This window comes from Pinus tabuliformis, chromosome Q, assembly GCF_031772625.1.
Source record: "Pinus tabuliformis cultivar Carrire ecotype Pingquan chromosome Q, CPIR1, whole genome shotgun sequence".
NCBI classification, from domain to species: Eukaryota; Viridiplantae; Streptophyta; class Pinopsida; order Pinales; family Pinaceae; genus Pinus; species Pinus tabuliformis.
In genome coordinates, this window is record NC_142296.1 from 1147010090 (window position 1) to 1147082178 (window position 72089).

The 72089-nt window shown below is 38.4% G+C and overlaps 3 protein-coding genes across 3 annotated transcripts; 2 read left to right on the forward strand and 1 right to left on the reverse strand.

The window, feature by feature from the left end:
- The first annotated feature begins 3606 nt into the window (after window positions 1–3606).
- On the forward strand, window positions 3607–5063 carry LOC149223645 (putative receptor protein kinase ZmPK1). The gene is made up of 3 exons (XM_089387960.1): window positions 3607–3938; window positions 4035–4681; window positions 4804–5063. Exons 1-3 carry the CDS (start codon window positions 3607–3609, stop codon window positions 5061–5063), a joined length of 1239 nt encoding a protein of 412 aa, XP_089244086.1.
- A 48-nt stretch (window positions 5064–5111) lies between these two features.
- LOC149223646 (G-type lectin S-receptor-like serine/threonine-protein kinase At2g19130) lies at window positions 5112–5549 on the forward strand. Its single transcript, XM_089387961.1, has one exon. The coding sequence runs from the start codon at window positions 5112–5114 to the stop codon at window positions 5547–5549; it is 438 nt and encodes a 145-aa protein (XP_089244087.1).
- Window positions 5550–6722: 1173 nt separating this feature from the next.
- Window positions 6723–11145, reverse strand: LOC149223647 (uncharacterized). The gene is made up of 3 exons (XM_089387962.1): window positions 9782–11145; window positions 7258–9034; window positions 6723–6767 (listed from the first exon to the last, which is right to left on the reverse strand). Exons 1-3 carry the CDS (start codon window positions 11143–11145, stop codon window positions 6723–6725), a joined length of 3186 nt encoding a protein of 1061 aa, XP_089244088.1.
- Between the last annotated feature and the right edge of the window lie 60944 nt (window positions 11146–72089).

Genomic DNA, 72089 nt, shown 5'->3' on the forward strand with positions numbered 1-72089 from the left:
TCTAGGAAGGAAGATAATCATCATCATTCTAACTGATAAGCAAGATAACCAATGTACATGAATAAGAAGGTTACCTCATTCAACAACTTGTGTTCTCTATGATAGATAGAGAAAGAAAAGTTGATGAAAAAAATATTGAAGGTTAAAAGAACTCAACCATGTGCAGAGAAGAAAGGCAATGTTGGTACTCAAGCAAGACAAGATAAGTATAGTTAAGATTCAATGCTATAGAAAGATTTTGGAAACTCATATCACCGAAAGATGGAGAAAGCTGAAGAAAAGTACCAATGAAAGAGGGAGTAACAAATCTCTCCTATGAGTAAGATAGTATCCGTCACAAAACGAACCTGTCATAAGATCCTAAATCTTGTGCTATAAGAAATGAAAATGATAAGAATATGCATCATGGCATCATGGAAGCATTAGAAACAAGAGGTTGTGACATCACCATGGGAATGATAAAGGACAAAATTCATGGAAGATAAATATATAGGGTATATAGCTCTTGGGAACCGCAGTGGACATCGAAGGAAAGAAATAAGTCATCTAAGGCTCATCATAAATCAAGTCCAAAGGGAAACATCTACCAGTTGGGGATATACAAGATCCTCAAAATTCTTTGATGGAATCCTCATTGTAGAATTCATTAATCTAGAGAGGAAGCAAGTGTTTAAACAAGAGCTCTAACTTATGGAATCCATGAGATGATGATATGATAACATAAAGTAGATCAAGGGATTGAAGATCTTTTCAATCAAGGAAGCTGCTGGAAGAAGCCTCGAATACCTAAAGGTAAAATAAGGTATGTATTCTTGTGTTTAATATTATAATGTCATGTCATATATTTGCAGGTAACACAGATCATTACTTCTATCTTAAGAATCATGATCAAGAGAAAAATGATCTCCTCCTATGAAAGGATGCAAGAAGGCATGAGTCGCACCAGATGAAATCAACATAATATGTCCTCATATGAAGTATAAGATGATTTAATACAATGAAGAAACTCTGATTGAAAGCTACTGGGAATGGAATGTGTGAGTAAGGAAGATATCGTGAGATATACAACCATGATGAAGGCAATCAACATCCAAAAGAACACGATGACTTAACTAAGAAATCTCCTAGAAAGATATGAAGACTCTGATGAAAGTCTAAAAAAGATGAATACCCTTGACAATGGATATGTCTGGGAAATGTGTCAATATGTGTGCAATATGCTGATACCTACAAGAAGATGTCATGATGAAGAGCCATCTCATAAGGTATGATTTAATTTAATATGATGTTTTGATTTCTTGAATAATATTTGGATGAGTTCATGCAGGGCTACTAGAACAATACTTGTAAGTACAAGTACAACCAACATTCATGCAATGGATGGAAACTCCTAAAAGAAGCACGAAGAGAAAAGAAGTAGCCATATGAAGAAGGTTCGAGATATGTACCAAAGGCCACTTTACATGAAGAAAGGAATGACATGACAAAATAAGAAGGAAAGCGATCAATGGATGTTTCCCTACAAGGAAGAAGCTCAACTAAATTTCATGACATCAAGGAGGGAAGTTGATCAAGTAGCTGAAGGACCCACAAAGAAGAAGTTGCTGATGTATAGAAGAATCCCTAGCTAAGAGGAAGCTCTGAAAAGTCCCTGATCAAGAGGGAGCTTGAATTAGATCACCCTTGATCACAAAGGAGTGACAATTATGTTTTTCTATTTCATGTGTCATGCACTGACCAGGACTAATAAACTTAAGTATAGGTGAAGGCCATCAATGGAAAAGTAGACACATGATAGACACAACATTCTTGTCTTCACTTGGGAAGAAAGAATGGAGGGTTGGGTAATCATATGACATCCAATACTCTTTGAGGATGCGTAAGGCATCCAAGGTAAGAGTAGGCAAGAGGATTGATGTTCTTTGAGGGTTGGGAACCCAAGATAAGAATAGTCCTAGAAGGTCATACTCAATGAACACCTGGGTGGGTATGTACCTTGAGAAACAATGGTGAAGGTGTTTATAAACCATTGGTCTCACTAGCATTGTAGCTCATGGTATCATGGAGAGATGGAGCTATTAGTCAAGGCCTTGCACTGTGACAACGCTGGTTGATATGATGCTATACAGATGGGATAACCAATCCGATTCTTCTTACAAGAAATTATTCAGATTGAGAATAACCAAGTACCATTGTAAACAAATCCCTAGTTAAGATGGAGTGTTGAAGGAAAGTGTAACTAGATTCGTATTTGTCAATGTAATTTTGATCTTTGTACTTATCAAGAAAAAGAAATATTATTTATAAATTATATGAATGATTCCATAGGTCTAGGAAAGTCAGAGTCAAAATCATGTTAAAGAGCTCTTCTTAAGCATTTATGTAATGTACATGGGTCAACCTAGCGTCAGGTAGCCCTCAAATACCAACACCATCCTCCAAAGAAGAAGACTGCAAGCAAAATAATGAAGCATTTCGGCCTCAAAATATATATATTAATGTCACGTCGGCTCATATAAAAGACACAATGATTCACCTGGACGAGTTGGCTCAAAATGGAGACATAACACCTATATACCCAGCTGGGGTATCCGCAAAAGATAGGAAGAATCTCGGACTTGTCTAAGAATTTTCGGAAGTATACTATAGGATCTCGGATAAGCACATTGAGTACAGAAATTCAGACTAGATTTACAACTTCGGATAAGAAGACAAAACCTTAGATATGTTTGAATTTTTTGGTGGTGATTATAGTAAGTAATCACAGTCCTAAGATCTCACAAAACTCTGAAATTACTGTTCTTCGAATACGTTTTATCAAGATGAATTTACTCCGTCTCCTCCCTGTCTCGGTGATCACAGAAGAAGCGTTACAGTCTTAACATACATATGGAAAGGAAGACACTCTTTGTCTCAACCTCCTCACACTCATTGCCTCAGTATTCAGTCATAGTCTTGACATACATGAAGGATCTCAGTCACACTCTATTTCATCATATACATTACTTGATGATCACTATCTCACAAGTCTCGGTGATGATATTGGTGGTAGTGCAACACGATGTAATAAATATGTAACAACAATGATGACATATTAGAGATAATATTAGTAAGATGATGATACAAGGAAGGAGTAGTGGTGGTGCCGAAACAATGATCTCATCATTATGATGAAGCTCTCCATGAAGGTTTAGCCATGTTGTTATAGCAATGAAGATATTGATAGTGCAACAGTGATGAAGCAATAATGATGATCTCAACAACGACACAAAGGAAGATTAGCTTCTTGGTCTTGGAGGGGTATATTAGGTCAAGGGTCAAGGTCTTGGTATTCATCAATTGGAACATTTATAAGAAGAATTTAGTGTGGGTTTTCCTCTCCAAGAGGGAGAGGTTTTAGCCCCGGTAGAATGCCAAATATCTTGTGTTTTTGTCTCTTTGTTTTGATAAGATATTTGATGAACTAACGAAGACACACTCTAACAATGTCAAAGAGAAGATCGTGCTATTAAAAAAGATGTGCTGAAGCTCGGTTCTTCACTGACTCCTCAACAGAACACAAGCTGCTTGGTCTCTCCCCATGAAATGTTTTTTGCTGGATTTTACATGGTCGGTGACAATGCTTATGTTTTTTCCATCTGGTATACTCAGACACGCGACCGAACAGTTGCCTGGGTGGCAAACAGAGACCAACCTGTCAACGGAAGAGATTCCCGTCTTCTTCTGAGAAAAGATGGGAACCTCCTTCTGTCGGATGCAGACGGATCAATTGTGTGGAGTACCAACACCGGTAGTAACTCCAATGTAAAGGAGGCTGCCCTTTTAGAAACAGGAAATCTGGTATTACGTGGATTTTCGGTAGATCATGTACCGTGGGAAAGCTTCCAGTATCCAACCGATACTCTTCTTCCACAGCAGCCCCTCAGGAATAATATGCAGTTAATATCCAGATTGGGAAGGGGCACGTTTAAACCAGGCTACTATTGTCTCTACTTTGATAGCTACAACATTCTTTGACTCATTTACGACGACAGATCAGGATTGAAGGACAACTACGGGCCTTATGGCAGGCAAAACACATTATATGTCCAAGCTATGTTGAATGCCTCCGGTAATTTCAGGTCAAACGACGGGTTTAACATTGCGGCATCAGATTATGGAGAAGGCCCCAAGAGAAGATTAACTCTGGACATTGATGGAAACTTGAGGCTATACAGTTTGGTGGAAGAGAAAGGTACATGGACCATTGTTTGGATGGCGGTCCCTGATCAATGTAGAGTTCATGGCTTCAGTGGAATGTACGGTCTGTGCATATACACTCCAAAGCCTAGTTGTACATGTCCCCTTGGATTTCACATGAAAGATTCCATCAGTTTGTTCCAAGGTTGCGAGCGGAATCAAGAACTGAATGGGCATAGCGCGTCCAATACAAAGCTTCTTCATCTTCGACATACAAATTATCCTAACTTCGATCTATCTAGCCTTGTTGAGTATACGCTGGAAGAGTGTAAATTTGTGTGCATGAATGACAACCGTTGTGAAGGCTTTGTCTACAGAATGGATGGCACCGGATTGTGTTTTCCTAAGTATTTACTGATCAGTGGATACCGATCTCCCGGTGAGGTGGCCCACATGTACATCAAAGTTTCCAGCAATGATTCTACTGTTTCTAATATTACCAGTGTGTCTCAGCCTTTGCCATTAAACTGTTCGCCTTCCAGGGACGAAGACAAAAACATAAGACAAGAAGCCCTAATGTCAAATCTGCACTAAGATATTTTTCTATTGCATTTTGTGTTGCAGAGCTGTTTTGTGTAATACTTGGTTGGTGGCATATGTCCAGAACATATAGAGATCTTGGCTATGAACGTTTAGCCTACTCAGACATACCAGCGGGATTCAAGAACTTCAGCTTTGCAGAATTGAAGAAAGCGACAAATAACTTCAAGATAAGACTGGGAGAAGGAGGCTCTGGGACGATGTACAAAGGCATTCTGACTAATCGTGAGGTGGTAGTAGTGAAGCGACTGGAAGGAGTATCCCAGGGTCATGATCAGTTCTAGGTAGAAGTGAGTGTGATTGGGAGAGTCCATCACATGAACTTAGTTCGTATGTTTGGCTTCTGTGCGGAAGGAAATCATAGATTTCTCGTTTACGAGTACATTGAAAATGGGTCTCTAGACAAGTATCTGACTGTAGAAAGCCAAGAAGTTGGCAATGACAGAGTTTTGGGTTGGAAAGAAAGATTTGGGATTGCAGTGGGCACAACCAAGGGGTTAGCCTACCTTCACGAAGAATGTTTGGAATGGATTCTGCACTGTGACATCAAGCCCCAAAACATACTTCTGGACATGAATTTTTGTCCCAAGGTTGCGGACTTTGGCTTGGCGAAGCTGGTAGATAGGGATCACTCATTCGCCTTCTCCACCATTAGAGGCACACGGGGTTACTTAGCACCGGAGTGGACAATGAATCTGCCAATCAGGTACAAGGTGGATGTTTATAGCTTTGGGATTGTTTTGTTAGAGATAGTGACCAGAAGAAGCTAATTATCCAATTCAACATGACATCTGGTTCAGTGGGTCTCTGCAATCATGAGGGAAGGGAGGGTGATTGAGGAAGTGGTGGATCCGAGGTTGCATGGAGATTTTAATTCAGCAGAGGTGAAGAGAATGCTAAAAACAACACTGCTATGCATCGATCAAGACAAGGATGTTAGACCATCCATGAGTCAGGCCTTCGAAATGCTTTCTCAACCTGATTCCTTTACATCATCAGATTCTATTTTTCCGAACGATTCAGCCAAATCATTTCCAACTGTCTCTTCCTCTTCGTTCGCAGTTGAGAGTCAACAACATGCGGCAGAATCATAATGGGTATAATTTTAGGGTTAGGATTTACTATTTGTAAGAGTTTGTATGTTGGGTAGAAGTAAGCTATGGGGTTAGGGTTTAATATTGGGAAGCGTTGGTATGTTAGGTACAAGTAAGATAAAGATATGAGGTTAGGGTTAAGTATTCCCAAGAGTTTGTAGGCCAGGGATATGTGTAAGATTTTTTTCCAGATATTTAAATTTTAAGATAGATTTTTATTTTTATTATTCATATATAATATATATTATTACGGATATTATTATTATATTATATTTTTTCCATCAAACTATTTATATGATATTATTGTTGTTGATGAATTAATTTTATCTATAATAATAAGCTTAATGACTGGGTGTGTGCAGTATTGAATATGTGCTTAACATGTCAGGAAAAATATTGTATCACATGCTAAGCCTGTTGTTAAATATAAACTTAGAGACTGCAGCGTATGCAATATTGAATATGTGGCAATAAAATAAACGCGTTCATCATGCTCTGTAAGTTGGAGATGAACCAGAAGTTCCCATGACCGCTTTATTAGTTTACAACATGCATGGTTTAGTTTCCAATGGCAGCAGAGTCAAACAAGTTAACGATATGCTGACACAAATTATGGAACTTTCCTACCAAAATTCTTTGAGCGACTCCGTGGTAATGCTTTATAAGGCCGACCTAAAGGATAATGGAATTGTTTACACGGGGATCTTTAATTTTGATAAGAGATTCATCACCTTTGCAATTTTCCTTTTAAAATGATAATTAATATTTAATATATTATTAATATTATTTTAAATTCTTTTTCTTTTTTTCCCCTGGGAAAAAGTCGTAATTTCTATTAGTATTGAGAAATTACATTTTGTAGATGCCGAAGCATTCATATGGAGGCAGCTGTGCCTGTCAAGTTCATAGTCTGTAAGTGTAGAAAGTGAAAAAAAAACAAGTTGTCTCCACGCAGGGAGCAATTTTCAAAACTGTAAACTAGTAGTGATCAAAATTGTGTCCATGCTCTGCGCAGAGAGCTATATGTATGCTGATAATATAAAAAATATAGAGCTGTACTCAGGACTAGATAATGGAAATATATACAAGCTATAAACAAAATTGGTTCTGTAAGTGGGCTTTATAGCCCATCTCCCATATGATCATCAAAAGGTCTGTGGTAGTGCTGGTAGTATGTTCCGTCGATTTCCTCCTGGATCAGCCAGTTATCTCCTTGTCTGTGCGCTGCCTCTTTGGAGAGCTGGTCGGCGATGGTGTTCTGTTCCCTGTAAATGTGTCGACAGACAAATGATTCAAAGGAAGCAGTCAGTCTTTTAGCTTCATCTAGTATGTGTCTCAATGAAAATGCATGACAATGAGATGCATCATTCAGCCAATTGCATACTATTTTAGAGTCTCCAAACAGCTGTAGGTGTCTGCAATGTTTATGGATGGCAAAGTGAATGATGTGTTTAGCCGTGCACAATTCAACATAATTGTTAGTGCCTCTGCCTAGGTTTATTTGTATCTTATAGCAGTGCATTTCGTTGAGATAAAGTATTGCTCCTCCCCCACAGCCCGCATCTTGCGCCGAGCCATCAAAGAAAGCCCATGGTTTTGACTTGTCGATGTTCACAGGTCTTATGATACGAGTTGGGGCTGTGGTTTCCTCTTCAGGTATCATGTTATAGTCTGCAATAGTATGGTGTAATATAGTGGGCCAGTGTGGGGCTCTGTGGTTAAAGATAGCCTGATTGCGTGCGATCCAAACAGCCCAGCAGGCCAGCAGCGGAATGTTGATAGATTTCCCCGAGTGATTCTGGCACCAGTTCCCCCATGCATCCATAAGGTTATTGCCTTGCCAATTTTTCAAATGCGGGAAGTGTGTGGTGAGGGCATGCCAATATTGTAAAGTAGTGTTGCAATTCAAGAATAAATGTTCTGTGCTTTCTTCCTCCCCTAGGCATAAATGGCAGCGAAATGGCCCATGAAAGGATCTCTTCATGAGATTGGTGCCAGTTGGAATTTTATCAAACAGAATGTTCCACATTAGTAATCGTGTGCGGGGAGCCGACTTGAGTTTCCACAGTGCTTTCCAGGTGGGATGGATATTCGGAGGTTTGTAAGGTTCCATGAGCCTTAGATATCCTAGCTTCGGGACGTATGCTCCATGCTTAGCAAAGGCCCATATAATTTCATCAGGTCCTTCTGTGAGCCTGATGTGGGCTTGTGTGAGAGCATCCGTATATTCCATCCATTCATTCTGCCACTGATCCGGGATTTCTAATGCCTGCGCATTGGTCCAAGCTTGCTGGAGGAAGGTGGAGTTTGCATTATCTCCAATGTGCATAATGTGCGTTATCCCTCTGTCATTTAGGTGCCTAATAAGGCCAGCTGATAATCTGTGGACATTTCCACATCCGACCCACGGGTCCTGACCAATACGCACCGCATTGCCTTCCTTAATGCGCCATGTTAATCCTTCACGTAGCAGAGGTAAGGTACCAATAACCGCTTTCCATATAATGGAGATGTTTTGATTAGTTCCATGTTGAGTACAGATCCAGTCCAGCACGTTCTGAGGCTTAATGTATTTCGCATATGCTACCCGAGTCCAAAGTCCATCGGAGGTGAGGAGCTGCCACCCAAGTTTGGCAGCCAGTGCCCTGGAGAAAAGGTCAAGCCTCTTTATACCCCATCCCCCCCAGCGTTTGGGTTTGGCGATGGTGTCCCATTTGACCCAAGCAAAAAGTCTTCCCGGCTGATGACCCTTCCAAAGAAATCTGCTGCATATATTTTGTAACCTATTCAATATGCCCTTAGGTATCCAGGTTAGGGCCATCCAATAGACTGGCGTGGCTTCAATCACAGCTTTAATGAGGATCAATCTGCCAGCACGAGAGAGATATCTGTGATACCATACCTGTAGTCTCTTTTCCACTTTAGCTATGAGCCATAACCAGTCTGCTATTCTGTAGCCATTAGGTTTCAATCTGAAACCGAGGTACTTTATACCATCCGACAGGTTCAAGTTGATGAAGGGGAAGCGTTGAGTAGCAAAGGCGGTTTCATGTATAGAGCAGCCAACTGTAGTAATCGTGGATTTATTCTCATTGATCTTCATACCTGTAGCTTGCTGGAAGAGAAGAATGGAGTTATGAAGGGTAGTGGAGTCCCCAATACTGCCATTCAAGAAGATCAGGATGTCATCAACAAATAATAGATGAGTGAGGTAGAAGTTATCCGCAAGCTTAATGCCAGACAATAGATGCCTATCACGAGCAGATGAGATAACTCTACTTAATCCTTCCATAATTAGCAAAAACAGCAGAGGTGAGAGCGGACATCCCTGTCTGAGTCCTCTCTCAGAAGTAAAAAATGAGGTAGCTTCCCCATTGAGTAATACACTATAGGATACATCGGTGATACAGCTCATCGTCCATTTGATAAAATCATAGGGGAACCCCAGATGTGTAAGCAGCAGCCTCAAGTACAACCAATTTGTTCTGTCAAAAGCCTTGGATAAATCCACTTTTAGTATCATTCCTTTCTGCTTTTTGATCTGCATGGTGTGCATAAGTTCTTGGGCTGTGGCTATAGCCTCGTGGATCTGTCTGTGGTGTAAGAAAGCGAATTGTTCAGAGGATATGTGATGCGAGAGTATGGGCTTGAGGCGGTTGGCAATGGTCTTGGCTATAATCTTGTAGAGGCAGTTACAGAGAGAGATGGGGCGGAAGTCATCGTAAGTGCTCGGGGCATTAGATTTGGGGATGAGGGCGATGAAGGTGGATTTAATAGCAGAGGATATTCTGCCCCTCCTTCTGCTGTCCTCTACAATCTTCAGAAGGTCGTTGCCCAGGATTTCAAAAAAAGCGAGGTAGAATTCAATGGTCCATCCATCTGGGCCCGGGCTTTTATCTTTTTTAAACCATTTCAGTGTAGCCTCCAGTTCTTCCATGGTCACTTCCTTCAGTAGTTCATCAGACTCTTCCTGTTCAACATATCTGGGGAAAAGTTCGGCCACCCTCATGATTTCCAAGATATTAACTTCTCCAGGAGCTTTATAAATGCCTTTAAAGTGCTCTGTGGCCAGTCTGGCCAGGTTCTGTTGTGTAGAAACAGGGTGCCCTCGATCGTTTCTTAACTCCCAAATAGTATTGATGACTTTGCGGCCATTAGCAAATTTATGATAAAATTTTGTATTATCATCCCCCTCCGTGAGCCAAATAGCCCTGCTTCTAAGCCTCCAGCTTTCTTCTCTTTCTTTCAGAATTTGTGAGCGCTTTGCAATAAGTGAGGTGTAATTCTCCTTGCTCTCAGGGGTGGGGAAGGTCCCAGATGATGAATCCTCGAATTCTGCAATGACTCTTTCCGCCTCTTTCAGTGTATGATTATCTTGGATGCGCTTTTGATGAGCCCAGATTTTAGTAATCTGCTTGAGTTCTGTAAGTTTTCTAACAAAGCCCGCTGAGATATCCTCGTCTTCCCTGATGAGGTTGGTCTGCCAATAATTATGGACCAATTGAATGTAAGAGGGGTCCTGTAACCAAGAGGCATTAAACTTGAAGGGGCTTTTGATTTTGTGGATAAAGTCCTCTGCTTCTAAGAAAATAGGCCGATGATCGGAAATGCCTCCCGATCCAACCCATTGTCGAATTCTGGGGAGGTTATTAATCAGAGATTCCTTAATAAGAAATCTATCGAGTCTTCTGGCCAGGCTTTGTTCTCCACTTCTGTTATTTGACCAGGTATATTGAAGTCTAGCAGACGGTATATCCACCCACTGATGTTCCTCTAGTAGGCTAGACAAAGTATCTGTTAGGGAATCGACCTGTGCCAGGTGCCCCCAAGACTCGCTGAATCCAAGGGAGAAGTTTAGATCACCTCCAAGAATAATGTTGTCTGCTTGGAATAATTCTGATTCCAGTAAGGACCGCCAGTAGTTGGCTCGGTCAGCACAAGGGCCATAGACATTGATGATTCTGATGTCCCTCTCTACAGAATGAGAGAAAATGTCTAGTCCAATGTATCCTCTTCCTCCCCAAATGTTCCGGATCTCCAAAGCTCTGTTACTAACCCCAATGGCCAAACCACCTGATCGACCGGACGCATCCAGTGCATGGAAGGTCCAGTTAGGTAGCCAGGATGAGAGGGTATGGATAAGGGGTTCGGCCAAACAGAGAGTTTCTTGAAGAAATATAATGTCCTGCTGAGATGATAAGAGCAGTCTCCTAAGCGCTAGTTTTTTGGCTGAACTAGCAAACCCACGGCAATTGAAGGAAAGAATCTTCATGTGGGGAAGGATAGCGGGCCATCCTTCGCTCTAAGGGCCCTGAAGATAGTTTGCTGTCGCCCAAGGGCAACTTCTTCATCAGCAGTGTGTCTCGCTTTGGTAATACGGGAGGGTCGACCACGGGAGTTCTTGAGGGCATTGGGCGCGTTAACCGGGTCGAGGCCAACGGCATCAGGACCTCTGTCCTTTGTGCGGGATCGGAGAGAATAACGGGGGGATGGCTGGGTCGAAAGAAAGGAGAGGGATGCGAGGGACGAAGTGATCAGCGATGGAGGGGCCACCGGTGAAGGGAACGGAAGGGAGCAGATGAGTGAAGCGTGTGTGCGAATACTCTGGGGGTAATGTTGTGTGGCAGGGGATAATATAGCGGAGATAGGTTTAGAGCCAATATTATTATGAGATGAGATGCCCAATGATATGCAAGAAATAGGAGATATCGGAGAAGGGAAAGTGTAAGACTTACCCGATGTCTCAAAGCCCGCTTGTTCAGTCGACGGCTGCACAGGTGCTGGCGATGCAGGAGGAGGAGCAGTGGAGACTATAGCAGTGTCTGCTGCCTCCGGAGTGCTCCGAGGTTCACCAACATTCTGTGTAAGCTCATGTTCCACATGATTCTGATCAGGCTGCGGCCTGGGGGAGTTGTCCAGAGGCTGTTCGGCTACACCTTCCTTGTCATTCCTCACCGCTTTCCGGAGGAGTGGACAGTCCCTATATAAATGTCCCACTTTGTGGCATCTGCGGCAGCGATAGGGAATACCTTCGTAGTCAATAATCTGTTTGCGAGCCGTATCTCTCCATTGAATGGTTATGAATTCTTGCAGACCTCCCCTGGTGTCCAGGTTAATGAGTATCCTGGCATAAGCCATCATGCCAGTCTGCTGGTAGGATTTGTCGTAATCCATGAATGTGCCAATGGCATTGCCGATTCTCCTGAAGATATCTTCTGACCAGTAATGAAGTGGTAGTCCTGGGAGCCGAATCCATACCGGTCCGATGCCTATCTGTTCTGTCTCGGGGTCAAACAATGGAGTCCATCTCTTCAGGAGCATCGGGGCATGTTCAAAGTGCCAGTAGGAGGACAAAACCCAGTTGGTATGATCAGCACGAGCGAATCTCAATGCGAACCATCCCCTCACGAAGGTTTGCACGAAAGGGATGTCCACCAAATGATGGCCCCAAACTTCAGCTGCCCAGGTCTTCAAGCGTGCTGCCGAGTAGCTTCGTCCCCTGATGCGTCCGACCAAAACTCGATCTGCAAAATCCATAGTCTCTCCCCACTGAATGTCCTCCTCCAATCTGAGAAAGATGTCGTCCTCTTTGGACTTGAAGCACTTGTATTTCCGTTTAGGGCCCCGAGGAGGGGGAATGTTCTGAGGGCGACCGGGGGGGGGGGCGTTAACGTTCAGCGGTGCCGGGATCTGATGAGAAGAGGAGGGGTCGCTGATGCCTGAAACGATAGGAGGGCCCGAGAGCGGAGGTACGGAGGTGAAACTTCCAGAAGAAGGACCAAGGGAGCCCGGGATTCCGGCGGAGGAGGTGGGTAAAGAAGGGTTTTGAAGCGGATGAGAAAAGGAGCCAGATGCCGGAGGATGAAAACCAGGGTTAGGGTTTAGGCAGCCGGAAACAAAACCAAGGGTTGCCGGAGAGTGAGGGGGGTGGAGAGTGCAGGCCATGTCGGTGGATCATCCGGGAGGACCACGGGATAAGACCTCTGCTGTTCACCTAGCGAAAACGGAGAGAAATTTTCGGAGAAACCTGTACTGAACATACCTCCTGATGTGGCAAAGGGTGAGCGCCAGATGGAGACCCCTTCCAAAGGGTCGGCTGAATAATCAACGACATCTATATCCTCCATTGCCAGCTGCGTCTCGGAACTGCGGACACCTCGGAGCGGAGAGAAAACCGGAGAAAACGACAGTTCACAGTTAACTGTAACGGACCGTGCAGGGCATTCCAAACCGTCACAGAAAGTTGCTGGTTGTCGCGGCACAGTCTCGTCCCTCCAATAAAGCTTCCAGCATGATAGCGGCAGGGTTCTCGGCGGTTAAGGTAGGCCGGTAACAGAGGATGGCGGGCGAGTAAACGGGAAGCGTCGTGTTCAGCGGCTGCAGAGGGTTCGTAACCCTAACCTAATCCAACTCGAGACTTCGCCCGTCCGGTCTCCATCGCGCTCCCGTTCCAATATTATTTTAAATTCATTAATGAATAGTAAATAATATATATAAGTTGTTTTTTAAAATAAATTATTGTAAATATTTATTTAAAATTATTGAATTGTTTATTTGGTAAAAGGATGTGAATTTTTTAATTGAGAAGTTCAATTATGATGATTCATGTTGAAATTTTTTGATGTTTGTAGATTTGTGAATCAAATTTTATTTTATTTTATTTTTTTTAGTTGTAAGTGATTTCATTTTTATTAGCATTGGTATTATCTTTTCTATGTTATTATAATTGATTAATCAGTTGGTTTGTACATAAAGTTATATAGAGCTTTTATTTGGTATTAGAGAAGGTTTTTTTTTGGGGGGGATAATCATGTCAAATTCTTGTTAAAATTGGAGTGTAGACATCATTTCTAACCAAAATTGTATTGACACTCTAACTTAATCAAATAATGTTGCACATATAAATACACAATTCTTGTTTCAAGATAGACAAACTATCTTGGACACATAATCTATCGATTGAAGGAATATCTCAACTACACACTAATTTAAGAAGCTAGCTAGTTGGAGAATAGATCTCTTAAACCAATTAGATCTTACACTCTTAGAAAATATGAACAAACTCTCTACATAGAGATGAAATCTACCTAATAATAACCAATAATCCTAACAATCAAATAAGATCACACACATAAAACAAGTAGGAGGTACATACTCCAACAATCCTAACCCCTTGCTCATTCTAGAATTTAATGGAAGTGATTATCAGTAATGGTGCATCATGACGATGACATTTAAAAAAAAAACATATTTATAGGAGATTGTAGAAATAGGTTATGAGGAGCCAACTAATTGGAACACTTTTACAACCAATGATAGAGCGACTAAGATAGAGGTAAAAAAGAAAAATGTTGAAGATTTATTTCACATTCATATAGTTCTAGATAAGAGCTTATTTCTAAGAATTGCAAGTGCAGAGACAACTTAGGGTGCTCACTCTACAAGAAGCTTACCAGGGCAGTGATCAAGACAAAGTTATCAAACTATGGACACTAAAAATAGAGTTTGAGAATCTAAATATGCAAGAAGTTGAAAATGTGATGACTATTGTGTGTGAGTAAAAGATGTATTCAATAAAATGGCTACTTTTGGAGAAAATGTAAACAAAGAGGTTGTGATTTAAAAGGTGTTGAGGTCTCTAACACTAAGGTGGAACCACATTGCCATAATCATTGAAGAAAGCAAGGATTTGTCTACCCTTTAGTTTGATCTCCTAGTTGGATCTCCTATGTCTCATGAAGAAAGATTGAGAGATTCATTTAGAAAAAGTGATGAGAAAGCTTTCTCCTCCAAATTGCAAATTACAAAGAATGAATATGCCAACACTAGCACCAAAATAAACCAAACCCAAGGTAGAAGTCAAAATCAAAAGTATTCAAGAGGAAGTAGAGGAAGAGGTGGTTCAAGAGGTAGAGGTAGAGGCCGATTTGATAGAAGAAATAGCTTGTGTTATCATTGTAATAGATATGGGAACTTTGAAAGGGATTGTGGATTCAAAGAATGTAATAATAAAAGGGTGTTAATTATGCTCAAGAGGGTGATGAGGCCTCTCCAAACTATTTATTTTTATCTTATGACAAAGTTGAAAATGGTACTAAAGATGTATGATATTTAAATTAGAGGTGTTCTAACCACATATCAAGAAATAAGGATCTTCATTCTACAATGGATGAAAGTTTCAAATCCAAAATCAAGCTTGGTGATGACAAAACATTTGAGGTTGTTGCAAAAGGAGTTATGGGAATCCATATTAAAGAAGGTACATAAAGTATTAAAGACATTTATTACACTTCACAATTAAAGCATAATTTATTGGTTGTCACATGAATGTCAAATGAAGGTGGTAGTCTTCTAAGAATTTTCTCAACCACCTTTTGATCTATGACACTCTCCCCATGAGCTCTAACCTCATTTACTACCTCCCTGACCTGAGTAATAAACTGATCTACTAATTCAACATCTTTCTTTTGTAGATTTTCAAACTCGTTCCTAATGCCTTGATATAACTTTTCCAATATCTCCTAACCTTGATGGACACTAGTTGCTACGAAAATCTTAAGAAATATGGAGTCTTCAACTCAATTCTGCAAATTCCATAGTGCTCTTGAATCCTTTCTTTTTCTCTCTGCTAGTGCATCTCTTTGGGCTCTAGCCATTACTACTAAATATCTAGTTCTTCATATTTGTTGACTACTGCTTCCCAGTAGTCCAAATTCTTCAAAAATATTTATCTTTGTTTCCCATAGTGGATAGTTGGTACTATTCATTATGGAACCTTTGTGAGTTCTAATTATTGGTGGAAGCCATGATTGACTTCTGTAATATCTCTTCCTTACTATAAATTGGAAAGTTTCTCATTGATTTTGAAACCCTTATAAAAGTCTCATTGCTTCACTTTTGGAAAGGAAAAAAAAAATACTCAAAACACCCAATTATAATAACAAAATCACTTTTCACCAATTTTTTAATTTATTTTGGAATAACCATTTTTGGTTTTTCTTAAATACCCATATCTCAAATATATATATATAGATAAAACATTAAATCACCTTTTTTAAATATGAAAAATAAATAACTAAATTAATAAACCACTTTTATCTAGTGATTTTTTTTAATTTTTTGAAAAAGTATTTGTAAACCAACACCTTGAAACTTGAAACAATTGACATTTTATTATTAATCGAAAAGATTCACGTGTATTTTTATTCCCTTAAAAAATATTCGTCCTTCTCAAACTTGAAGCTGATCTCCTCCATCCCTCAACAAATTATGAAGTTCAGCTCAATTTTTTTCTTCCTTATACAATGGAGCTTTGATGTAGATGGCATCCCTTCTAGATCATTTTGCGAGGGCAAATAGCGGCTCCTGCAAAGAAAATTAGTTCCTCTTGGCTTATTTATACGAGAGAGTGTCTTCCTTTAGTGGTTGTAGCTTAGGGAAAATTTGCTTCAACAATTTTTTTTTTTAATAATATCGACTACTTCCTTAATCACAACTCTCACATGGCTCCAATGCCTATGGATTCAATGGCAGCAGATAGTTCTGGATACTTGCGTTAGCCCTTTGATACAATAACTTGATCAAAAAAAATTCATACTACAATGTTTTATGAACAAATTTTTGTGGTTGCTTCTCTTCTTTTCTTAATAGTGGTGGAATCAACCTACGACTCTCCCTATGTGTTGGAAACCCATCTAAACTTTTTTTCACAAGATTTTACTAACAGCTAGGGAAATCTATGGTCAAGTTTAGTGAAACTCCATATATATATATTATTAACTTGATGGATTGAACTAATGTTATAATACGATGTTAAATTAATAGGCACAAATATGAATAAAGATAATGCGAAACACATGGGGCATAGTTTGCCTTTCTAGCCATTAAATAGATTTTACAATGCATGAGAAATTTTTAGAATTTTCTAGTAACACTATGAGATTCTAGAGATGTTTAGAATTAACGAGCTTTAAATATATTAGTTATGTAAAAATGACTTGATTTAACATGAAATTGATTGTTCCACTTTAAACAACATGCAACTAATTGCTCACTCTAGTTAACAGAGGAGATTACTATACTTTAACAGTTTACTTAATAGATCTTTTGGCCTTTTTTTTTGGAATCTGGTGATATTTATAATTAAATGAGTAGTTTAATTAATATATATTTTTGTTTTTTTTTTGGGAATATGGTAATACAATATTGAGATTGTGATTTCTTGATATTTAAAATATGCTTTTGAATGCATAAATGGATTGAGTGCCCTAAACAATTTCTAAGGCACTTAGACAAATTACACAAATAAACCTGTAATAGTTAGACTACATTGTTTTTAAGCATCTCATGTCTAACTCTTTTACCTTTTGGCTCTTTTTGAGCTTGCATTCATTTCAATTTGGAATCACAAGTATCATTGTGGACATGACATTTTTTTTAATTAAATTGAAAAACAAAAAAAGCATAACTATATTTGATATAAATCTCAACCCTCTATGATTACTTTTAAAAATATTATGTGGAGTTTAAATCTAATGTAGGAGCATCGCCCCCACCCCAACCAAATTCGATCCTAGCAACTTCCACAAGGGCATTGTGGAAGACATTGAGTAGGACATGAAATTCCTTTCATTTTTTATGTAATTGTAAATGTTTAGAAGCATCTCGAAGGCTATCATGGAAATATTCCTCACTAGGCAGTTGGGTTTTTTTAGTTGTGTCATGGGCTACCATCTTCAATGTAATATTAGGCCAGAAAGGGCTAGGAAAATTTTGAGTTAGGCCAAGGGCCTTAGGCCTAAGAGGCCAAATCTGTAATCATTTTATTTCTTCTAATATATAACATGTGCACCTATTTGAATGCTTGTGAATTTTATCATGTCCATGGTCTTTTTAGAACCAATAGGGGTTGTTATGTTTGCAGGTGGTCGGAATCTCTACTCAACAAGATTTCACCAAAGCAGAGTTAACTCAAGGACCCTTGTAGTCGACCCACGAGCTTCAACACGACAAGTGCACATCGAGACCCCAACTAGCCCGACCTCCTACTTGGGGCAGAGCCCAGTTGGGCAGTCGAGTCCATCTCTAGTCAAGATCTGCCATAAAGGATTGAAATCTCCAACCCCAACTAACACAATTTGCCCAAATTCTGACGTCAAGGGAAATGTTTTTGTGATATTTTGGCATAGTTGAAGTGTGGTTTGGGGATCTAATTGTTGCACAAAAGATCGTGAGTTGTTGTTGCTGAAATTAAAGAATGCATGGGCCCATAAACCACATGCTCCCGGATTGGAGCCACTAGGGGTTGGAATGAGGAACCCCTGGAATCGACCATTAATCAAGTGGTATCAGAGTGCGAGAAGGAGGCGCAAGAGAACAAGATAATTTCTCAAGAGGTGAGGAAAGGAGAAACTGCCAAGCGAGAAAGGGAAGCTTGAAAGTTACAAGGGGAGGCAAACCAAGATGCAAAAAGCGTTAGCCAAAGGAGGAGAGTCGACGACGTCATGTCAGTGAAGGATGCATAGTTGCAAATCACTCAAAGATACTTGTGGAGATTTAATACCCCAATGGTGAAGATGGGCGATATGCAACAGTAAACACACATGATCAGGAGATCATGGAAATTTTCAAGTGCGGGAGTTTGATGCAGGAGCATCGACCCCACCCTAACCGAATTCGATTCCAACAACCTCCAGAAGGGCGTTGTGGAAGCCATTAAGGAGGACATGAAATTCCTTGATTTTTTTTATGTAATTGTAAATGTTTAGAAGCCTCTTGAAGGCTATCGTGGCAAAATTCCTCCCTAGGAAGTTAGGTTTTTACAAGCTATGTGAGGGGTAGCCATCTTCAATGTAATATCAAACCAGAAAGGGCTAGGAAAAATTTGAGTCAGTCTAAGGGCCTCAAGCCTGAGAGGCCAAATATGTAATCATTTTCTTTCTTCTAATATATATCATGTGCACCCATTTAAATGTTTGTGCATTTTATCGTGTCCATGATCATTTTAGAAGCCACAAAATTTGTTGTGCTTACATATGGTCGCAGTCCCTTCTCAACAATATTTCACCAAGGTTGGTCGTAGGTGTGAATGAAGAGTTAACTCAGGGACCATTATAGTCATCCTGCGAGTTTCAATATGACAAGTGCACATGGAGACCCCAACTAACCTGACCTCTGACTTGGGGTGAGGCCCAGTCAGGTGGTTGGGCCCATATCTAATCGAGATCCACCATAAAGGATTTAAAGCTCTGACCCCAACCAATGCAATTTGACCTTATCTCTGATGTCAAGGGAAATGTTTTTGTGAGATTTTGGTGCAGTCAAAGCATGGTTTTGGGATCCCATTGTTGTACAGAAGATCGTGAGTAATTTCTACTGAAATTAGAGAATGCATGGGCCCATAATCCATAGGCTCCTGGATTGGGTCCACCATGGGTTGGGATGAGGGACCCCTGGAATCTATCATTCATCAAAATCTCTACCATCCATAATTATGGATACTTAAATTAAAATTCTGGAAACCTATTATGAAATAAATGCTTGAAATATTAGAAATTGTAGCAAGAAAAGGCTCAATTTTGACTTGATCCTAAGCCAAATTGAGTAATTCAATTTTCCATATCTGCAAGATGAGTTGGATAGTAGTTAACTTGTGTTCCATGGCCTTGTCTACCAGTCTACTCAGTGAATTCGAGTTATAAGCTAGAAGTAAAGTTGTGCATGTAGTGATTGCTAAGAGTTAGCAATCTAGTTGAGATATTGTTAGTTGAACTCAGTTAACTGAGATCAAGTCATTAGTTGAGTTAGTTGAAGGTCATTTGAGTAGTAGAATTGTTGTTAACTCACTTATCTCTCATTTAACTAGTCAATCAGCTAAAAATAGACACAGTAATGCATGTAATTCGAATTGCCTAGTTGAGGTGGAGAAAAAGTCATGTTTGTATTTATATGTGTATATTATTGAGTGTACAATGCTTTTGCATAGGTGATCAATTCCCCTTGGATTTTCATAAGTAAATAGGGAATTTCCCTATTTTTTAGGAGCTTAATTCCTCTAGGATTTTGCAAGGACATAAGAGGTTAGATGAGGCTTGAATTGGCTAAATGTTGGCCATAGCAGGTCAGGAGGCAGGAGACCAATATTGTACTGCAGGGTGTGCTTCAGAGTTGAAGCAAGACATTGTAATTATTTCTCTTTTCATTTGAATTAATGCAAAGCATCGGTGCAGTTTTCCGAGTTAAGTTCCCCTGTAAATCATTGTGTTATTGTGGTTTTGATGGTTGCATTCTATTGCATGTGTTTCTAAATTGTGATTTCCATTCCACAGAATAGTAGAAGAAGTTTGTAATCTCTTGTCTTCAATTCCAATACATCAGTAGTAGTAAATTTCTATTAATTTTTGCACAAAATTCTATTCCAAAATACACACATATTCATACATGTTATGTTATGTTATCTAAACATTTCAACTATGTCAAATTAGATAAAAATAAAAATAAAAATAAATAAAATAAAATAATAAATTTAATAATTATAATTATTAATTAAAACATTTTAATTGGGTCAAATTCCATAAATAAAAATAAAAGTAAAATAAAATTAAAAAAATAATATCATGTAATATAAACATTAGCTGTTTTGGGACTTACAACCCATGGTATTCTTAACTCATGGTTTTTCCCATGGTATTCTTGTAAACATTTTAAGGTTTCATAATAAAAACATTTCTATTAAACTCCCTGCTTTTCCTTTTCACTATTGGTATTAGTTGTTGTGCGAATGATATATGGTTTGGAAAAGCACAGAGAGATATGTATCAATAATTACTTCCATGAATGGTTTTTTACCACTTGTAAGTGATTTCAAATCTAATAATTAATTAATTAAATTATTTCTATTAAACTTTTAAGTTGAAATTTTAATTGTTATGTATTATTGGCAAATATAACTTGATTTAATATAAACTACATAATCTCTTAATTTGCTTCACTACAACACAAAGGGGGTTTTAAAACAATTTTTGGGTAAATTGTCTTAACTTGAGACAAAAGAAAACTTGTCTATTATCTTAAATATTATCTTTAAGCAGGTGTCTCAAATTAAATTGTCTTAAATATTGTCTCTATAAAGACAATATATAACACAAGCATTTTTGTCTCTCCAGAGACAATTTCATTTTTGTCTCTCTAGAGACAATAGTTTGGATTAAAGACATATTGTCTTTTGTTGGACACCTAATCCTAAATGGGTTAGTGTGGAAGCCGAATAGACCAAAGCAGTCCAAGAGACCTTGGGATCTGAAACCCAAGAGTCACATATTGTACTATAAATGTATATCTCATGTTAATAAAAAATGTATTGCATGTTTTATCTTTCATATTCTCTTGCTGTCCATGTGTGTTTAACATGGTATCAGAGCAGGCGTATTCCTGCCCTGCATAATTATTTTTGAGCCATTTGTTTTATGGCCCTTATCTGTATGTGCAAATCATTTCATGAATATTTTCTCATGAATATTTCTTCAGCTCAATTTTAGCTGCAACCTGATTATAGTGCTGCTGGTGTCTATTGTCCATAAAATTTGCTGCCCCTCTGTCTGACTGTTCAGATCTCCGACTGTCATAAACGTTTCAAAAAGGGCGTTTTTTGCACCTGCACTTTCATTGATTATTCTGTGCTCAGATCTGAAATAATCTGCCTCTGCCTTATTCCAGCACTGCCTCATAACGCATCTGTCCATTCTCAGAAGCGCTGTACGTTAAATTTCTTCATGAATAGCGCTGGTTCATGACTGACAATGCTGAGTGGTGTATGATGAATCTGCGTTGAAATGGTACTTGAAACGCTGACATGTTGAATGATGAGCCGTTTTGATGAACGCCCAGAATCCGCTCCTGTTGAATGCGTTACGTCCAAAGTTGAATGCGTTGAATGTTGAATGAGCTGGTCGAAAGTTAAACATTATACCATACCTTGAATTTTGTGAATAGCCGTAATACGCCAGAGCGCATATCTAAAATTAGTTTTATATAGTGTAACTCCTGTCAGATTTCTTTGCCATATTTTCTGCCCTCTGCGGGATAATCTGGTGTAACGCTTGGTGTACCTCCCCTTACATTAAATTGAATGAACACTCAGTTTTTTAGCGTTGAAGGATTGTTCTCAGTGCCTTTGAAGGACTGTGCTTTGTGTCGTGGAAGGACTGTGCTCGATGTGCGTTGGTGTTGTTCTTACCAGTGTTGAAATACAAAACTTCATTGACTGAGTGCGTTGTATACTCCGTTAGAAAACTGGTTATCAGTGTATGGCGAGTGTATTGGCATCGGTTGATGGTATTTACTTGGTTGATGGTATTTACTTATTATATGTGACTGGTGTTGAACATTGTGCAATAAAAACCGCTCCAGTGCCTGAAGCATACCACCAAACCCAGTAATCCCACTCCACTATGTCGTTGTGTTGTTGTATGCGATACTACAAGCCTGACATAAGCCTGAATCCATCATTGCAAACCTGCCCTGCAAACTGCCCTTCGTGGACCCATAATATTGGAGTGTTAACGCTGCCATACCTGGTTGGTATACCACTGCCATAAATATCAGATGGTTCCTTTTCATTGTCATCACTGCCTCTATTGAATACTGTGTGGCTCTTCTTTTGCCTACATCAATAATACTCCGAAGACAATCACGAAATTCTGACAGATTAAGTCTCTCTTGTTCGGCAAATGTCTGTGTTGTATGATGACTACAAGGCATCCTACAACCACCAGAGGGTGAAGACGGGGCTGTAAAGAGAGTATCTTGTTCATCACACATCAGAGCTAATGTACCTGGTGACATGGCTCTTTGCTTAGAAGAATTGGCACCACTATCAAATTCTGCCTCTTCAGCACAATTAGTAGATGATGCACCATCAGCAACCTTGTACCCTCGAAGAAGGAGACGAATAACCTACAGGTGCAGTTGTTCCAGACATAGAATCATTTGATGCAGGCTGAGGATAATTTAAGCTTCCGGTAATATCACTTTGATAGAGATCCTTTCTTTCGTAACTTTTTTCGTAATTCTTGCAATCAATGCATTTGCAATTTTCAGAGCATAAAATATTTCCTTGGATCCATCATAAGTTGGAGAACCGGACTCCGCATCTGGAGAGCTCCCATCACCTTCTTGAGCCTGAACAGGGACCAGTACTTCGTCCTTCTTCTTCTTGGTAGACTTTCTTCACTTGTAGCAGCGCTCTAATGAACGGGTTAATTCTGAAGGGGTTGGTGCACATAACTGAGGCTGGAATGAAGCGTTGAACTTCCGTTGATCTTGAATCGTTTGATATGCCACAAGAGTCTGAATTGTGAAACACGATATCAGAAAGATTGTCCATAATACACTTGGTTCATATTAATGTTGTCCGTTAGCTGTATTGTAGCCGGAGATTGCTGGAAGAAAACACTGAGCATACCTTATTTTTGAGGGAGGCACTGTGTGGGTTCCAATTTGTATTAACCCATCTGGATGGTAGGCAACTGCTTATCAAATCAAGTGCGGCTGAAGTTGTCAAGCCGAGTCAGTTCAAGGTTTTTGAATATGAAGGAATGCCGGTTTACCATCGACCTTCTATGAAAGGTAATTTGTACATTCATTTCTCTGTAGATTTTCCAGATTCTGAGTATTTTCAAACACGATTCTGTAGCAGTCTCGTGTAGAAATCTTGCTCACCAAACCAAGAGCGTAAGTCGACGGGCGGTTGCTTCGCATCAACTTCCTGAAAGTCTGTGTCGAGGGTTCATCACTTGCTAGAATATCACAGTCACCAGAGGACAAGTTTTGGGAAAGAAGGGAACGTATTTCCATCAGGCTGTAAATTATATTTGAATGTTGGACACGCTTTTCTCCCATAAAAAGCTGCCTTCAGTAAAATCGTGACCTGGGTAACTGAGCGTATAGATTTCTGGGCACATTCTTGTCATAACTGAGTACATTCCTTGCTGGAGGTTTATTTCAGGAGCAACGCATTATCTCAATGATAATAATGATGAGGGATGGCTGATATTACATAGGTTGTTGCCTGAATGAAGCTTGTGCATGTTTCCTTGGGCAACGTTACTCTTTAACAAGTGTTGGGACGTTTTTCTAAGGGGCTGATATTTACACATTGTTAAGGATTGTATCCACTTCCAGGTTCTATATCTCAAATCTGCTCACTGTATATTCAGTTCATTTAATAAATGCTGTCTTCTTACAAAAAAAAAAAAAAGATATTAATCTTTTCCAGCAACTTTTTCTCATTCTCTACAAGCGCCGGTTGTGCATTGAGAGCATCCCTATGAACATGACATAGTTCTTGATACCGAGCTAAGTCACCAGCATTAAAAGCTTGTAAAATATAATATAGCCACTCTACACTCGTACCCAGAAGACTCTTCACAATTGGATGTGCCTAACAGTTCTCCAAAGTTGTATATGTTATCTGTTATTCATTTATCAAGGTTGGAGCGTTCCATGTATGTTTGAAGACAAAGTTGATGTGACCCGTTTTAAAGTAGTGAGTTTTTAAAGTATCAGAGCTTTCATACACTTGCTGGAGAGTATTCTTGTACACAGGATTTCGTTTGTGAGCACTGAGAGTAGTGTAGGGATAGATATTTCTTGAGAATGATTTTTGTCAGAACTTGAAAGTAAGAACAACATTCAGTGCAAATTTACGGTGGTAATTGTACAGTTGGGAATCTTGTAATTATATAATTAAAACATTCAGCTAGACTGCTTGTCCTTGAGCAGCTGTACCTTGTAACAAAATACTTGAGAGGCAGGAACTAGTGATGATGCGTTTTGTGAATGTAGTTGGATCCTGCTGAAGAGTGGAGCATGCTTTGTTGGAAGTTAAATTCTCAGGTGAATTGAAGAAAATTCATTTTTGAATGAGGAGTTTGTTTTCCGGATATCACCATTCTTTATGTATTGAATCTATTGCAAGCTGATTGATTTGAAGTTGTTGCCATAAGTTTATATAAAAGAACAATTGGTGTCCATCTTTTCCTCATTATTTTACTATTTTTTGAGGTTAAAAATGGCTCCAATTGGTGCAATATTAGAGTTACTGGACAATCTAATACTCTCTACTATGGATAATACAGTCAAAATCAACAAGTATTTTCTCACTGATATTCATAGTTGTTTACAAGATGTACATGAAAAGATTGATTTTTTGCAGCTTGAATCACAGCTACAGCAAGAAGAGCTACATCAAAATAGACATCATTCTGAACCTGTTTCTGTTCAAAACATTGAAACAACAACCCATCAACAACAAGTCAATAATGTTACAATTCATTCAAATAAAGCAGCAGTTGTATATGCAGATGCAAAAACTCAGTCTGCACTTCCCAAGCCCATCATCAGACCTTGGGAACAGCTTGTCCACAACAAGCACAAAACTGGTCTTGGATATGACAAGGACTTGTCCTTTCATATTACAGACTATACCAAGCCCATTCAGTTTCAGAGTGCTGGATTCATTCATGAGAGTTCACCTGCTCTTCATGACAGTTCAGCTTCAGCTGTTCCAGATTCCGCCCCTCTTCCACCGCAACAACAACAACAGATTGTGAAATGCCAACACTGTGATCGAGTTGGCCATCTGAAAGATCACTGTTTTGATCTTCAACCATGTAAGCACTGTCATAAAACCAATCATTCTTCACACAGATGCTTTAGAAACAAACGTCCTGCAAGAACAAAGATTCATCTTGGATGGATCGCTTCTTGGCAATGGGAATCAACAGCCAAGAAGTTATTCCAAACACATGTCAGAACTTGTTCCAGAGTATTGAAGAGTCTTGCAGTTGATTTTTCTCCATCTTCTCACCTTGTATCTGACAGGGGGGGAAATGATGGTCATCTACAAGCTTCAAAGCCACATCAAGCGAGCCTGAGCCACAACTTGCCACACCAGTTTCAGAGTTGTAGCCAGAGACAAAGATGCCCCTGAGCATGCCTTCAGTTGGCAATCTGGGACACTTCCTCTAGCAGAAGACCTCAGCTTCTTGCTAGTTTTGGAAGAGTTCCAGGAACACAATTGAGAACACTTCTTCTAGCAGAAGACTCCAGCTTCTTGCCAGTTTTGGAAGAGTTCCAGGAATTGCATTAAGCATTCCAGAGTTGTTGGTCATCCTTAAACCATCACAGGTTGAGACTTCCCTTTTCAGGTTGAAGTTTTACCTTTTATGTGGGGTGAGACCTCCCTTTTATGGTTGAAGTTTTCCCTCTTTAAAACAATAGGATCACTTCCTCTAGCAGAAAAATTCAGTTTCTTGCCAGTTTTGGAAGAGTTCCGGGAACTGCACTAAGCGTTCCAGTGTTGGTGGTCATCCTTAAACCACCGCCCTTTTTACCAACATTTCATAGAGCACATTCAGCCTAGTGCTGCCATGCATTTTTTGCACATTTTGTATTACAGCTCTCTTCTTGGACTCATACATAACCCTTCGGATTAAGGGGGGGAATGTTGGACACCTAATCCTAAATGGGTTAGTGTGGAAGCCGAATAGACCAAAGCAGTCCAAGAGACCTTGGGATCTGAAACCCAAGAGTCACATATTGTACTATAAATGTATATCTCATGTTAATAAAAAATGTATTGCATGTTTTATCTTTCATATTCTCTTGCTGTCCATGTGTGTTTAACATCTTTAAAGAGACAATGTCTTTGATCCTAACTATTGTCTCTCTAGAGACAATAAAAAATTATATTCAAAGATAATACAACATCACTTTTGTCTCTTTAGAGACAATATAAGATAATGAATCTAGAAAAATATCTCACCATTGAAATAAACCAATATTAAAAGTATTTAATTAAAAATAAACTACAATATTATTTATTAATTCATATTAGGACACAGTGGAATTGAACCACCAACCTCCTTCTTATAAAGAAGATGCTCTTCCATTAAGCTAGCATCCTTTAAATAATTATGTGAGAGTTATTAAATAGTTAAAATAAAAATACATCCAGATTAAAATCACAACAACTGAAATTATATCAAAATCGCTCTCAAAATAAATTTAATAAAAGAACTTTACAAAGCAGTCACAAATATCAGTAAATTGAAAATAATACTTTTGAATGGAATGGTTGAAAACACAATAGCTAGATTTACATTAAAGTTGGACCAAAAATAATAAAACAACAAAAACCCTTGAAACACAAATATGCCAATAACTTTGCAAATAATATAGGCATGATGATCCTTTATTTTTGGTGGCTCCTTTGCACTAATGGTGAAGAAAAACATCATCAACATCTAAAACCTAACTCAAGGTGGAAGAGAATAATACCTGCTCTTGCTACTAGGTATTTGGCATCACCAAGCTCATGTTATACTACTTAGTCTTGTGAGGAGTTTCTCGAATTAATTCAGTATTGGGATTTAGTCGAGGTTCATACTATAAGTAGCTTGATTCCAGTCCAACTAGTTTAGTTGCATCTTCATTTTCATACTATCCATCTAAGGACAAGTCCATCAGCACTAACACATTCTTCCCTCGTATAAAATATAAGGCCCGCAACAACAGTTCCCATATCATAATTTCTGACATAATTTCAAATAACCATGGAGATTGGAATCTATAAGTATCATCAGAGAAACTTCAACCTGTACTGGACATATATGAAAATGAGGGTAAAAGATACCTGCTTTTCTATCTGTCCCCAAGTATTTGAGATGGAAACCAACAAAGGGAAGGAAATGAGTTTCTGTAAACAAGAACACTTAAGATAGATTTTTTAGGAAACTGCAGGAAACAAAGGTAATGCTAGGAAACAATTTTGAAAAATGTGAACAGAAGATCTTTTCATTAAGGTTATTTCCCTTCACCTCCCATAAAATATCTTATTTTTTTTACTTGAGCTTTCATGTTTTAGAGATATTTCTTTTGATTTAGTGAGCTAGGGAAGGATTAGAAAACCCTTTATTTCCTTCTTTCTATTTTTTCAAATACAACTTCTAAAAAATTAATGCAAAAACATTGAAAGCTCGCAAGAAATTGCCAGAAACGGTTGAGGCATTTCCAGCCTTTTGGAAATGATTTCTCGCATCTAAATTGATGAGCCTCATCATTGGGTAGAGCTATATGGACCTTAATCCACCTCCTAGCTTAGTCAAATCAACTCTTCTCAAAATCTATTAGATATTTTGATTGTATTTTGTTTAATGAGATGAGTCAAAGTGAGATATTATGCCTAGTGGGTTAATGTGCATTGATTACAGGTTTGTGAGAGAAAATCATGGAATTTTGGCTAATTAAGGACTGAAAATCGAATGAGACAAGGAGGAGAGATTTTAGGAGGAAGATCCTTCTCATTGACTCCTCCCTCATTTGAATATTCCTCCATCAATCACACTAGCTCGAAGTACAAGCATCCAAGTCATGGAGATAAAAAGGTAGTCGAGCAAGTGACAGTTAAAGAGCTAGTTTATCTCAATTTTGGGAGCTGAGCCTCCCTAGATTTAAGGAATTCGTTGGATACTTCACTTGTATAAATAAAGAGGCCTAGAGCCTCATTAGGATTTGAATTTTTGCTGTAAAAACACTAGTCATTTTCGAGTTCAAGACTTGTGGAAGACATTGTTATGTAATTTTCTGTTTTGATAATGAGAATGAACAATTCCTTGATCCAGCATTGAGTTAACTTAGAGGGATGAAGCTCTTGGGTTAGGACCCAAACCTAGTAGCAAAGGCTTCTCTTCTTGTATTTGTATGCTTAGATTGATTTCATAGATTAATGGTTGAATTGTCTTTAGAATTATTTCATTGCAAGTAGTGTAGATTTGACCATTTTTCTTATTAGTTTGTTTCCATTTATGCTTTACTTCAGCAGTAGCTTATAAGAGATAAAGGAACATCAAAATGTTGTCAGTAGGTGGTTTTGGCCTCACTCCTTCCTTCAAGGATCATGGTTTGAGGAAAGAACTCCTATGCAACCCCAAAAAGATAGAATTCTACTTTCTCATGGAATTTGGGGTTTTATGTACTTAGGCTAGCATTTAATCAGTCCGAAATAGTAGGATTTAGTTATCATTTCTTTTATCTTCAGTCTTACATTAGATCTCATCAATGTTCCATCTTATTCTACAAGTTTTCCTTATGCATGAAGTAGGCAACTAGCTCATGAAATTCTGTTTTCCTTAGATAATTGAAATTCTTCTTGTTTGCATAATTTTAGGGTAAATGTCCATGTATGATGTAGTGCAGGTGTTTCAGAAGTACAGAGAGATTTCATAGTCAACACCCTCATCACAACTTCATCCATCCATGATCATTCCTTGCTTTCACTAAAACCCTCACCAGTTTCATCATTTCATAAGGAAACTTGTCTAAGCTTGTTGAGCAAATCTAGCCATCTCCCAACTTTGGTTTTGAGTTATGAAGTGGTCCTAGGCACTCCCTTGCCTCATTCCATCCACCAACCACCTTCCCTAAGCCTTCCATCACCTTCAACACCCATCCTTTTTCTCTCAGTTGTATCCTGTAGAAATACAGGGGATCTTGTAGGTTTTCAAGACATCTTGTAGAACGCATTAGGATATCCTATAGGTTGACCTGTAGTGGCCTGTTTTGAGGAAGAATTGAGGAAAACGCCTCAAGGAAGCTAGCAAAGTGTCCCTACTTGTCTCCCAAGCCTTCTGACCATTCACCATCATCCCTAAGCCACCTGCCACATCACCAAAAGAGATTAGCTTTCACACTCTCACATAAGAAGAAGACAAAAAGAAAAACATATTTATTTTATTCATTTACATGCACAACAATAGAAGGTTTGATGGTTTGAATCTGTGTGCTTAGGATAGTAGGATTTAATACATGTTCACTTAGCATTATTTTGAAGCAAGGTCTCTTAGCAGTTAGTTAGAAAATGGTGTGTTTTAGCATTTGATTTCAGTCTTTTTCCTTACTGCAATAGACGAGCTTTCTTTTAGAGTAGATTTCCCTTTCCCTTATTGGTAATCAAGCTGCTTCTGAATCCATAGAAGTTTGGTTTGGAAAACCTTAGTGGTCTATCACCAGCTTAGCAGTGACAAAGAGCAGACCCATCACATTTACTTGTGTATACAACACTGTCACCTCCAAGTTTGTACAAACCCCGGGTTCATAAAGTAAAGTTGGTAGCCTGAGGAGTTGCAGCATTCTTGCTGCAATAATGGCGCTCATCACTTTTTGGCATCGTTTCCAGGGAGGTGTCTGAGTAATATGTGATTACTGCTTTCTTTTTTCCATTTCTTGTTTTTAATATTCTGCTATTAGCTTCATTTTTGCAAAAGTACTTTAGATGGTTTTCTTTTCCATTCTGCATTCTTTGCTTTCCTTTCCATTCTGAAAGTAAGATTTCATTCAAGCAGTTAGTTTTCATTCAGTCTGCAATTTAAATTCTACAATTATTTTCAAATCTTGAAAAAAAATTACAAAACAAAACAAAAACACTTCTTTCATGCCTCATAGGAATAGGGTTAACTTAGGGAAATTTTTGCCAAATACCCCCACCGCTTCGAACATCCAACCTTCCCTCTTCTTCGGTGGCTGTGAATTGGAGGAACCCTTAGGTGAACAACCAGATACATTTGAAGAACCTATAGGGGGAGAATAAGAAGAAGAACCCATTCCAACTGACCCAATGGCTGAAAATAGAAATGACAGAGGAAATAGAGAAAGAGTTGTGTAGAAATTCTCACTGTAGATCACCTGATAGTACAATATACTAAAGCAAAATACTTGATCCACTTCTACAAACAAGTATGCGGAAGCTTAATAGAATATGAGCAAGATCAATTGAACACATATAATTGATAAGAAGAAATCAATCACACATAACACAGAAGATATAACCAGGGGAAGGCACCAGCCTAAAACCCCAACTTTGTATTATCATACAAGTGGAAATATAACCAGTATTACAAAAATAATCATCTCAAAAGATATCCTGCTCTCTTTGCAATACCTATGCTACTCATAGACAGTCAAAGGCCTCTATCTAACCTCTGGTCTGCCCTCCAAGCCTCCTATTTTTTGTGCAATTTTGATTGGGGTCCAATGCAGCCACTTGTGTTAATTTGCCTCTTCACACAATCACTAACCTCTGATCCAACTACGCAGTCTTGAAGGAGATAAATCCTCATCATGGATGAGCTTCCTTTATAGGAAAAATATTCATCCAACTGATAGTACACTGTCCCTTCTCTAATCTCAACTGGGTCTCCGTCTGAACTAACATGCATGAGTTATTCATGAGAGAATATTCAGTTATTTAAAGTGCAACAGTTATATGCAAGCATGCATTAACTAACTGAACTCACATTAAGTTTAAATCAATCTAACTGGACTTGACTCAGTTAACTGATCCAACTAATTACAACTCAAATTAGAACTCATCCTTATCTCTTTAACTGATGGATAAATTCCTCAATTAATGGATAAACTGTTGCATGTCCTCATATAGACTTCATGTTTTATTTTTCACAACTAATTAACTCATGGAGAATTAATTAATTTATTTTCAAACAACTGTTAAGTTCAAATTCGAATTTTACTTCCTATTTCTAGTCCATGGAATGAATAGGAATCCATCCTGAACTGCTAAAAATAGAATTCTATTTTTAGCACTTCCATTTTTCATTCCCTGTTGCCCAATCCAACACTAGTACTCAAACTGCTATTTTTAGCACTTCTATTTTTAGCATTTCTTGTTGCCATTTTCAACACTCCCTCTCAACAAGAAAGGCATTCAACTTGAACCCAATCCTATACCTTTGGAATGTTCTGCATGCAATACTTCTACCAAGTGTGGTTGCTCCAGCAACTCTCAGAACAAAAAAACTCCCCACTGACCTCTCTGTTGGGCTAGAAACATACTATGATGTTGAAGCTCTACCTGTTGCTGACAAGTGCTCCCTCTCTGACCTCTGAGTTGCTGCAACACTCCATGCATCTCGCACCGTTGCACACCTCTATGTGCCATCCTGCACTGGTGCAACATTCCTATGCCTCTCACATTGTTGCAGCCTGCTAGCTCTACAAAGTCCTGGGACTCCTGCACTATAGCTCTCTCTGCCTCTCCATCCACATTTGTCTCTACCCAATCAGTCAGTCCTGCTACTCCTCATCAGGGCTCCCGTAGCAAAGTCGAATCAAGGAGGTTGGGTACCTCAAGGATCATGCCCCCATATCAGCCTTCGTGGGACGATCACTCCACATCACCCCACCTTCTACCTAGAGGTATGGCTTCATGTGATCCCTCTTCCCACCTGGCTTGAAATTTCCCCCTACTGGATGTCTCTGCATGAGTAGATGTCTGTACTCGATCTCCTCTTAGCTTCTCTAGTTGTGGCTACTCCACAACCTCCTGAAGCTGCTTCACCAATCGTGGCTCCTCCACAATCGCCTGAGACTTCTTCTGGCACTGCATGTGGAGAGGTAATGTAATATCCCTCTCAACCACCAAGTATCTAACCTTTGCCTTGCTCCTCAAGGATTTGCATGCATCTTGTACCTCAAGTGCATACAGGTTCTTGGCTAGCACGCCAATCTGTTTCATATTTCCCACCGTCACGAAATTTTCTAGAAAAAAAGTTGATTTTAAATCAGCGATATCTCCCTCATCCGAACTCCGATTCAGCCGATTTTTTATTTTATTTTTATTTTGGGTATTTTTCTGCAAGGAATCCAAATATGCTATTTGTTTTTGAAAATTTTGTACAGAAATTTTTAGATCTGCTCTGCAAACTCTTGGCCCAAAACTCAAAACTTTGAAATCTCCTCTTAGTATACTGTTGTCTCCTTTGATCACCTTTCCTCTGATACCATGTAGAAATTCTCACTGTAGATCACCTGATAATGTAATATACTAAAGCAAAATACTTGATCCACTTCTACAAACAATTATGCAGAAGTTTAATCAAATATAACTGATAAGAAGAAATCAATCACACATAACACATAAGATATAACCAAGGGAAAGCACCAGCCTAAAACCCCAACTTTGTATTATCATACAAGTGGAAATATAACCAATATTGCAAAAATAATTAGCTTAAAAGCTATCCTGCTCTCTCTGCAATGCCTCTGCTGCTCATAGACAGTCAAAGGCCTCTATCTAACCTCTGGTCTGCCCTCCAAGCCTCCTATTTCGTTGCGCAATTTTGATTGGGGTCCAATGCAACCACTTGTGTGAATTTGCCTCTTCACACACTCACTAACCTCTGATCCAACTACGTAGTCTTGAAGGAGATAAATCCTCATCATGGATGAGCTTCCTTTATAGGAAAAATATTCATCCAACTGATAGTACACTGTCCCTTCTCTGATCTCAACTAGGTCTCCGTCTGAACTGACATGCATGGGTTATTCATGAGAGAATATTCAGTTATCTGAAATGCAGTAGTCATATGCAAGCATGCATTAACTAACTGAACTCACATTAATTTAAACAAACTGTTTAAATCAATCTAACTGGACTTGACTCAGTTAACTGAGCCAACTAATTACAACTCAAATTAGAACTCATCCTTATCTCTTTAACTAATGGATAAATTCCTGAATTAATGGATAAACTGTTGCATTTCCTCACGTAGACTTCATGTTTGATTTTTCACAACAAATTAACTCATGGAGAATTAATTAATTTATTTTCAAACAATTGTTAAGTTCAAATTCGAATTTTACTTCCTATTTCTAGTCCAGGGACTGACTAAAATAGGAATCCATCATGAACTACTAAAAATAGAATTCTATTTTTAGCACTTCCATTTTTCATTCCCTATTTCACAATCCAGCACTGGTACTCAAACTGCTATTTTTAGTAGTGTTATTTTTAGCACTTCTATTTTTTAGCATTTCTTATTGCCATTTTCAACAAGTTGAGGGTGCCTTTCCCATTAGAGAAACTAATGGGGATACAAAGATGAAGAATATAAGCCCCTCTGCTCTTCCTAATTTCCATGGCCTGACCTCAGAAGATACAGACACTTTCTTGTTTGAGTTTGTTGTTATATGCAGAACCTATGATTACACTAATGATGAGTAGAAGTTGAAACTATTCCCATCCACTCTCAAGGATGCAGCTTTGCGCTGGTTCATGGGTTTACCTGGGGATAGCATCACAACTTGGGCTCAGATGCAACAAGCCTTCAACAACAAGTATCGAGACTACTATAGGTCTAAAGACACTAAAGACAAAAAAAATTAGGATGACCTTAAGGCATTATGAATCCCTAGAGGATTATGAAGAAAGATTCCAGCTTAGCTACAAAAGGGCCAAGAGCACACTTGACCTTCAGTCGTTGAAGCTAGTCCTGCTTAGAGGGGTAAGGGAAGATCTTCTGGATACCCTAAACTTGCTGGTAGGAGGGTACATCTACGAGCTACCCTATGAAGATATCAAGACTATCTTTAGAAACCATTCTAGGGCAGCTAGGAAAAAGGGTAGGGGTAGTCAACCTATGGTCAGTCCATCCTCTTCCAATACATCCATCAAGGGTGAAATTGGAAACATGCTGGAAGATTTCAAGAGTGAGATGTTGCAAACCCTTGCCCTATAGATGGACATTATCCACATTAAGATAAAACCAGAGGAAGTAGATAGATCCTTAGCCATTTTCTACCCTAGATGCACAAGGAGGCACCCTAGGAATGAATGTCCATTAAACCTGGTTGAAGTCTTCTCAGTCTGTGAATAAAACCACTCCATAGAGAAGTGCCCTTCTCTACCTAGACTAAAAGTTGTATATCAGGGAGCTAAAGGGGTGAGTAAACATCTCTGCTACATAAATCAAAGGAGACCTCATGGGCCTCAGCCATACTAGCAGGGCATGCAAGGGTCATCCCATGCATATTCAACCCCAACCATACCACATCCATTCCCTCTTGGGGGCCTCCTTATCATCATGCTTGGTCTACACCTCCTCCTTGGTCCTTTGCACCTCAGTACCATTCCCATCCGACCATCCAATCATTTCAGCCATATGCTCTAACACAACCTCAGTGGAATGCATCACCCTAGGGGTGGAGGCCCCCGTACAATAATGCTCGAACTTTATTGCCTTCACCAGCTACTCAACCACAGCTTTTATACCCTTCTCCACCTAAACAACCCCAGATGCTTGCCCAGCCAAATCCAAACCCAAACAATAGATAGGCACAACAAGTATACAGTGGAGAGACATCATATCCTTCTTATGTTGTGGAGATTCAGGAAATCAACCTGAGATCTGGGAGAGTACTCTCAGACAACTAACTTCTACCTCCACCTAGGGAGAGTGAGGAAGAAAGAGAGGAAAGGATGCCTAAAGTAAATCCACCACCCTTTCTTGAGAGATTAACCCAACCACTCTAGCCTACCCCAGAAGAGAGTGAACTTCTAGGAGAATTGAAAAATCTGTGTCAAAATTCCACTTCTCCAAGCCATAAAGGATGTACCTATTTACAAAAAGCTTATTAAGGAGAAGTTCTTCAAACATCCAGGGAGGCGAAAAAGAGATGCCCCTACCATTAATGTCATTGGACAGTTGTCCGACTTAATGTTGGGGCAGGTAATTTGTCCAAAGTATTTGGACTCTGGAAGCCCTGTAGTAGATGTGCACATGAATGGCACCATTGTCCCACACACTTTGATTGATCTTGGGGCTGACCTTAATGTGATGACTAAGGACACCATGCTCAAGCTAAATCTCCAGGGTTCATTGAGAAAGACCACAACAGTCTTGTAGCTGGTAGACCGTTCCACAGTGACCCCTGAGGGGTTTGTGGAGTATGTGATGGTATCCATTGACTCTTGGGAGTACCCTATAGATTTCCTAGTTCTCCAGCCTAAGTCCAAGCTTACTGGTTACCCTCTCATCCTTGGGAGGCCATGGTTGGCCACTGCCAATGCCTACATTAGTTGCAGGGCTGGAAATATGACTATAAAAAATGGGCATATGTCCAAGTAGTTAGTCCTATACCCTCCTGCCCAACCATCTCTAGAACATGACTTACCTTTATGGCTAGAGGAGGAGGAAGAAGATGAATTTTATTCAGCCCAACTCTATACCTTAGAGACAACCATGGGAGGAGGACAAACAGATGAAGATGATTTGATTGAACACATACTCCAAAGTCCAACTCCCAATACATTGTCCTTAGAGGAAGTAGTAAAAGAAACCCAGAACAACCATCAGATCGACCTATGCTTAGATGATTCAAACCCTACCCATGTCAAAACCATAGAATTCGGCCCTGAGAGAACTTTGAAGATCAACCCATCTCTTTCTGTACAGCAAGAAGAAAAGTTGTGCAACATGCTAAAGGAACATTTGGATGCCTTTGCTTGGAGTTATAAAGAAATGAAGGGAGTACACCCCTCGGTGTGTACTCACCGCATTTATATGAAAGAAGGTTTAAAACCAGTCCGATAACCCACAAGGAGAATGAATCCAACTCTCAAGGATATAGTCAAAGAAGAACTGCAAAAGCTGCTAGATGCAAGATTCATTTACCCTATCTCAGACAGTGAGTGGTTCTCTCCTTTGGTGTTGGTTCCAAAGAAAAATGGGAAGTGGAGGATTTGTGTTGATTACAAAGAGTTAAACAAAGCCACAAAGAAGGACCATTTCCCTCTACCTTTCATTGACCAAGTGCTAGATGGCTTGGCAGGGAAAAAAATTATCTCTTTCCTAGATGGGTTCAACGGGTACAATCAAATCCAGATCAACCTGGAAGACCAGAATAAAACCATCTTCACTTGTCCTTAGGGTACTTTCGCCTATAAGGTCCTTCCTTTTGGCCTATGTAATGCCCCTGCCACTTTCAAGAGAGCAGTCCTAAGTATCTTTGCCGAGCTTGTCCATGATGCAGTAGAGATTTATATGGATGATTTTACACCTTATGGGTGTGATTTCCAGGAGGCTCTGTCCAACTTAGGTGAGGTGCTGAAAAAACACATTGAAATGAACCTATCCCTTAGTCTCGAAAAATGTGAGTTATTGATGATTGTAGGGACTGTTCCAGGTCATTCAATATCCCAACAAGGACTACAGGTGGACCCAAACAAAATAGTCATCATCCAAAGGGTCCCACCTTCGCAAAAACAGAGAGATCTAGTTGGATACTATCGGAGGTTTATAAAAGACTTCAGCAAATTAGCTTCTCCTTTATTTGGGTTGTTGGCCAAAGACTCTGAGTTTGTATGGTCAAAAAGTTGTCAAGAGGCCGTGGGCACCCTAAAGGACAAATTGACCACTGCACCTATTCTTTGAGGCCCAAATTGGGCCCTTCCTTTTCATATACACTCTGATGCCTCACACAAAGCCATAAGAGTAGCTCTAGGCCCAATAGATGACAAATTGCCTTATGCCATTTACTTTCTGAGTAAGAATCTGTCAAAGGCCGAGCTGAACTACACAGTGACTGAAAAGGAGCTCCTGGATGTTGTGCATTCATTGAAAAAATTTAGGCATTACATTACAGGTTATCAAACATTTGTACATATTGACCATGCTGCAATTAAATATTTAATGAATAAACCTGTTGTGAATTCCCAGATAATTAGATGGTTACTTTTATTATAGTAGTTTGATCTAACTATTGTTCATAAGCCTAGCAAGGAAAATGTTGTTGCAGATTTTTGTCTAGATTAACTTTTCCTGCAGGGGAGGAAGGAATGGTTGATGATTAGTTACCGGATAAACACTTATTCACCATTTCAGTTCTCTCTCCATGGTTTGTTGACATAGAAAACTATTTGGTGTCTGCACGTTCCCACCGAATTTGTCCTCCAAAGAGAAAAGAAAGATTGTGAGGAAGAGCGCCCATTCACTTGGATTGGGGGCAACCTCTTCAAACTAGGCCCAGATCAAATTCTGAGGAGATGTGTTAGGGAGGAGGAAGTCTTTTACATCCTTTTGTCCTGTCATGATGGGCCTTGTGGAGGTCACTTTGCAGCCAAGAGGACAACATTCAAGGTGTTACAAGATGGTTATTATTGGCCCACTCTTCATCAGGATGTGAGAAGGTATACTAGTCAGTGTAATCGGTTCCAAGGGATGGGAAAGCCTACTCCAAGGGATGAAATGCCTCTGCAACCTCAAGTGACTTTCAAGCCATTTGACAAGTGGGGCATGGATTTCATTGGACCTATTGAACCTCCTTCCAAGCAAAAGCAATACATCATTGTGTGCACTGACTATTTGACCAAGTGGGTTAAAACCAAGGCAATCAAGGCAACAACAGAGGAGAAGGTGGTTGAGTTCTTAAGGGAAAATGTATTTTACAAGTTTGGGTACCCTAGAGAACTGGTCACTGATCAAGGCAGCCATTTTACATCCAACATGATTGAAGACTTGTTAAGCCAACACAAGATCAAGCATAGAACATCCACTCCCTATCACCCACATGCTAATGGGAAAGTGGAGGTGACCAACAGAGCGTTGGAAGGCATTCTAACCGAAGTGGTTAGCAGCAACAGAAAATATTGGGGAGATAGATTAGTTGAGGCCACTTGGGCCTACAATACCACCTGGAAGACCACCACTGGATTCACACCCTATGAGTTGGTCTATGGGAAGAAGGCTCTGTTGTCCATTGAATTTGAGTACAATACATTGAGGATGGCAGCCTGGCTAGATCTAGATCTCAGCAGTGCACAAAAAGAGAGATTGCTCTAGTTGAATGGGTTAGATGAGTTCATAATGTAGGCCATCCTACACACAGAGGTGACTCCAATTCAGAGGAAGATCTGGCATGACAAGAACATCGAGGACAAGAAATTTCAAGAAGGTGATTGGGCTTTGTTATATGATTCCAGATATAAAGAATTTAAGGGAAAGTTAAGGACTAGATGGTTAGGGCCTTATGTCATAGAGAAATGTCATGATAATGGTTCAGTGTAGATTAGAACCATAGATGCAGAGGTTATTCCTTTACTTGTTAATGGGCACAGATTGAAGGTTTACAAGAAGCCATTGTCAAAGCAAGAGTTCATTGATGGTATCAGAAAAATAGTGATGGTGGTGGAGCAAGTCTCAACTCCTACCTCATCAAGTCATTGAGAGAGGAAAAAGAAAAAAGAAAAAAAAAAAGAAGAGAAAAATAAGGAGACTCAGGTGAGAACCTCCATGAGGCACCTGAGTCCCACTGTTGGGTTGAAAACCTCTTGAGGCGGCCCAATGGTTTAAGAAAAAAAGAGAAATAAAAAAATCCTTGGGTGAAAACCTCTTTTGAGGTGCCCAAGACAAGCAGCTAGGATGAAAACCTCTTGGAGGCAGACTAGTTGCTTTCAAAAAGAAAAAGAAAAAAAAGAGAAAAGAAAACTTTGAAAATATTGTTTGTAGGTCAACAGGAGGAGGATCAGAGCAACAAGAGAGAATCAAAAGGGACCTATCTAGCTCATGTTTTTATTTTTCCATTCATTATCCTTCATCATTCCATCATTCCCTCCATTTTTTCCACTCATTTACCTCAGTTTGCAAGGGTTCTGTCTTTTCTACAGGATTCCCTATAAACCTACAGGGTTCCCTGAAAACCTACAGGATGATGCTATAGGAATTACAGTGGCTTGGGAGTCCTAAAGGAAGTAACCCTAGAGCAAGAGAATGAATTGCCCATGTCAAAAAGAAAAAAAAATCTACTTCACCATCTCATCACCATACCTCTCTCCACCATGATCACCCTTGCATTCATAAAAAAAGTCAGTTTCATTTTTTTTTTTTTTTTTTTTACAGTTTTCAAAGAAAAAACAGAGAAAAGAGGATGAAGACAGAGAACAAGGGGACAACACCTGAAGGCTATTTTCCTCATTCACAAATCCCTAGACCCCTTCTCTACCCATGCCAACCATCCTCAGGCTCCAGCAGTGGAAAATGATTAAAATTTTTGAGGGAGGAATAGCTACATGACATCCTGTAGGAAATCCTGTAGTAGCCTATCCCACAAAACAAAAATCATAGGTTGCTGTTACCTTCAAGCATGGAGATCCAAAGGTAGAAGAAGCTCCTCCAAAGCCTAGCAGAAGCGTCAGGATCATCAACATCAACATCCAAGTACCTACACATCAATGAAAATCATCAGAGGACAATAAAAATAAAAAATAATGGAGAAAAGAGCATCCAACAATCACACAACAAAGACTTCATTTTTCAACAAACAACATCAAGGCACCATTACCACAGGTAAGTATCTCACTTCCACTCTCTCATTAGCATAATATGATAAAACATGCAAAAGTTGAGAAAGAGTTGTTTTACAAGCAAAAGGTGGCCAGTTAACTTGGCCACCTTCGCTTAGTCAACGAGGAGAAGATAGTTAGTCCTTACACATGTGGCAACAGTCAAGTCAAGGAAAAGAAGAGATGAGGTCAAAAGTAGTTAAGCTACGAATTCTCGAAGTGGGAGTTGATTACGAGGTGAGGAGAATGATGATGTGGTAGTGGGACCAACGGTCCAAAAATGTATACTCTTACCTCGGCTGCCATAAGAACACCCCACTCAAATCACCCATATGAGGAAATAAATGTTGATCCCCATGCATAGAAGCATTCACATTCTCGAGTCTACACACTATAAAGTTGCTCTCAGCCCTCAAGCAGTCTACAGGAAAGGTAAAATTCATTTTTTTCCTGCACAGGTCCACCTATAGGATCCTACAGGATATATTCCAACACCTACAGGATTGGCAATGAGCAGGTTTAAAAGGGAAAAATAGGGGTTGGCTTCATCAAGCCGTGATAAGGAGGCAGGCTCTATATTTCCCCACATTTTTCCAAGTGAAAAAATATATATAAAAAAACTTCTAGTTTGTTGGAAATGATTGCAGCATAAGGGAATTGCATACATAGAATTTTCATTTAAATTTCCTCATTCATTAAATTTTGTATTAGACATATACACCCCTCCATCCATCAGAGAAAATTATAGGGGGATTTAATAAGAGGGAACCCATCAACACAGTGAGGATTCATCATCTCCCTCCTGTACTAGAGATATTCACAAGGCGCAATTGGATGGGTTTCTTTGAGAAATTAAGGAGGTATGATGATGAAGTAGCCAATGATTTTTCTCTCTCCTACATTCCACTAACTAGGACCCATGCCACTATTGTGGTGAAAGGCCTCTCCATAGATCTCACCCTTGAAATCATAGGCATAATTACCACACTTCCCTTAGGAGTGCCTTGGAGAAAGGAGGATAAGGGAAATAGCCAAACTGCAAAGAAGAAATTCTTTTTAGAAGGAGAGGAGGCCATGGAAGACAAAAATGGAGTGAGAATAGAAAGCCTACCCTATCCTTGGAACAAAATTAGCTACCACCTTATAAAGTATATCTCATGTGAAGGTAGGTACAGTGTGGTATATGGATACCATTTTAGGCTTCTCCAAGAATTGAGGTTTGGAGCAAACACACCTCCTCAAAACAGACTTAGCATACCCTACTTCCTTCTTCAATCAGTGATATATATGAGCATGAAGGTGCAGGAAGGGAACCATAAAAAACTAGCCCAGCATGGGTTAATTAGACTTACCATACAAGATGCCCTCCAAAACCTCAGAATCCCTATCACATGGGAAACTTTCAGAGACATGCATATAGAGGAAGATATAAAAGCCCTTGAATATGACAAGAGCCCCACTGCTAGTGAAAGGGATGAAGAAGAAACTGAAAAGGAGGAAGAAGAAATAGAGAGGGATGAAGAGGAAATAGATGAGGAAGAAGAGGAAGAAAAAGAAAAGGAAAGTGATGAAGAGACAAAAGAAGATGCAAAGGAGGAAACTGATGAACAGAGTGAGGAACTAGAGGGAGAAGAAGAGGAGAAAGAAAAAGATGAGAGGGGGAATAGAAAACAGGAGGAAAAAGACAAGGAGGAATCACTAAGGGTATGTCCAAAACTCACTGAGAAAGAGGCAGCAACTGCCCTCACTTCCCTTAGTACCCCTATCAAGCAAAAAGGGAAAAGACAGAGACAAACTCCATTGTACTTTAGGAAAAGAAAAAGTACAAGAATAAGGTAGGGAAAACCTCAAATTCCCACCAAGGTTCCTATTGTTATTGAAGACTCACCCAAACAACAGGAGAAGATGGCTCCTCTAATGAAAAATCAAGGAGAAGGATCATTAGGACAATCCTCTCCCAAGTCTCTTATCACTTATGTTAGAAGGCCTGTGACTAGATTTGCCTCATCCAAAGGAAAAGGCATCCTATAGGATACACATAAGCACCTATAGGAAGCAGAGGAAATCCTATAGGAAACTTTTCTAAACCTACAGGAAACACAAAAATTAGATAAAGAAGAGAGTATGTAGCAAGAAACAAAGAAGGAGGATCTAGAGCTAAGGGAACCTAGTCCTCAACCTAACCTTGACTCCTACTACAGATTTATTGAAGGGGATAGGTTCATTGCACATAAATTTTCCATCCCATTATTCTTTGAGCTTGATAAAGAAAGGGTAAGAACACATAGATGGATGCAGATTGCCAAATCCAAAGGAGTGGAGGACATAGGTCACATGGAGGAAAAAGTTAAAGAGATGGGTAGAGAACTGAGTAGCTTGAGGGACAGAGAGGAAACGATGAAAGCTTAGTTGGAGGCAGAAAATGCATGGTTAAGGGGATAACTACAAGAAAGAGAGAATCAATTGGCATCCATGGCCAGTCTATCCTTAGAGGCAATCCAGTGCAGGATGCCAGCTAAGTCCTATGCATTATGCCTTAAGGAATAGTGGCTGCAGTTCCAAATCAAGACCCTAGCACAAAGAGGCACTATGCCATTCCAGGATTATAGATAGTTCATTGATCTTTGTGATCAATGCACATTGGAGGATAGGGCTAAACTGTCTGAGTTCTACCTACATAATTAATCCTTGATAGATCTGAATGTATGGGACCCTAATTCAAAACTAGGGGACTTACAGTTGATGGCTTTGGAATCATGGATGAACCATGAGGAAGCAAGGGCTACAGAAATGAAGAAAATAATGGAAAGGGAAGAAACAGAACCTCTCATGATAAGAGTTGAGAAGTCAAATTCAATGGATGTCATCAGCACACATAACTTGATTGCAAATGACCCTCAAATTGCACCTAGGTACCTTGCTGCCCAAGAGAAAGAAATTACACATTTTGAGGATATGTTCAGGCTGTTAGGAGATGAAAGCATGCAAGATTTCCAAAGGAGATGGAATACTTTTCCCTACAGTTTGAAAATCAGAGAGTACCATTCTCCTCAAAGAATGAGAGAAGCACTTAACAGGACACCCATGTACAAGCAAGCTCTCCAAAGACTCAAATTCAATTGGATTGGCTTGAGACTCATTCCATCACTGCTCTTAGGAATGTTGGAAGGAAGGAAAAAAGAGGAAGAAAGAAATAATTGGGAGGAGATAGAAAGGAAGGCATGATTCTATGCACAGGAAGAGGAAACTACAATAGAAGCATGGGATGTCAAGGAGGCCACTAGAGCCATGAAAGACATGGATATTGATTGAGTTGCTCAGAGGATGAGAAAAAATTTCATTAGGCGGGTGATGATGAGCCTCATCATTGGGTAACTATATGGACCTTAATCCACCTCCTAGCTTAGTCAAATCAACTCTTCTTACAATTTATTACATATTTTGATTGTATTTTGTTTAATGAGATGAGTCAAACTGAGATATTATGCCTAGTGGACTAATGTGCATTGATTGCAGGTTGTGAGAGAAAATCATGGAATTTTGTTTAATTCAGGGCTGAAACTCGAATGAGAGAAGGAGGAGAGATTGTAGGAGGAAGATCCTCCTCATTGACTCCTCCCTCATTTGAATATTCCTCCATCAATCACACTAGCTCGGAGTACAAGAAGCCAAGTCATGGAGATCAAAAGGTAGTCGAGCAAGTGACAGTTAAAGAGCTAGTTTATCTCAAGTTTGGGATTCGAGCCTCCCTAGATTTAAGGAAGTCATTGGAGACTTCAGTTGTATAAATAAATAGGCTTAGAGCCTCATTAGGATTCAAATTTTTCATGTAAAAACACTAGTCATTTTCGAGTTCAAGACTTGTGGAAGACATTGTTATGTAATTTTCTGTTTTGATAATGAGAATAAGCAATTCCTTGATCCAGCACTAAGTTAACTCAGAGAGCTGAAGCTCTTGGGTTAGGGCCCAACCCTAGTAGAAAAGTCTCCTCTTCTTGTATTTGTATGCTTAGATTTATTTCATAGATTAATGGTTGAGTTGTCTTTAGAATTATTTCATTGCAAGTAGTGTAGATTTGATCAGTTTGCTTATTAGTTTGCTTCAATTTGTGCTTTATTTTAGCAGTAGCTTAGAAGAGATAAAGGAACATCAAAAATATATCAGTAGGTTTTTTTTGGCCTCACTCCTTCCTTCAAGGATCATGGTTTGAGGAAAGAACTCATATGCAGCGCCAAAAAGACAGAATTCTACTTTCTCATGGAATTTAGGGTTTTTTGTACTTAGGTCAGCATTTGATCAGTTTGCAAGAGTAGGATTTAGTTATCATTTCTTTTATCTTCAGTATTACATTAGATCTCATCAATTTTCCATCTTATTCTGCAAGTTTTCCTCATGCATGAAGTAGGCAGCTAGCTCATGAAATTCTGTTTTCCTTAGATAATTGAAATTCTTCTTGTTTGCATAATTTTTGGGTAAATGTCCATGTATGATGCAGTGCAGGTGTTTCAAAAGTACGGAGAGATTTCATAGTCAGCACCCTCATCACAACTTCATCCATCCATGATCATTCCTTGTTTTCACTAAAACCCTCACCAATTTCATCATTTCACAAGGAAACTTGTCCAAGCTTGTTGAGAAAATCCAACCATCTCCCAACTTTGGTTTTGAGTTCTAAAGTGGTCCTAGATACTCCCTTACTTCATTCCATCAACCAACCACCTTCCCTAAGCCTTCCATCACCTTCAACACCCATCCTTTTGCTCTCAGCTATATCCTGTAGAAATATAGCGGATCTTGTAGGTTTTCAGGACATCCGGTAGAATGCATTAGGATATCCTAGTGGCTTGTTTTTAGGCAGAATTGAGGAAAAATCCTCTAGGAAGCTGTCAAAGGGTCCCTACTTGTCTCCCAATCCTTTTGACCATTAACCATCATCCTGAAGCCACCTGCCACATCACTAAAAGAGATTAGATTTCACACTCTCACATAAGAAGAAGACAAAAAGAAAAACATATTTATTTTATTCATTTACATGCACAACAGTAGAAGGTTTGATGGTTTGAATCTGCATGCTTAGGGCAGTAGGATTACATACATGTTCACTTAGCATTCTTTTGAAGCAAAGCCTCTTAGCAGTTATTTAGAAAATGGTGTGTTTTAGCATGTGATTTCAATCTTTTTCCTTACTGCAATACACGAGATTTATTTTAGAGTAGATTTCCCTTTCCCTCATTGTTAATCAAGTTTCTTTTGAATCCATAGAAGTCTGGTTTGAAAAACCTTAGTAGTCTATCGCCAGCTTAGCAGTGACAAAGATCAGACCCATCACATTTACTTGTGTATACAACACTGTCACCTCCAAGATTGTACGAACCCCGGGTTGATAAAGTAAAGTTGGTAGCCTGAGTTGCAACATTCTTGCTACAACACTGGTGCTCATCATAAATGTATTTCAAAAACCAAAATACTTTCAATATTGGCCAAAAATAATTCCCTGAATGCATTGTCGCTTTTAAATCCAGTGAAAAAAATATACTAAGATCAATTAGATGTTGAAGAACTCCTGAACAATGAAACATAATAAAGCAAAGCAATCACAAATTACAAGATGAAATGTTATAGGAATTATAGTCTATATAAAATGGTTCATATCCATTATGATTATAAATGACTATGCTACCAGACTAGTAGTAGTAATGAGAGTTTAGAAAATTATCAGAGAAATGATTTATAATTGTAATCTTTGATTCTCTTGTAATGGTGATGACAGGAACAATAAATGTATAACATATGCTGGAAAGTATTGGTTGATTGGGAACAATAGGGTTGTAAGATGGAAACTATAGCTAAATAAAAAGAACATAAATTTATGGATTCAAATTTCATATACAATTCTAGCCACCATATCAACTTTAAAAGCTAATAAAAAATTATAAAATCTTACATATTTATTTGCCGTAATTTCCATTTTTCATCTTAGCTTCATAAAAACACAGAGATGAGTGGTCGAAGTAGGATGAAATCCAAATTCATTGAATATTTGCAAACCAATAGTATCCTATATGATGAGAATACAGCTCACATAAAACAACATTTGATCAAGTTAAACAAGTTAAAAGGAAAAATGGTCAAATTTAAAATTGAAATGACTCAAGGCTTATGTTGTTTAATGAATTTGGTACCTTTTCCTTCAATGGAAATGTGAAAAAGAGAGCGAGACTTGTTTATGCTACTTGATTGTATATTATACTTTAATTTTGCCTATGAGAAGGGAAAAAAGTTGAGAGGATGTTTGTCTGAAAGAGATTTGAAAAATTGTAGCATTGACCCACAATAAAACATGAAAGTAGATAAATAACAAGTGTGTTTGTGGCTATCACAAAGATAGAGAGAGATAGAGAGCATATACATGACTAGGCGGGATGTATTTCCCACTAAGAAGGTCCAATAGAACTATCCCATAGCTATATATTACACTTTCAAGAGTTACCCTACCTACATCAATGAGAAGGAATATCTATTAAATACATTTAATGCTTGCATGTCTCAAAATAATCTCCTAGAAAAGCTTCGAGTTGAGAGGATGTTTTTGTGAAAGAGATTTGAAAAATTGTAGCGTTGACCCACAATAAAACATGAAAGTAGATAAAAAAAACAAGTGTGTTTGTGGTTGTCATAGACATAGAGAGAGAGAGAGAGCATATACATGACTAGGCGGGATGTGTTTCCCACTAAGAAGGTCTAATAGAACTGTCCCATAGATATTCAGGAGTTATTATGCCTACATTAATGAGAAGGAATATCCATTAAATACATTTAATGCTTGCATGTCACAAAATAATTTCCTAGAAAATCTGGGAGTGTTATGCACAAGAAAGAGATAAAATTAATTGATAAGGAAGATCCATTAAATACATTTAATGATTGCATGTCACAAAATAATTTGCTAGCAAATCTACCAATCTTACGCACTAGAAAGAGATCAACCGAATGCTAGATGTTGAACTAATAGCTATTCTAAAGAGAAAAAAATGAAAACAATCTATCAACAAAGTCAACAATTCTTGTATAAATAGAATTCAACATAGAAAAAACACAAATATGACAAGGATGGACAAAGGTTGAAGACAAAGCAAGATCGATTACACATATATTGCTCGTTTTATAAACAAAAACAACAAGAGAATTGACATTAAATAATATATAATGAACGAACTTTATACTAATATTGAATTAATAAGATTCTTTAATCTCGAAATCTAAGATGCTGAGAAATATAAGTGGGAATTTTAAATTCCATAAATTTATCTTTCGAATTATTGAAATGTGAAATTATTTTTAACTAACATGATATGTGGTGGATGAAGTCAAAGTGAAATGGTAATAATGAAAGAATATAAATCCAATAATGAAGAGTCACAAATATAAGAGATGCCAGCTAAAACCAAAAATATGGTTGGAGTGACATAAAGCTTTCATGTTAGCTCTCCAGCATGCATTATTGAAAATATCATGTATTAAAAGCCCCTCTATGCAAAAGCATATTGAAATTCCTTTCACTTATTTTTGAAGTAGAAAAATTTATTCTAATCAGATATTGCCACCTGCACAAATGAAAGGCCCCTCTTCCACACTCTGGGGACACATATTTATGATTGAGGTGTGGAGCTCGTGTGTGGCTAACATATTAAGCAATACTTTCTTTCGGTAGAAATCACATCACAGAATTTTATGGCCGATGTGTTTCAAACTAGCCAGTGTGGTTCATCATCAGGACCAGATGAAGAGGTAGACCATGGCAATGGCTTAAATAGAGAGCAATGTAGAGACAAAAATTTCAAATAACGGCTATTTTTGAAAAATAATATTTAAATTAATTTATTAAAATCAAATATTATTAATAATATTTGATTTTAATAAATTAATTTAAATGTTATTTTTCAAAAACTAGATGTTTAATATAGCCGTTACTTAATAATAATTGTTAATATCATAATTTAAATATTATTTTTCAAAAATAACCGTTATTTGAAATTTTGGTCTCTACATTGCTCTCTATTTAAGTTGTAGCCATGGTTTGCCTCTTCATCTGGTCCTGATGATGAACCACACTGGTTGGTTCGAAACGCATCGACCAAAAACTTATGTTATGTGATTTTTACTGAAATACTTTTCATAATTCATTATGGATCACAAAAGCCTGAATTCAGACAATACTTTCTTATCGAAGCATATTATCGTAGAGGAAACAGTTATACGCCATCATCTTAGCCAAGTTCAGTTCCCATCTTCTCTTCACATCAATGATTTTCCACAATGACCATATTGCACAGGATACAGTGCATTGCCAGCTCTTACTTGAATCACAACAAATATCGATACCTAGCACTTCAATCATCAATGCCATAAGCTATGGTCAATGCACTAGAACTAGTTGATAGGTCAAGGTTACACTTCTCCTCCAACATCTAAACTTTGACATTGAGAACCGTCTCTCCCCACCTCTTTGGTTCTCTATTAATGCCCCTGTTCTCATTAGGACATATGCTAATATAGGTATTCAGGAGAAGATCTACAAAGCTTATTTGAAATTCAAATGAATTGCGCCATAACGACCCCTATTCCAAAACTTTAGGTTGGCCTTATCCACACCTTAGGGTAGTTCATATACAACTACACTATAACATAAGAGTCCCGAAGGTGGGCGTCCTACACTAGAAAGGGTTTTCCAACCAATATAGGGGCCCCGCCCAGGTTTGAAACTTGGTTTATCTGTCTAGCAAGGCGTGCGGGCAGTTGGCAGTCCCACTGAATTGATCTCAGGTCTTCTCGGTGACAGGAAATAGGTCTACCAATTCTCTTGATTAAAAAAAGAAAACTTCAGGCTTGTTATCACCAATTGTATACTGGAACCGATCGTCATCTTCAAAGGGGGCATAATATTTGTGCATATTCTTTATTTGACAACCTGAATCTCAGGATCATTTTTTTTATGTGCTATAAATTACAAAAACCATGGTTGATTCATTGTTTGTTTAGTGATTCACATCATGCATGCTCTGTATGGGACTTATCTACATTAAGAAAACCAAAGTTGTCTTGTTCCTTTGCAAGGTGCTACCCCTTAAGAATAATTCTCACAGACAAGACCTCCTATAACATGAATTCGATGTTAATTCCTGAATACCAGATCTTATTTGTGTCCCAAGCAATTTTTATAACCCAGAAATTTAATTTACCCAGTAAAGCTTTTATGAAATTGTTGAATAAAAATACTTTGGTATTTTAACAAAAAAATTGACAGCAAAATCACAAATATCAAATCAATCACATGCCAAAAACTATAAACCCTTCGAGTTATCCTTCACTTTTATTTCTCATAATAAATAAGAAGATGGCACACAGAGAAATACAATTTTTTTACAGCAAATGGAACCTGGAAATTCGACTCCCTGAAAAAAACAAACTGCACCCACACTGCCTCCCTCCCTCCTAGTCATCATACGTGTGGCCCATGTGTAGTACTATCCACACATGTAGATTGTGAGCAATACTATTTACACGTGCCACGTCCCTGAACAAGTTAGCCTGTGAAACTCTTAAAGATATAGATCTTGGCCATCTGTGAATCTGGTGCTCAACAGCTCATATTGTCTTAACAAGTGAATCTGGGCCTCCACTAATAACAAGTGCAGATTAGAGTACCAACAGGATTCTAGTTTTAAAAGAAAACAATTCAACAGGTCTCCTTTCTTCAAGAAAATAGGTGGTTAGAGAACATACACAAGCTCATAGCTCAAAAACATGACTGTTGACATTCAAGTTGAGCTTAGAATACCAATGGGATCCTAGTTTCAATAGAAGCCAATGGGATTCATAGATCCTATTTTTAAATTTCATTTATTTTCCGTATTAGAAGTGGAAGTAGTTTTCTATTAGAATATTCATCCTACTACATAATCTTTATTTATTCCTTGATTGAATCCTTTCAAGGCAGTCAAATTTCATAAGATTCCTCTAGGTGAAAAGTAAACACAGGTTATCATAATCCATTAAAAACTAATAAGAATACATGTCCTCAAAAACTCTGGTGGTGTGTATGCCAAGTTTGTGCTATAGCTCTTTCCATCTCTGTTGTTTTTCATAAGGCCAAAGCTTGAAAGTTTGGGATCCCCATCCTAAGAAACAAAATAGAAACAACTGACGAATCTCAAATTGAAATACAAAGTAAGTTCACAGTCAAGAAGTGCTCAAGCACTTTAGGCTATTTAATATCATCAACAACAATGGTCATCTTATGCAGAACTATTGGACAAAATATAGCACCAATGTTAAAGAGACCAAACAAAATTAATATTTTTTAAGGAACTGTTAGAGTTGGTTTGTTCAGCCCTCTGTCAGAGATCAAAACCTCTTTTGTTGCATTTCATTTTAGGTGTCTCATTCAGCTCGATCATCTGCATTCCATTAGGAGCATTGATCTTCCGACGGAAGGGTCTTGTCTCCATTCTTCCCTCATGTCATGTACCTGCTGGTTCGTGTCTGATCATCAAAGTTCATCAAAGTTAATTTTACAGTCATTATGGATGGTCTTTTGGTTAGCCAAGAGTTATTTCAGTCATTAGGTCTAGGGTTTCACAAATTTTGTCTCCAAAGTGTCTAATAATGCGAGCAGGCCATGACGATGTTCCTAATAAGTTTTATTCCATAATTTTCATCATCAATAATGCTTGAGAATGATTCTTCTTCAAAACTCCGTTTTGAAGAAGAAATCGTTAAATTTCTTTTTTGTAATAAATATGTAATTTGTTAAGGTTTTTCAAGTTCTACAGTTCTTTAGTGCAGCCCTAGTCATCCTTTGCCGACATCCAATTCCATCATCCCTGCAAAAAATTTCCAAGAATTTCATCATTTCAGTCAAAAGTCAAAGGAAGCAACAAAAAACAGAGTTTGTATTAGAAAGTGAAAAGTGCCAAAGTGGAAACATTATAAAGTGGGTTATTGAAATCAAAAATTTAAATCCATTGGTCATATAAGATATTTTGGTGTCCAAAACAATTCATTTGTCTGCAAGAAATCTCAGTGAAGCCGAATCAAGTTTGGAGGAGCGAAAGCATGTTTTGGAAGCCGGGACTGTGTGTTGGAAGGTTGCGCGGCGCATTGGGTGGAGGTAGCGACGCACCGGGAGGTCGTGGCGCATAGAGCCGCTGTTCACCATGTAAATTTTAACATGCGGTGCACTCATCAGGCGCGGCACATTGGGTTGTGTGCGCGACGCATACAACAAGAGGCCTGAAATTTTCCAGAAAGACCTCCAATCGCCCAAAACAAAGCACGGATTTGCCAGGTAGAGTCTCCATCATTGGTTTTCATTCCAAGTTTGTGCTTATATCATGGTGGTTGAAACATGATAATTGTTTTAAACACGAAATCAAACCCTATCATTTGACATTCTAGGAACTTGCTGCCTAGGGTTTGAAAAACCATTTTGCTACCAAGTCTATCATTCATCCATCACTCCCTTATCACATTTATCCCTTGAGTTCATTGTTCCCTAAGTTCCTCTGACCCCTAAATTCACTAATCCCCTATTCCCCCATTTATTCCCATCCCTATCACTTTTCCATGTCATTTTCAAAAAATCCCCAAACCCCACATTCCTAACACACAGTAAAGTGACTGTTATTCTGTGTTAATTTCACCTGGCAGTCCACTTTATCCACTGTCCCTTTTCTTTTCCTACACTCCCGTCCTACTTAGCACACATTTGGAAATTGGAGGCAAATACACCAAATTGTTGTTTCCATCTCATACAGATCAACATTCACTTGGCATAGACTTGCAACATCATGATAGACACTGAGTCATCATATGAACAAGACAGTGATTCTACCACAGAACTTAATGCACCAAGAAGGCCTTGAAAGGGTGGCAGACATGTCAGAGAAGAGCCTACCTCATTGAATCAATTGCAGGCCTGTCCACTTGCTATGGCATGTTTCCAGCAACAATCATGCTTTCAGTATTGCGAGATGATTGCTTAGATTCAACATCACGAGGAGTTGGCCCGGTTGTTTGTTTTACATTTGTGTGATGGTCATGTTACTCTTGCTGGTGTAAATTTTATCTTGACACCAGAGGCTATTTCTCAAGCAACAGGAATACCGAATGTAGGGGAGGAGTGGAACAAAAGACAACAGGTAGAAAGAGTACATTATGAACCATACATCAGGCCTAGCTATGTGAGACAGCTCAACAGGGTGTTCCCGTTCCGGTTTTTGAAAGAATCCTATGCGCCGTTGATGAGACTCATTATTAGATATTTCAGTTGTGAGGGCCGCTTCTCATGCCTCTATTCATACCATATCAGGTTATTGATGCATTTCACGAGAGTGAAGATGATGAACATTCCATATTTCATGTGCCGAAAAATCGAGAGGATGACTACTCTTGTGCAGAAGAAGACTCCTGAATAGCAGTACAACATCATTTACCATTATGCGCTCATCAAGATCATTGTTGTTCATCGGCTTGGCTTGCAGGGTATTACATGGGAAGACTTTATTTCCTGTGAGTTCTTCATAGTTTCAGCAGCTCATCAGGAGATTTTCCATGATGCGGGTGAACCTTCACATCAGTATGGAGGTCAGGAGGCAGAGATTACTAGCATGTCGACATATGTCACTTATCAGAGAGGCATGAGAGGATTGTTTGCAGTAGCTCGACGAGTACTATCTCCACCTCTGGTGGAAGGGGTCTCGTTGCCGTCATCAGCAGCACAGATACAGGTATAGGACAAATGCAAGGAGCCTATGTAGGATGAGGGCCCTTCAGGAGGCCAAGACACTGATTTCATACTCATAGATGATGATCTGAGCTCGCCTAGCTCAAAGCTGAGGGAGACTATTCAGGAGTAGAAGGCCGAGATAGATGCATTGACCAACAAGTTGCGGAAGGCTCAATGGGTAATAAATTATTTAGAGCAGTGAAACAAACAATTGGAGGATCAACATACAGTCATGGAGTTGTAAAACATCCGTGAAAACCAGCAGGCTGCCTAAGAAGCCTAGATGAGATGACACCCATTTAGTAGGAGATAGAGGCCGATCGAGAGATTTGGCTTGAGAAGGACAAAATTCATCTTGAGAAGCTATTGGCTAATGCAAAAAAGGACAAGGACATGCTCAGGCACATGAAAAATCATTATTGGGCACGAAATCATGTTTGCAAAACGAGGATCAAAATTCTGAAGGCAAGACTTAGGAGGGCACTAAAACAATGCAAAAATCATGATGGGCTCCAAAGCTTGGCCGAAGCTTCTTTGGCTGAGCATGGTACTTGATGATGGACCTTCAATCCAAGTTTCAGCAAATTTGGAGAAAATTTTGGCCTAAAACAGGTTTTTTCGCCCAATGCGTAGTGCCACTTGGCACGCTCTTATAATTGGTAGCTCTGCAGGAGGAAAACTTTACATTTTTGGATTTTTCATCAAAAGTTATGCATGCTCATGGATTACCTAAGGATTTCATCAAATTCTGGGTTGCCTAAAGGGTCAAAAACACCCTAAAAATCACCTCTCTGCCACCTTTTGCACCCACGGGAAGCAGTGTTGGGAGATTGGATGTTTGTATGGGAAAATGGACACCAAATCCAGAAATTCCAATTGGGTTGGAGAGTAGACAGGCAGGCCTTTCCACCAAGCTATCATGGGCTCAATTTGGACTTCGGGAAGGGCCTCAAAATCAGCTCCAAAGTTGTGCTACGCATAGAGATTTTGGGTGCGGCGCATAGAGAATTTTGGCCTATTTTTCACTCTTCAGCTCAGAATTTTGGCCAGTTTTGACTAGTTTCACTTTTTGATGTTACTCTTAATCTAACTTGATTTAATTTCATGAACATGATGTAATTTTGGCACATTTTTACTTGTCTTAGTAGATTCATTCACCAAAAGGTGAAATGTGAGTGAATGAATCAGTTTCCTAGCATATAGAGGCAAGTTGTTTCATTGCCTATTTTTTAGTTCCTTGTTTAGATATGGTTGAAACAGCTCCTAGAATGATGAGCTCGACCCCTAGAGGCATGGTAAGGAGTTAGGCTTGTCTATATCATGTAATTTCTCAGTCATTTTCAGGGTTGGACACTTGGGATTGCTTGGCACTTCATTGTACATCTGATTTTTGCATTTTTGGCAAAGGAAAGACCAGGGTTTTGCAACACTTGTTGGGATCCTTGTGGCTCTGTGTTTTGATGGTGTTTTTCTTCATGTAATTGTAAGTTCATTGATGTTTCATGTATGCCATTTCCTTTCTCTCTGCTTCTGAAATTAAACAAATGAGTGACAAAGGTAGAATTCATTAGCTTGTTGTGCTCTGCCTTTCAGTTCTGTTTAATTTTCAATGTTTTCTTCAGTTTGAGGAGGATTCTTGCAGCCTCTTGCCCTCTTCAGCTCCTCAGCAGTCTTCTCTACCCATTCATTGAATCTAAAGCATCAAAACTACTGCCTACCTTGCCCCAATTAGAACTCTGCAAAAATTTGGCCTCATCCCCGGACCCAAATTTGCCTTTCCCTTTTTCCAACAAAAAACCCCCAAAAAATCAAATCAAATCCTTGCACTTCATACCTAGCCTAAGATTAGTTGTTAAATCAGTCATCTCAAGCCCCATCTAATTATCTTTTGCTGAGATTGACCCGGAGAGAGCCCTCTCCTGTCCTCGTAGGGCTAGCTACGAGGCTGAGCGTGGTTTGATGTGGACCTAGAAGCTTGCCTTTTCAGCCTGAGGTAAATCTAGGCTCTAACAGGAACAATCCCATCAATAAAGCAAAAAATGAAACACTATCTAAAAAAAATCATTTTAAATTGGAGTTATATTGCTAACAATAGCCTTTTATGAGTAAATAGAAATTGCAAGCGAGATGTTACCCATTATCTTCAATATGGTACAACTGCATAGTACATGGAAATTGAAGGCTAGATTTCTCCTACTTTTATATGCAATACGATATAACTACAAAATATCATGAGCCAGGTAGCTTATTTGTGAATATCATTTGGCATTTGTCTAAAAATGCTACATTTTTATTTTTTGGCCAGAATCTGGCAAAAAAAAATGGCGAACTCTTAATTTTTGTTGTTTAAATGGGTTTTTGACTCCATATATGGATTCAACACCTTGAAAAACCCATGGGGCACTTGGATTGTGGAAATTTTACAATTCAAACTTGTGATTCTATGAAATCCCTGTTGGATTCTGGACAAATTAGACTAGAAAATATGCCAGAAAGCCCTCCTAAACAAAGAACATATATATATACGAAAAATTTTAAGCATGAAAATTATCTTTAAGTTTAAAAACATTGGTGAATCTCACTAATCCTTAATATGCAAACTATAAAATATTTATTGATATATTTGTAAAATTATTCAAATTTATAATGATTTTATATATGCCCTCTATATAATGTTGGCGATTTTTAAGGTAGAATAATTTTATATTGTAAAATTTGGGCGAATCATTTTTATAAAAAATGGAAATTGATGAATCTTTTTTGTGGACAATTCATGGAAAATTAGGCCACCTATGAATATTAGCCCCTAAAATTTTCCATGGTTATATAGATATAATAAAAATGATATTTTCTTTGATATATTTTATAATTTGTTTTAATTTAATTTGATATATTTTATAATTTGTTTTAATTTAATTTTTTAATGTGATATGCATAGAAAAATTATATTTACAAACTCTATGGTGGATATATGTCCAGGGCCCATTGTGTTGACTTGGAGGAACTGCAGGGTTAGTATCAAACACATTGTAAAAAGTTTGGACCGATTTTTAGTTCATCAAAATCTCCTGGACAGGATGGGGTACATGCGATCCTGGGTCTCTTCGACAACTCTCTTTGACCACACTCTGATCATTTTACAGTGGAAGGAAAATATGATGTGGAAAGGATTGATCTTCAAGTTCAATAAAACTTGGCTGACCAATGAGGATTTTTGCAAGACAATCCATGAATCATTGTCCCAGTTATCTATGGTTGGACAAATGCTTTGGAAGCCCTGCAATAGCTTGGGTTGAGTTACTAGTACTAGAAACCTTGGTTTGACCAATGCTCTGGAAGCCCTTGGTGGGTTGAGTTACTAGTCCTGGAAGCCTTGGTTGAACAAACGCTCTAGAAGCCCAGCGACAACTGTGGGTTGAGTTACTAGTCCTGGAAGCCTTAGTTGGAACAAACGCTATGGAAGCCCTGGAAGGCTTGGATAGAAACCAATCTGATGATGGTTTTGTGATGTCCGATCGTGAGGTGGAATCGTTGTTTTATGGGTTGAGGTGGATGGCCTTTGGAAGCCTTGGATGAGTTTTGATTGATGTGTTCTATGAGATCCCACATTCATGCTAGGAATATGGCATGGGGATGAATGGATGAAGAGATATTTGGTTCATCCATTCTACGGTTGGGTGGAATGTGGAATTACCATCCCTAGTTTGGATTTTGCATCATTAATGAAAGGTTATTTCTCCTTGTATTTCTATAAGAATTTTGATGGATTATTTGTGTCTATATGGATGTACTTTCATTATTATTTATGTTGCTACTATGTTGGTTATTTATGTGTTTTATGACAACAACCATGTATGGATTTCATCATGTTTTTACTTGTAATTGAACTATCAATGTATCTATGACCTAATGGACGGAATGGAATTTGATGTATTGAGGCATCAATGGTTCTTAGCGATTCTCAACTAAGTATGAGACCCCTATGCTCATAACTGTTATTTACACCTGTAGTTTACATATTCGTGATATGTTTGACGAAATGTCTTTTATGGCTAGTAGGGGTCCAAATAAGGTCTTAAACAAGTATTTGCTAAAGCACTGTCATTTCCATGTTATTTTACTATTCTAAAGAGATGGTTCAATTATGGGTAGTGACTTGGGCTCTGGGCCTGAAAAAGTGGCTCAAATCTCGGGGATGCTAGCATAGCACTGACTAAATGTGTCTCTAAACGCTAGCAGGTAAGCCTGTGAGAGTGAATTTAGATTTCTAGACACTATCATGCCTATAGCATGAGAGCGACTAAGGCTTAAGTTGTCCAAAAGTTTAGTGGGACCCAAGGGCAAGTTGTTTGTAGTGTTGGATTGGTTCCTGAGGGTCCTAAAGCTGATGTTCAATGTTTGTATGGTGTGTTTTCATCGGTTCCACTTCCTTAACATGACTTAGGAGGTCGAATCATATCATGGTTCACCCCTCGGACTGGATGGGCTATGTGTTGGTCATGCATGGATGTCAGTTGCATGTGTGTCTCTCACACTTTCATTTCATGTGCTTGTTGGATTTGCATGATGTTGTTCATGGTTGCAGTGATGTCGTCATGTGAAACTTGAGGTTTTTGTGGTGGAATGCAACGTCATGAGTGTATGACTAGTTACATGTCAATTTATGTTGCTTACATGTATTGTTGTAGAATGCTTGGTTACATTATTGCATTTTTGGTTACATTCTTGTATGCTTGGTTGCATGTATTATTCGTGTAGGTTTGATTTCAAGTATCGTTCATTCATGCTTGATCATACGTGCTTATGCATATCTGTAGTTGGTTATGCATCACTTATGCATGTTCATGTTTGCATTTGGTCAAGTGTACAATGATGTAGTGGTTTTTGTCATGCATGAGGTTGTAGTATGTGTTGTTGTTAAGGTCATGCATTGACGACTGGAACCTAGCTAGGATGATGGTTGCATGGTCATATGCTTATGTATTAAGTTTCTATATGTTGTCATGATTATGTTATACATGTACCACACTGATTTGTTGATCTTGCAGACAAGGTATCCTCCCTGATCTATGCTAAGGTACATTGGTTTATTGTGATTTGGTTTAGCTCACATGATATACCTTGCAGGAAGAAATATCAAATGGCTAGCAAGATGGTTGACTAAAAATACTCTCCCTATGAATTCGAAGAGGAATATGGTGTTCAGAACTCTTCTAATTTGGAAGTTACACTGAGAAGCTTAAAGGAAGAAATAATGAGTTGTGTGGCAGATAATGACATAATCGTGCAGGCACAGGAGAAACCAGTAGAGGTAAATGTAGTAATACTTCAAAGTTTATCAGATTTGCAACAACAGGGACCACGTCAGATCAACTATGAGAAAGAGGATAAAACTAATGGGGCATATGGTAGTAAGGCAAGGTTTGTTTCCCGTGGTTTCTCACAGGTCGAGGGGATCGACTATGATGAGATTTTTGCCCCTATAGCAAGGTACTCATCTATCAGATTGATGTTGGCACTATTAGTATAGATGGGTTGGAAGATCCATTAGATGGATGTGAAGACTGCATTCCTCAATGACAAGATTGAGGAAGAGGTGTACATAGAGCATCCTGAAGGTTTTGAGACCTTTGATCATGAGTCACATGTGTGTCGACTCAAGAGAGCTTTGTACAGGCTGAAGCAAGCACCTCGTGATTGGTACACTAAGATCGACAACTACTTCATCGGGTTGGGCTTCACAAAGAGTGAAGCGGATGCGTACTTGTACCACATCATGGTGGAAGGTAAGCAGTTGATCATTTTTCTTTATGTTGATGATCTGATATTGACAGGTGATGATTGGTTGATCATGTCTTGCAAGGAGGACCTTGCAAAAGAGTTCAAGATGAAAGACACGGGTCTCATGCACTCCTTTCTAGGCATGGAAGTGTGGCAGAAGGATGGGGAGTTGTTTATGTCTGAAGGCAAGTATGCCAATGATAGACTCACGAGATTCCACATGGAGAAGTGCAAGCCCATGCAGACTCCTCTAGTAGGTAACTAGAGGAAGGAGCATGCTACTTCAGGTGAGGTAGTAGAGGCTACTGTATATTGACAACTTGTGGGTTCACTGATGTACTTAGTGAACACACGACCATATTTGTGCTTTGCAGTGAACTAGCTAAGTCAAGATATGGTGCAGCCTACCAACTTGTTTTGGAAGGAAACGAAGCATGTTTTGAGATACCTTAGAGACACATCTCATTTTGGATTATGGTATAGATGGTCAGAGGGAGTGAAGATATTGGGCTTCACAGATGCAGATTGGGCAGGGAATCCATCAGATTGGAAGAGCACATTAGGAGGAATTTTCAACCTTGGTACAACAGGAAATAGAGGTCAGTTGCACTTAGCTCAATAGAGGTTGAATACATGGCTACAAGTTAGGCAGCATGTGAGGCCATTTGGATGCGGAAAATTCTAGTTGGTTTGTTTGATCAGAGGATGGATCCAATTGTGATCTATTGTGATAATCAGAGTTGTATCAAACTCTTTGAGAATCCAGTATTTCATGACAGGTCCAAGCATATCGACATTCGGTATCATCATCTCAGAGACTGTGTGGCGAGGAGGATCATGTTGTTGCAGTATATTTCAACCAAGGAGCAAGATGCTGACATTTTGACTAAGGAATTGTCAAAGTGTAAATTTGAGTTCCATAGAGACATGATCAGGGTGGCAGATAGTCCCTTTCTTGTTGAGAGGGAGTGATGAAAATAGAAACAAGAAATGCTAAAAATATCATTGCTATAGATAGCATTTTAGGATATATTCCAATTTTAATTTGTCCTTGAATCAAAATTGAGAATCAAAATTCGAATTTAGTTTCACCAGTTATTTTAAAAATAATTAATTAATTCATCTTGAGTTAATTAGTTGGTGAAAAACAAACATGAAGTCTTTGTGAAGACATGCAACAATTATCCCTTTGATTGAGGAAGTTATCCCTTAATTAAGGAGATAAGGATGAGTTGTATTTTAGTTGTAATTAGTTAGCTCAGTTAACTGAGTTAAGTCCAGTTAAATTAGTTCCAAACAGTTTTTGGAACTAATTGTGAGTTCAACCAGTTAATGCATGCATGCATGCAACTAGTGTTCTCCAGATAACTGAATGTTCTCTCACAAATAACTCATGCATGTCACTTCAGACAAAGACCTAGTTGAGATTAAAGGCAGGGAAAGTGTACTATTAGTTGCTAGAATATTCCCATGTGAATGTCTGTGGCATGTAGAAGGAATTCATTCCTTGAGGATTGCGCAGTTAATACAGAGGTCAGAGTAGTGTGTGAGGTGAGAATCACACAGGTGGTAGCTGGAGGACCCATGAGAAACTACGCAAGGAAATAGGAGGCTTGGAGGACTGAAGGAAGGCATATGTGTTGTCTATTTTGTCTATGAGCAACAGTGAGGAATTGTATTGAGAGTTGGATAGCTTGAGAGCAGCAGTTGAGGCTTTCCCCAAAGTATTCTTCTGTGTTTCATGTGTGATTGAATCTTCTTCTCTATTTTATGTGTTCTGTTTGATCTTGCTCAAAATCGATTAAGCTTCTTCAAGTTTGATTGTAGAAGTAAATTAAGTATTTTTCTTTAGTACATTGCATAATCAATTTAATCTACAGTGAGAATTTCTACAGTTAATAAAGTGTTTCATCATTTTATTCTCTAAACGAATTGATTTAACCATGAAAAGATGAGTTACACTTACAATTTGAAATGATAACTGACAGGGATTCCGATAAGCAGATGTTGTTCCTTGGATAGTTGGACAAGAGCAAGTTACATGGAGTTGCTTGGGTTAGTTGTGACCTGGATAAGCAAGATTAACAATCATCATGGAAAGACCAGTTGTGAACGAGATTTTTTCCATCTATTCTGAGGGAACTTAAGAGATTTTGTAACTCGAATTGAGCATCCTGAGAATATTTAGATTCTCAAGATCACTCCTTTATTTTTAATTATAGACTTGGTTGTAATTATAAAAGCGAGGAATAAAGCCTCGGTGAAAAATATTTTATTGTTATTCTCATGCTTATGCTCTGAGTTTTTTACAGACATTGTAATATTGTTGTTGATTAATATAATGGAGACTTACACAGTTTAGTTTTAATTCTTGCACTGATTTCACTCTAAGGCAGTTGAATTCTAGTGATCGTGGGCCCAATCCTGGAGTGACTACTGCCCTCTTTGTATTATTAAATTTACATTTCATCTTTCTCATTCCTGTTCTGCAATTATTCGATTTCCTTCCAGAATTGATCATTGATTACTGAATTGTTCATTATAGCGATAGTTGCTACAATAGTTTGAGTAAATATCATTAGAATTAGATTTATGATAATTGATTTTCTAAAGCGATTATTTATTTTGTCACTTTCTATGATTGATAAAGAATTGTTAAGAGCAAGGTGTGATATTTCTTTCAGCATATTTCTTTCTAGTCAAGTGTGTTGTTTCTTTCCTGTAGCTGCAGTTTCCTAGGAAACAACTTGTACTTAACATAATTGTTTTTAGAAGGTTTAATGTTTCGATTATCTTAGATAAGCTCTTGATTGTTTGAATTCATGAATTTGTGTGTAAAGTTGTTCTTTTAAGAAATCCTAGTTGTTTCTTGTGTTTTCATGCATTTACCTTTCAATAGGACTAGATAGACTAGGTTACATAAACATTATTCTTTGCACATATAGTGTGGAAAACCTTGAAATAACTAGACGAGTTCTAGGTTGACAATTTAATGTTTAAAGGTATGTTGGTCTTTTTAAAGAAAAACTAAGTAACCCAACATTTTGGCATTGTTGTCATGGAGGTTGTCAAAGAAGTGTTAGTTGTATCCCTGTAGGGTTGGGTATTAAAGACGAAAGGTAAGAACCTGCACACACACCAAGTAAAAATCTTGTGCCAGTGCCTACCCTCAACTCATACTTTTAGAATTTTAAATAGAGGAGGAATGACCTGTTATAGAATTGTTTAGTGTGCATGACTAGGAAAACCATATGACTGTAAATGAAGAAGTTATAGATTCAAAACCTATTTCAAAAACCACCAAAACTCAAGGTCACTCTGGCCTTGGAAGAAATACCTTTATAGACGAAATCATTCGCCATTCAGAATCTCAAGCATTGGTAGGTCCCTGAACAACATCTGGGAAGGGTTCTACTATTTCCTCTCAAGTAGCAAGATCATCATCTGCAACTCATGCTGAGATTCACGATAAGACTATGAGGTCTGAGCAGAGTTTCCAAAATACATTTATTAATAACCCCAATCCTTCTAGTAAAAGAGAGGGGAATTCTTGTAACCTAAGAGAGGGAGGAGGTGAAACAAGTGAGCCACAACTACAATCTTCTGAATTTCCAACAACACTTGTTGCAAAGGGGGAATCTGAAATTCTTGATCTAAGTAGTGTTGTAAGACCTACTCAGAACCCAGAACTTAGCCAACACATTGTTCTTTGGATAATATCCCATGACCACGAAATACCTGAGGATTACTGGAAATTTTTTGACCAAATGGAAAATTCAACACTGAAACCCAGACTTCGACCATAGAATACCCTATTTTTGATCTGCAAGCTAATGCACAAACGAAAGCCATCCCATTACAGAATATTCCAAATTTTCATGGAATGGATTCTTAGGATCTTGACACATTTTTATTTGAATTTGACATCTTATGCCGAGGTTATGACTATACCACTGATCCTCAAAAACTGAAATTGTTTCCTTCCACTTTAAAGGGAGAAACTCTATGTTGGTTTATGGGATTAGGGGGAGGTACCATAACTTCGTGGGATCAGATGAAAAATGCTTTCCTCACTAAATACCAGGACTATTGTCGATCTAGGGATCTGAAAGAAGAAATATTTAAAATGATGTCTAAAGAAGATGAGACTTTAGAAGAATATGTCGAAATATTCCAATACAACTTACAAAGATCACCTTATACCACTCTACCTAGAGAAGTCCTAAAAACTGCTTTGATTAGAGGAATGAAAGATGAATGGATAGAGACACTTAATTTAATGGGAAAAGGTGATATTTCTAAGGAAGAATATGATGACATTGTAAATTTGTGTATCAGGTGCTTGTGAGGAAGTACACGAACCAAATCTGGAGTTTGGGACCCCCTCAATAGAACTAGCAGAACTATAGGAGGAGGGGTGACGCATGCAGAGATTGGTAATCTCCTAGAAGACTTTAAAACTAATATTTTGAGTATGTTAACTACACATATGGATGTCTTGCAGGTAAAACAAAAACAAGCAGAGGCAGAACAAGCTTTAGCCATTTTTTCCCTCGCTACCGAAAGAAGCATAGTCGCAAAGAGTTCTCGTTGGATGCAGTCAAAATATGTGCCATATGTGCCAAAGATCACTCCACATAACATTTTCCTTCACTCCCAAAACTTAAATTTGTGTTTAAGGAGGTGGAGGAATATCATGAGCCGCCATATCTTATGGCACAACAACGACGGTGGAAAATACGCCCTCTAGGTATGATCCAAGATCCTACTTTGTTTTATTTTGGAAAGTATACCCAACAACAGATTCCTAGATCACAGTGGCAACAACCTTTTAATACCACATGGAAATCCCAATCATACTCTGCACCGTCATTGGAGCATCAGTAGTTTTTTGGTCCTCATGGCCTAATCAACAATATTCTATGTCCCTGTGGAGAAATTCTTCAAATAACCTATACCCGTCCCATTGGGAAAATTCCTCCACACAGGGACCAATGTGGTCTCAGAATTGGCAATGCCCTATGGGGCCAGTCAACCCATCTATCAGGTCATTACCTTAGCCGCAAGTACCATTACAAACTCCTCTCTAATTACCCCCAAATGTTCCACCTCCATTGCACCCTCAGCTACCTGCCTAGCCAAATCCTAATCCTAATAATAGACATGTCCAATATTTGGAAATGGTCAAAAATATACAGTATGACTCCACCTCCTTCGAATGTAATGAGATGCGGTTAAGATTTGGACAGACAATCTTCCCAAAAGATGATATGGGTAAACAAGGGCAAGAAGATAATTAAAATATTACCGAAGAGAAGCCTTTAACAGAACACTCTTCGTCACCCATAGTTATCACTAAAATAGAAACGCCTAATAAATTAGCGAAACAACAAGAGTCTACTACACTATGGATGTTGCTCCACCAAACCCCAAGATACTTATTGTAATTAAATAACTAGTTTATTGTGATTTTGATCTCATTGGGGAATTGAGAAATTTATGCATTAAAATTTGTCTTCTCCAAGCTATTCGAGACATTCCAATTTATGCCAAAACTATTAAGGAACGATGCATTAAGAAGCCTGGGAGAAAAAAAAAAGAACCTCCTATAGTCCATGTGTCATGAATAACTTTTGACCTTATCCTAGGAAAGCAAGTACCTGTTAAGTATGATGATCCTGGAAACCCAGTAGTTACCATTCAAATCTAGGGGCATAACTTCCCAAACACCCTTGTGGACTTAGGAGTTGCAATAAATATCTTGACTGTAGAAAATTATGGGATCCTTAGGATTATATCATTTAAACCAACCACCATTATGGTGGAATTGGCTGACATAATGATAGTTAGACTAGAAGGCACTCTGGAAGACATTATTGTCTCTATGGATTCCTAGGAATACCCAATAGACTTCCTGGTTATCAACCCCATAAATCGGTTGGATGGACACCCTATGATACTAGGAAGGCCATGGTTGGAAATTGCGGATGTCAAACATGAAACATGACAATTGCAAAAGGGATTGTTGTTAAAAACCTCATCCTATATCCACCCGCCAGACCTAGCCTATCAATTAATAATTATCAATCGTCTCCTCCAAAATATCAAGAAGAAAATTTGTGTCCTCCTCTTACTTTAGATGAAGCTCTTACTTTTAAAAGGCAGAATGAGGATGATGTGATTAGTGGTTTTATTAACTACTATTGGGAATCTGACGTGTCAAATGTTAAATGAAATGTTTGATAATGAGTCCCAGGGAGATCCATTGAATGTTCCAAATAATGATCATATACTCACAACTATGGTTCACAACAGTACTCCCATTGAAATTGAACTAGGGAATACTTTGAACATCAATGCTAATCTGGATGAACTACAACATGAAAAATTGATTCAGGTCCTCTAGAAATATAAACAGGCTTCACTTGGGAGTATTCTGATATGAAAGGCATCGACCCTCAATTATGTACACATCATATTTACATTGAGAAAGATGTCTGTGTCATTCACCAACCACAAAGAATATTAAATCCACACCTTAGGGACATAGTAAAATAGGAACTGTAAAAGCTTCTTGATGTTAATTTTATATATCCTATTTCTGATAGTTAGTGGGTTTCACCTCTAGTTTTGGTCCCCAAGAAAAATGACAAATGGAGAATTTGTGTGGATTACAAGGAATTGAATAAAGCTACACAAAAAGATCATTTCCCTCTTCCTTTTTTAGATTAGGTCCTTGATACTCTCTCTAGGAAGATTTTTTTCCTTCCCTTGACAGTTTCAGTGGATATAATCAAATCCAAATTGCTCCTGAAGATCGGGACAAAACCACATTTACCTGTCCATGGGGAACCTTTGCATACAGGGTTTTACCATTTGGGTTGTGTAATGCGCCAACCACCTTCCAGAGAGAAATCCTGAGTATTTTTTCTGATTTAATTAGTGAAGGAATTGAACTCTACATGGATGATTTCCCCCCTATGGTAATGAATTTGAGCAAGCTTTATAGAATCTAGAGAAAGTTCTTGAATGATCTATTGCCACTAGATTATTCCTTAGCAATGAAAAATGCCACATGATGATGAAAAAAGGTGTAGTTCTGGGGAATTATATCTCCATTGTAGGTATTCAAGTCGATCCAGCAAAATTTGAGGTAATTCTTATGCTGCCTACTCCATGTACGCAGACAGAGGTATGCAATTTCCTTGGTTATGCTAGTTATTATTGTTGCTTTATAGCACATTTTTCAAAGATAACAACACATCTGTATGTGTTAATGGGAAATGTGGAATTTCAATTGACTGACAAATGTGATGTTGCTTTTGTAGATCTTAAGAAGTTGGTCACAACAACCCCTGTGTTACGAGGGCCAAATTGGAACTTGCTATTCCATGTTTCAATAGATGCATATGATACGGCATATGATACGACAATAGGAGATGTACTTGGGCAAGTAGGAGACAAAAATCCATATGTTATCTATTATATTAGCAATAATCTTACACTAGCATAGATAAACTACACAATGACGAAAAATGAATTTTTAGCTATTGTTTACTCTATCAATAAATTTTGTCACTATATAACATGATATCCTTTTTTTTTATACACTGATCTTTCGACCATTAGATATTTAGCTAATAAACATGTTACTAATGGTCAAATAACACACTGGTTGTTGTTATTATAGGAATTTTACATTATCATAAAATATCGACAAGGGAAGGAGAACTTGGTCGCAGACGTTTTATCTAGAATCCCTGTAATAGCCAACTCTTTCTTCACCTGTGGAAGACCAATTTCTGGTTGAACACCTATTTATTGTTATGGTCAAAACACCTTAGTATGTAGATGTGGAAAACTATCTGGGAGCAGGGAAACTACCAACACATTTACCATCTCGGGAAAGGAAGCTCATTGTTCAATGTAGTGCACAATTTTCTTGGATTGACGGATGTCTCTTTCATACAGGATTTAATCTACAAATTTGCAGATGCATCAGGGAAGATGAGATTTATGATATCATTAAAGATTTCCATAACGAACCATGTTGTGGGAATTTTTCTAATTGGAGGACTGGGAATACAGTATTGCAGATGGGCTAATTTTGGCCCACAATATTTAAGGATGAAAAAAAGATGTCCAGAGTTATGATAGATGTCAGAGGATGGGTCACCCCATTCAAGCTGATGAAATTCCCCTACAACCTCAAATTTCACTTGAACCCTTTGAAATATGGGCATTAGATTTTGTGGGCCCCTTTAATCCACCTTCAAACCAAAATACATATATTTTGGTTTACATAGATTATGTGACTAAATGGGTGGAAGCGGTAGCTCTCTCAAAAGCTACAGAAGAGGCAATTATTAACTTCCTGTTTGAACTGTTTGTGCGATATGGATTTCCCAAAGAGATCATAACATATGGAGGTTCACAATTCACTGCCCACAATATTTCTACTACAATGCAAAAGTATCACATCAAACACAAGGTTACTTCCCCTTACCATCCTCAAGAAAATGGATAGGTGGAAAGTACCAATAAAGTTTTGGAGGTGATTCTAAATAAAACTGTATCCATTGATCATTAGGACTGGGCTGCCAAGATTTCTAAGGACCTATGGGCCTACTGAACAATTTGGCGCAACACTATTAATTATTTGCCATACCAACTCGTTTTTAGGAAGGAACCCATTTTCCCCATAGAATTTGAAATTAAGACTCTCAAAATCGCAAGGGAAGTCAGACTGGATTTAACAGAAGCACAAAAACACCCCCTGGAACAACTTAATGAATTGGATGAAATACACTTGGCAATCTTATAGCACACAACTATTTTTCAACAAAAAAGGGCCAAATGGCATGATTGCCTTATCAAGAAGAAAGCTTTCCAAAAATGTGATTGGGCACTATTGTACGATTCCATATTCCAGGATTTCCCGGGGAAGATTCAAACTAGATGGTTGGGACCATATGAGGTCACCAAAGTTCATGACAATGGTACGGTAAGCCTTACTACCATTGATGGGTCTGGCATATATCTCCTTACCAGTGGACACTGATTATGCCTATACACCGATTACACCTATATCACTGGCTGCTTATGTGGGAGTCTTTTTTTCATGAGGTAAACAATGATTTGAATTTGCAGGTTTTAGCTGATCGGGGAGGTAACCCCGCAACTACAACCCGCTAAATCATCCTTTTTCGAAATTATTTCCATTTTGTACATAATGTATATATTTATTGAGGAAATCATTATATATATATATAATAAACAATAAATAATAATAAATAAATAAATAAACTTCATAATACAATAATAAAACATGGGGGAATGTTGTTCCCTTAGGTCGCAGTTGTTGTTCCCTTAGGTCACAATTGTTGTTCCCTTAGGTCGCATTTGATGTTCCCTTAGGTCGCAGTTGATGTTCCCTTAGGTTACAGTTGATGTCCCCTTAGGTCATATTTGTTGTTCCCTTAGGTTGCAATTTTTGTTCCCTTAGGTCACAGTGGTTGTTCCCTTAGGTTGCAGTTGTTATTCCCTTAGCTCACAGTTGTTGTTCCCTTAGGTCGCAACTATTTTTCCCTTTTCACAATTGTTGTTCCCTTAGTCACATTCATTGTTCCCTTGTAATAGATGTTGTACCCTTAGTTGCATCCATTAATCCATTGTCACAACTGTTGTTCCCTTACTCATAGCTAGTGTTCCCTTAGTCGTAGCTGTTGTTCCCTTGTCACAGCTGATGTTCCCTTAGTTGGAGCCATTGTTCCCTTAGTAAGTTGATAAGAAATTGAGTTGACTTAGCCTTCAACTCAGCTTGGGGGCCCATTTTGGTACCAAACTGGCCTGAACCAGCCCGAACCTGTCTGAGTTGATGCAGACGATGATGTCCCCAAGGGGTCTGAGGAGTTTGAAGACTCTAAGCTAGAAGATATTTTTATAACTCTTGCTTATGATCCCATTTCTAGTAGTGGTGACAAGTCTGATGAGTTATCATTTTGATCAAATGATTTGTAGTAGGCCAGTAGATTGTATAATGGCTTTTCAACTCCGAAGGTTATTTAGAGCCTCACTGATTATGAATTTTGTTGTTGATATGTATTGCACTTGGTGCCATTTTGATATATTCAACCTCAGATAGTGTATAGATGAGAAAGCTTTGCATATTTTGTCTCTAATGGTTTGGAATCTCAAAAATATTTTTTCATTAAAATTTAATTATTTTTGTATTTCTTCTAAAAACCGAGTCAAAATTCAAGTTGATAGGTGGTAGAGTCAAAGTATGAGTATGATATTTAAAAATATGGTTCTATAGGGAAGGGACTTTATAAAATAAAATGAAGAATTATCTCTACAACTTCCTTGCAAACAAATTAGCTACTGGGACCATATCTACTCCCCTTTGTAAATTTTCCTATGTAAGAACCTTTCTCTGAGCACCAACTAAGGTTCAAAATTGCTAACTAAAGAGTGGTTTGAACTTCAAAATACTCTTAAAATACAATTCCAAATTCACCACATCATTTTCCTAGGAGTATGAAGACCACTACGTAGATCCTTATAACCCAACCTAGGGGTATAAAGACCACCAGATATATCCTTCAGTAAATTTTTCCTTAGGGTCCTTTACACAAACATGATTGGATCACAATGAAGCAATATACCCATCCCAAGCAGTAGCATCCTTATTGGTCAAACCATTTAATTGTGCAGGTTTCCACTCTTGTTTCCAAATCGTAGTAACATTTATATCAGACACTAGGTCAAGCGTGAAAAATTCTTTTTCAAGCAATGTGTTCACCAAATTTCCTAGAAGTCTGTAGCTTGCATTACAGTCAATCCAAGGATCCTTACCCACTCTCCCTGTTCTCTTCCGATAAAATGGAATGTCAAAACTATTACCTTCCATATGATGGAAGCATTATGATAGGATTTTTTAGGCTTCCTAATCTAGTCCTCTACATTATTATGATCTCTATATTTTTGGTGTTACTTTGTGTCATGTCTTTTATTAATATTTAGTTATATATCAAATGATTATATATTCTAACATATAGTAGATAAATGTTTGAAGAGGAGATTGATATTGAACATAAATTTTCTGATTGTTGGGAGTCACTAGATATAAGATATTAACTTCAGTAGTTTAGGATTATGATCATTTTCCCATATAAAGGCACCATATATTCAATGTAAAACCATAATTGGACTCTCTTATATAATCCTTCACTCAGTGTGATATATCCCTGCCTTCCTTGTGCAGTTAGAATATTATTTCTTCTCATCTTTATCTACTACCTAGATCATCTTGATATCAGAGCTCATGTAATAGGCTTCAAGTTTTGTTCATTATTATAATTCTCTATTTTCTAAAGAGGTCCCTTTCTCTTGCAACTACATGTCTTCTAGCTTCTCATCTTGCTTCATATTTTCTCATCTCATTTTAATTGTGATTGTAATGCAACTATAACATCTTCATACATATAGTTGGATTTGTTGTATTTGTTTATGCAAGCACAATCGTGTTGCTCCTTATGGAAATTCTTAGTGCTTTTCTCCATGCATTGCATATTCACTAGGTTGAGTTTCAAAATAAGTTCTATGAAGGGGATGGTTACAAATTCCATCCATTCTCCCATTGTATATATGAATCTCATTTTGTTAGCCTCACACAAACAATGCTCTGGCACAAGATTACAACGTCTATGCAACAACATAAACCTTTTTCTCCCCAAGCTTGTGCATTTCCAGCCAAGGCATAATGGCCCTCCACCAACCCACAATTTTATGGTTCAAGCACAATATACTTCTGTTTAGCTTGTAAATACCTACAACATAAGTCTAGCCTCATGCAAATGAGACTTTGGCACAAGATTATAGCCTCTATGCAGCAACATAAACCTTTTTCTCCCCAAGCTTGCACATTTCCCAGCCAAGGTATGATGGGAAACATTGGAGTATGGAAAAATATCCCAAAAACCAAAAATATAACCATCTTAAGAACCAACCACTAAACTCACCGAGAAATATGAAGAGAACCAAAAAGAAAGAACCTTTCATAATCTCAAAATGCAGTATAATATTAAATTATTAATGGAATTGGTTGGTGGTGCAATAGGTACACTAGAGAGTGAGGTGTCCAACATCCTACTTTTCATCCTTTCTGTTATGCCACATTTCACTAATAGTGGTAAATGAGTTAGGTACATGTCCCAACCTATCTCTTCCCTTTTCTCCATACCACTTTTCATATCATAGCCCCCCCATTCCAATAGATTCCACTCTCTTGCTTTTATTAGCTTGCATTTGAGCTTACATCATATGTACATAGTGTCTTCATAGCTTGGGGAGACAAAATTAGGCCAACTGAGTTAATTATGTCTCACTAGAAACTTTACTATATCCTACAATTTACTACATAAGTACAAACATATAATATGTGGTGCCTTGCATAAAATCCTCATGACTTGGCATCTAGGAAAATGTTTACTTGATATGTGATAGTGTATTCCATAGTCCATACACAAAACATGAAGGTACCAAATGGGTGTTACAATAGTATTTGTCCCTATTTTGTACAGAATGGGGTATTTTAAGACATTTAATTGAGCCAAAATTTTAATTTCCCCTTAAAAGACTACGTTAATTTTTTAATTATTGTCTTGAATCAATACAATAAGAAAAACAAATTTGCATGTAATTTTAATTGTGTTGAATTAAGACAATAGGAAGAACAATCAGAAAAACAATTTTTTAGCTGCATCCGCTGGTCAAATTAAGTCATTTACACTTTTATTAACTCGGATTTGGGGATAAGGGAGAGGTTGGAGCCAGGAGAATCGATCGCTCTGAAAATTTGATAGCCATGCCTCTAAAGCTCGATCTTTCCCAAGTGGTGGAGGTGTACGTGAGGGTTATAGGGGGCAAAGTGGTGAAGTGGGAACTGCTTCGTCTTTGGTCGTAAGATTAGTCCTTTGGGTCTATTTCCAAAGAAGATCAAAGAAGGCATTGCAAAGAAAACAACAATAAATTGGAAGGGTTTGAGCGTCAGGGTAAATTTCACTGTTCAGAACAAGAATGCCAAGTTCAATGTGGTGTTGAGTGCGCCTGCCCTGGTCAAGAGCTTAGGTTCCGAGCTCTGGTTTCCCTATGAAATAAGGTGGTTTCCCTATGAAGATAAAATGCCCCCCTCCCTATGAATATTAACGTGGTTTTCCTCTGGTTTAACTAGTGAATTCATGGGCCAGGTGGTAGTGGAAGCATAATGATAACAAGTCCCTTTGGTCTCTCGTCCGTTCGATCTTACTAACACAGCTACCCGGTTGATGATCTTCTCTTGTCCTTTTGATGTCTTGGTGTTGTTTTTTTCTTTTCCTAATGTTGTGTTGCCATGTCTCATATTCATAGGATAGGACAGGTGGTGCTTGCATCATGGATTTCATTGGTAATAAG

Bases quoted from the DNA above. Each gene is read 5' to 3' on its own strand.
- LOC149223645 (XM_089387960.1), top strand. From the start codon at position 3,607: ATGGTCGGTGACAATGCTTATGTTTTTTCCATCTGGTATACTCAGACA. The intron at 3,939-4,034 runs GTTAATATCCAG...TTACGACGACAG, and splicing joins CCCCTCAGGAATAATATGCA to ATCAGGATTGAAGGACAACT. The intron at 4,682-4,803 runs GTGTGTCTCAGC...TTTGTGTTGCAG, and splicing joins TACTGTTTCTAATATTACCA to AGCTGTTTTGTGTAATACTT.
- LOC149223646 (XM_089387961.1), top strand. From the start codon at position 5,112: ATGTTTGGCTTCTGTGCGGAAGGAAATCATAGATTTCTCGTTTACGAG.
- LOC149223647 (XM_089387962.1), bottom strand. From the start codon at position 11,145: ATGAAGATTCTTTCCTTCAATTGCCGTGGGTTTGCTAGTTCAGCCAAA. The intron at 9,035-9,781 runs GTTTAAAAAAGA...CTTGAATGGCAG, and splicing joins CTGGAGGCTACACTGAAATG to TATTGGGGACTCCACTACCC. The intron at 6,768-7,257 runs GTATGCAATTGG...TGAACTTGACAG, and splicing joins TGTTTGGAGACTCTAAAATA to GCACAGCTGCCTCCATATGA.